Consider the following 72,089-nt stretch of genomic DNA (forward strand, 5'->3'; position numbering starts at 1 on the left):
AAATATTAAATTCATGAATATGAAATCATGATGGTGGAATTAGTGTTAAATTAATTTAATATTTAATATTGAATTAATTGAATTAATTAAATTGCTTAATTAATTATTTATTATTAATTTTATTAGAAAATTAATTAATGAATTAATTTTGTAAAATTAATAAAATTTTCAATTTTGCAACCAAAATTGATTTTGGAAATCAATTTAAATAAAACAAAATTGAAGGCATGAAAATGGAAAAAGTGGGAGATCTCAACTTTCATTTCCAAGTAGCTCACTCGTTTCTCACCATTTCCTTGAGTCAAATCTTCAAGCATGAGCTGCTCTTCATGCAACAATTTATTTTGCATGATAGTCTTACAATAAATAGGGAAGATTGGACTGAGAATCAAGCATGCAAATTGAGCACTTCATGAAATTTTGTTGAAAAGTTTGAGAGGTTGAAGAAGGTGTTCATCCAAGTTGCAGCAGTATGCTTCTTCTCCAAATTTCCTTTATTCAAACTTATTTTGAGTCCCACAACTCAATCTAAGACTAAAAAAAAATTAATAGGGAAGGCCTTAAGATGGTCACAAGTTGATTTGGAGAAGATTTGCAGCTGAATTTGATATTCAAGTGGTTCTACAAAGGTATGTTATAAAACTCTCATATTAGTTTATGAGCATGCTTAATTTATAGCCAAAATTAATGAATTAGAATGCTTATTGATCTGGTTTGCTTCTGTTGCTTGCTAGTATATTCCTACAATTGGTATCAGAGCATCATTTAAGCATTCAATTTGGTTTAATTTTGGTGTGGTGGGTGTTTTTTCATGAGATATATGAAAATGGTGCACTAATATGGTTTTCTGAGATTTTACATTTAAATTCTCTTTGATTCCTTAGTTAAATTTGTAATTGGCTCTTGTTTGATGAGCTTATATGTGTGCACAAGAATTTGTAATTTATTTGGAGTCATTTGAATTTAAGTTGTAATTGAAGAAAGAAGTGAAGAAGGCCGAGTTGTAGAAAATTGGATTGTGAGCTTCTGTCCAGGCAGCGTTGAGCATTGTAACACTGCTCATAGTCGAGCGAGGATCGAGTATCATCGAGGAGCGAGGTTCGAGTTTTTTCAACCAACCAGCCATCAAGTATCGAGTTTCAACTGAACCAGATGAGTTTAATCGGCTTGACGAGCGTTGACCGAGCGAGGAAGCGAGGTTTGGTCCGGTTTGACGAGTGAGCAAGCGAGTTTTGAGCCGGTTCAACCGGTTCTCTTCTTGTCTAGTTCGGTTCAGCTTCAAAAGAGTTTTGTTTGGTTTGGTTCTGGTTTGGAGCGGTTCGAGCCGTCCAAAAACGTTTTAGAGCCATTTCTTGCTATTTTTGTAATAATTAGGTCTTTGTTTGCTTGAAAATGCCAAAACTAAAACTATATCAGTACATGTTTAATTATTTATACATGTGATGTATGTTATAATGAAATAGACCTTGTATGTACATAAAGTAGTCTATGTGTATAAAGTATGCCACGTAGATTTAAAATCCCACCATAGGTAGCATGTTACATACATTGAAAGTATGTTATAAAGTGTTATAATATATAGTATGCATGTTTAGGGTTTCTTTTATTTAATATAAGTATTATATTAAATATTGAATGCCTTTTGACGTATGTTGTCGATGTTTAGAATGTCTAAAATTTTGTAAACTGTTATAAAATTGGGTTAGACATTTAAAATCCATAACAAAGAATAGCTGCATGCTCATGTTGGTTAACCACTCGTTTTAATAGTTAAAATAGGTCGTTAAACTTATAAAACTTGAGTTACAAACTCAACCAATATATAATCTTGTTAAAGGCTGAAGGTATTTAAGTTGACGGTCTACGAAACGCCTCCTACCTAGGGATTATGGTCGAATAATTGAGTGTTGTTAATTAGTTTTATGAGTAATACGTGAGTGATGTGAGGTTTTAAAAGTAGTTTATCACCTAGACATCGTAGATTACATCCAAATATAAACGTTATACTTGGATAATCACCTAGACTTAGGTTTCTTAATTAGTCGAAATAAGCCTAAGAAAACGTATACCCCGTTTAACATTAGGACACTTAAGTGGGAGTTTAATACCATATATGATATGCTATTAGAAAACTTTAGTGAAAATAAATAACATATTTGATATGTTAGAACGCTTCATTGAGAGATTAATAAACATATATGATATGATTATTTTTAACTCTCACGTCCCTAAGAGTTCACGGTCGAAATTCATGTTTCACTTCATGTCACCCAGGGAGTGACCTCCATTCGAAAAATGTTTACATGAGTTGAGATTTTGGTGAATAAGGGAAGTTGTTCACTTTAAAATTAATGTGATGTTTTGATTTTAAATTTTCACGTTCTCAAGATGTTCACACCATAAGGTTCATGCGGCACTTCGTGTCACCCTAGGAGTGACCTCCATTCAGAAAGTATTTGTGTGAATTAATCATGGCGAATGAGGGGAAACTGTTCAATGGAAAATCAAATATATGATATATTGATTTCAATTCTCTCGTCCCTACATAATTCCCACCGTGAGATCTGTGCAGCACTTCGTGTCACCCTTGAAGTGACCTCTATTCGGAAAGTGTTCTTCATGAGATCAAGATCAAAGCGAATGGGGGAAGTAGTTCATAGTAAGTGGGTGAACGATATGTGTCAACATATCCTACAGTCTCTTTTGTTGGTTTGGATCGTGAGATTCCTATGTTGCGCCTGCTTGTCGTCTTTAAGTCGACTTCACTAGTCGTTTAACGATGGCTTTCCCTTCGGAGGGTTTTAAGATAGGATTTGGAATAACTCATATCCAGAAATGGATAGAATTTCCAAAGTCAGTTTCAACTTTGACTTTCTAACTTCGGGACCATTGTTGGGGTCGACTTCTGAGGTCTGAAAATAGAGGGTTACGCTTACAGAATTACTAAAGAGTTAGTAATTTCTGACAAAAAACGGTAGCTAAATGACTATCGAAATATGAGTTATTTTGGAGATAGTGTTTAGTCAAGAATATCTTGCTGTAGTATTGTTGCAAAAATAATCTTGGGTATATTATTACTTTGCTAAGAGTTTTAAAAACTAATTCACTCATAATTTTTTTTTTATATATTTTCAGAATGACGAGTTCATTAGTACAATTGTTGGCATCTGATAAACTGATTGGGGATAATTAGGCCACATGAAAATCAAACTTGAATACTATATTGGTGATAAATGATTTGCGGTTCGTTTTAACAAAAGATTGACCTCCCATTCTTGACTCAAATGTAAACCGAACTGTTCAGGATGCGTACGATAGATGAATTAGGGCGAAGCTTGTGCCTATATCCTTGCCAGCATATCTTATGTCTTAGAAAAGAAACATGAGAGTATAAGTATTGCCAAAGAGATTATGAAATCTCTCCTTGGGATTTTGGACAACCGTCCTTCTCACTAAGGCATGATGCTATTAAATACGTTTATAACTGTTGTACGAAAGAAGAGGCCTTTATTAAAGAATATGTCCTGGACGTGATGGTCCATTTCAATGTGGCAGAAGTAAATGGGGTTGTCATTGACAAAAGGAGTCAAGTCGGTTCTAGAATCTCTTTCAAAGAGTTTTCTGCAGTTCTGCACGAACACACTTATGAATAAAATAGAATACAACTTGACTACTTTTCTAAATGAGCTACAGACTTAGCAGACGATGATGAGAGCTAAAGGTCTGGAATCAGAAGTAGACGTTACTACCGCTGAGAAGAGAGGAATGTCCTCCAAAAAGCTTGATGTTGCTTCCTTTTCATAGAGTAAGAGTATTCTTATTAAGAAGAACAAAGGGAAAGGGAAGAAGAAAACCGTTGATAGAAAAGGCAAGACAAATGCTACAGACAAAGGAAAGTGTTTCCACTGCAATAATGAACGGCACTGGAAGAGAAACTACCCTCAGTACCTTGCTGAGAAAAGAGTAGAGAAAGAAAAATAAGAAAACTAGTTCCTGAAGATTGCTTGCTATCCTTAACATGAACAGTGGGAGATGTTGCTGTTTAAAGATAATCTTATCTACTTTTGTTACTATAATAAGAGTTATTTTGTCTTATTGTAAAAAATAAATTGTATATATTTTTGTTGTAAATGAAATGTTCATTAGCAAAAGTTATGTTTGTTCTATTGCAAAGCAACTTCTGTTAGAACCAACCTAGTTAAAAGTCATTTGCAAATATTTAGATATTGCAAAGGCAAATAGTTATTTAACCTAAAGTGATAAGTTTCAGATCACTTGAAACATTCAAAATGTACAAAACTTGTTAGGTAAAGTAAAATCAAAATACTTCGATTGGATCAAAGTATAGAAAGTTTGAGATTTCTAGGTCTATTTGATAGAACATGAAATCTAGTGAAAACTTTCTAATTACCTTAATTATTTTTTCCAACATCATTCCAATTGTAAGGTATTTCTGAAATCCATATAAGATATGGAGAACTCATAAAAGTTGTTTACGATATGTCAAAGTTGTTTACATAGTTCAGAAATCTGAAAAGATTGATATAACTGTTAATATCAAACCCTTAAGTGTTGGAATGTTGTTTGACATCACCATGTATTATCTGTTTCCATTAAAAGCTTACACATATCAGTGAAGAGATTATTGAAATTGACACGGTAAAATAAAGTTATTTCAGACATGTCAAATGCATCTTACTCAAAGAGTTGAGAATACCTCGATGTAGTGGGAGGAATGTATGACTTCCTAGCCATTATTGAGAAACAAGAGTTATGAAAATAAGATGCATTCACCATATAGTTTAATAAGAAGTCTATTGTACACTAAAAATATTCTCTCGGCTAAAGTGTTTTAGAATCACCTAGAAAGACTAGGAATACTAGGTATATAACCTAGGGCAAGTGGGAGAAAAATCGGGTATGGGATACCAAAAGGTAAACCAGGGGTATGTGGTACCCTAGTTTATTGTATTTCTTTGTAAAATTCAAAAACTCATCATTATATATTCAGATATATAGGTTATCACTGAAGTTTTAATCCAAGTAGAAGTTTCTTGGGTTTTATGTCCTAAAACTCGTAGTTTGTAAACAACAAAACTTATTCTGAAAATTCAATAAGTTGTTATTGAATATATAAATTGCTTATTTCATTTTAGAAATAAATCAAATAAACTAAAAGATTCATGACTATTATATGAGTACTTCAACTTTATGTGGAGACATAAAAGTGGATCAGGTTCGAGTAAATAGTCAAAAAGATCTATAGTATATGAACAAGTTTGGGTGCCTTATTCTCGTAACACTATAGGATGCGACCCACTCTATAGTTGTTATAAGGAGTTGTAAAGTGCTACAGACGATGTGATCCTAATTTGTATATGTTATGACATGAGGAGTGGGGATGTTATGTGTAATGGGTTTGTACAAGATCGGACCACGAAATCAGTCACTCTTACTTTATAACGTTGTTTATTATTTAAGATTGACTATTTTAAAGCGATGACCTAGGTAATTTGACCTGAATCTTGAGCTAATCATGATCTCTTGTTTATTCGAGATTATCCTTATATTTGCATAGGTGAAGGTTGGCTCAATAGCGCCGGCTCAATAAACCTCCATTTTAGGGGTAAGACCAGGTAGATAATTGAGGAGATAGGGTGCAAGATGAAATTAACTCCTTGCCACTTTAAGGGATAGTAGAGAGGTTATTCCCTTAAGTGCTGACTCAAAGTCTTGAAAAAGGGGCCTCACCCTCTAATTGGTCTGAGAGGGATTCGATTTGTTGATCGAATCACAAACCAATTGTTCATTAGAGGATCAGTGGAACTTAAGGAACAAGAGGTAATCTTGGGGGTAAAATAGATATTTGACCCAGCCGTTATTACGAACAACTTGTGAAGGGCTAAGGAAATAATCACGGTTATATCAAGTAGACATAATATATCTACAGTAAGGGGAGTGCAACTCTGGGCTTTAGTGGAGTGACCCAACAGTTAACGAATGCTGGTTAATTCGATGTAAAGTGTCTAGCCAATTAATCTCGGATTGTTGGAGCCCATGATCTGTAGGTCCACAAGGTTCCCTTACTAGCTTGTAAATAGATTAGCCCTAGAGTAGCGTGATAAATTAATTTGAAACGTTCAAATTAGAATTAAGGGAATTAGTAATTATATGTGATATAATGGGAGATTCAATTAATATTTAAATATCATTTAAATATTAAATTCATGAACATGGATTCATGATGGTGGAATTAGTGTTAAATTAATTTAATATTTGATATTTAATTAATTGAAATTATTAAATTGTTTAATTAAATATTTATTATTAATTCTATTAGAACTAATGAATTAATTTTGTAAAACTAATAAAGTTTTCAATTTTGAAACCAAAATTGATTTTGGAAATCAATTTGAATAAAACAAAATTGAATGCATGAAAACGGAAAAATTGGGAGATTTCCACTTTCATTTCCAAGTAGCTCACTCATTTCCAACCATTTCCAACCATTTCCTTAAGTCAAATCATCAAGCATGAGCTGCTTTTCATGCAACAATTTATTTTGCATGATAGTCTTGCAATAAATAAAGATGATTGAACTGAGAAATGAGCATGCAAACTGATGCACTTCATGAGTTTTTGCAAAAAAGCTTGAGAGGTTAAAGAAGGTGTTCTTCCAAGGTGCAGTAGTGTGCTTCTTCTACAAATTCCCTTTCTTCGAGCTTTTATTGAGTCCCACAACTCAATCTAAGGCTCCAAGAGAATAGTAGGGAAGGCCTTAAGGTGGTTCACAAGTTGATTTGGAGAAGATTTGTAGTTGAATTTGAGATTCAAATAGTTCTACAAAGGTATGTTATGAAACCCTCATATTAGTTTATGAGCATGCTTAATTTATAGCCAGAATTAATGAATTAGAATGCTTATTGATCTGTATTGCTTTCGTTGCTTGCTAGTATATTCCTACATTTAATGTATCGACATCTAAGGGTTTGGTGATAATGTCTGCAATCTACTTGTTTGTTCTAATATGCTCAAGAGAGATGACTTTGTTTTCAACTAGTTCGTGGATAAAATGATCTCTAATGCCAATGTGCGATGTTCAACTATGTTGCATCAGATTCTTTGAAATGTTTATTGCGCTCATGTTGTTGCAATACAAGGTCATAATTTCTTGGAACACATTATACTCAACTAGCATTTGTTTCATCTAGAGTAATTGAGCACAACTACTCGCTGCAACATATTCTGCTTCGACAGTCGATAGGGATACACAGTTATGCTTTTTACTGAACTATGAGATAAGATTATTCCTCAAGAAGAAGCATCCACCTAATGTAATTTTTCTATCTCCAGTACACCCTGCCCAGTCAGAATCGCAATGCCCCACTAGAACAAGATTTGTATCAATAGTGTACAAAAGATCATAGTCAATCGTACCATGCACATATTTTAGGATTTTCTTCACCCTGGTCATATGACTGGTTCTTGGGTTGGATTGATATCGGGCACAGACACCCATGGCAAATGCAATGTTAGGACGACTAGCTATTAGATGTAGTAAGCTCCCTATCATACTTCTATAAAGGCTCCCATCAACATGTTCAACTTCAGGGTCTTGAATGACTTTGGCATGAGTGGCAGTTTGGAGTATGTTTGGATTTAGCCTTATCAAGCTCAAATTTTGAGCCTTATTTCTAGCATACTTCTCCTAAGATAGAAAAATCTCCTTTTCCATTTGCTTAATCTATAAACCGAGAAAGTATGTCAGCTCTCCTACCATACTCATTTCAAACTCATCTTTCATTTGATCAACAAAGGCATCTACCATACTTGGAGGCATTCCCACAAAAATGATGTCATCCACGTAGATTTGAGCAATAATGAAATTTTGAACAACCCTTTTTATAAATAGAGTCTTATCTATTCCCCCACGAGTATACCTATTTTTAGTTTAAAAAGACTGCCATTCTATCATACCAGGCTTGTGGTGCATGCTTTAGACCATGAAGTGCTTTATGAAGTCTGTACACATGTCGAGGACATGTTGCATCAACTAACCCTTTAGGTTGTTCAACAAATACTTCTTTGTTTAAATACCTATTCAAGAACGCACTCTTGGCATCCATTTGGAACAATTTGAACTTGAGCAGACATGAAATTCCCAGAAGGAGACGTGTAGCTTCCAACCATGCAACTGGAGTAAAATTCTCATCGAAATCAACTCCTTTGATTTGATTATAGCCCTGGGCAACCAACCTGGCTTTGTTTCTAATCACTATTCCATTTTCATGAAATTTATTTTTGAATACGCACTTTATGCTAATTACATTTACATTCTCTGGGCGTGGAACAAGAGTCTACACTTGGTTTCTAGGAAACTATTCTACTTCTTCCTATATGGAATTGATCCAAAACTCATCTTTCAAAGCTTCATTCATGTTCTTGGGTTCCACTGGAGATGTAAAACATACATTTCCAATCATTTTCAACTAGTCAATTATGTCCTTCTTTCGAGTAGTAATCCCTGAGTTCAAGTTCCTAATTATGCTACTAGAAGGATAAACCTTCTGTATTCTAATGAAAGGAACATGTTTATCATTGTTGACAGATTCATCAACCTCTGTAGCTACAATTGTCTGAATGTCACTAACAATGTCATGTGCATACGAAGAGTCATCATGACAAGATGATTCTAAGTTTTCACCTTTAATTATTGTTTCACTATCTAAAAATATTTGGCCTTCTTCATCATCACTACTTTATAAAGTTAGTGTTAAGTCATTTACCACAACATTTATTGATTCCATCACGGTTTATGTTCACTAAATGAAATCCATGTAGGATTTGCTGCTCAATGAGTACCCAAGGAAGATCCCCTCGTCTGATATAGAGTTCCACTTTCTTCTATTTTCACGATCAGCTAGGATATAGCATGTACTACCCAAAACATGGAAATACTTTACATTGGATTTTCTTCCTTTTCACAGTTCACAGTTCACAGTTCGTGTTGATAGTACCTGGACGAAGTGAAACTCGATTATGAATATGATAGGCTGTATTCAAGGCTTCAGCCTAGAAGTGGAGAGGCATCCTCTTAGTATGAAGTAGGCACAGTCCGAGTGTGTGGTTTTTCCTTGCAACAACTTCATTCCGTCGAGGAGTTATAAGAGCAAAGAATTCATATAAAATTCCTTCAGAAGCACAAAAAATCAGGAAATTGAGAATTTTCAAATTCCTTCCCGTGATCACTTCTAATATGTAGGGGCCTTTACAATTAACCAAAAATGCAAAAGAATTAATGAAATCGAGGTTTCATCCCAGAAAATACAATTAATCTGCACATCCACAAATAATTTAACAAATAAATAGAGAGCAGATATCCACCCACCGTGAATGTATATGCAATTCGTTGCATCAATGAAATTGGAATATCAGTAACCTGGCTCTGATACCAATTGAAGGAACTCTTGAACAAGAGTATCCATGAGCGGGTTCGGATCTTTCCGATTTCATTGTGACCGAATTACCACACATACATTCTAACAAATAGATATGCATTGTAACACTAATTATAGGCATGCTTTAACAATTAAAATACAAAAGACTGAGTAAACGTATCAGTTGAAGACAATCTTCACTCGAACTCAGTCCAGCGAAAGAGAACTCCTCTACACTCCTTATCGCTCAACAATCAGTCACCTAATAGCACCACGATCATCTACACGAATGACAGCGCATGAACCAACAGCAGCCGGGGACGACACCTGTCACACCCCCTCCCTAGCCTTAGCCCCCAAGACATGGAAGAGAGCATGAGAATACACCAGTAGTATTCCAAGACAACATTTTAATTTAACATTTCCCTCCTTATCTATTAAATACTTTAACATGTTTATAATAAACTATTTAACTTTCATACATATAGTTCAATTTCCTATATTCTTTTATCACATGATCCAAGCCGTGCCCTGAGAATTTACCAAGTTCTGGTGTTTTGTTGGTTTGTAGACTTCTTCCTGAACGCTCTGTTTTGCTACCTGGGGGAGGGGGAGGGGGGGGGGGGGATAGAAGAAAAAATTTGGAAGAGTGTGAACTACTAAGCCCAATGAGTGGTACTTTTAAAATAATAATCACTTTGAAAAAATATTGTTGGGAAGTCAATCACATAATCACAATTTCAATATAATTTATACATGATCAGGTGTAAATTCATTCAATCATCATCCTCCAGTTCCATGCTACACCTTGCATGTTCATATCATGTACATACTATCAATCTTAACAGCTTTTTATGGAAACTTTCCTATAACCCACTTTTCCCGCCAATGTGCACATTGACAATTCTTTTCTCGCTAGTCATGCTTAGGTAACTTGACTATATTTTCTGCCGGTCGTCACCGACTATTATTTCCTGCCGACTGAGGCCGACTATATTTTCCCGTCAAGTACCTTTTTTTAAGCATGCTAACTTATGTAGTCCGAGTATAATCTCAGTTTCCATAGAAATTCACAGACAATATCATGATAAGCTGCATAACATCATCAGCATGCATTTTTCACTTACATACGATATATTCACACATCAATGTATAAAACTAAGTAACCACTCACCGCAAGCAAATTTTTCCACTAAAATTACCTTAAGAATACCTTGCTGAGAATTCCTCCATATCAATGGAAATTCCTCAATTAATACTTGTTATATCAATAATATTGTCAAACTAGCAAAAATACCATTATATAATGAAAATACCAGCTTACCCTAATCCAATTTAGCCAAAATCATAAAATTAGCCTCTTTAGAGGTTATTTGGACTATGGTAGGCAGCTGGGCGTTTGGCTGTGTGCAGGGTGGGCGTGTTGTGCCGCACTGGGGGCTGACGCGTTGGGCGTGCGTGCCCGATGGGTTACTGCGCTGGGTGTGAATGCGTCGCACGGTGGGACTACAGGGCTGGGCTAGTTCGCGGGATGCGTCGAGAGAGGCATGCTGTTGGACGGACGCAACATTGCAAAGCATGCGCGCAGGGTGTCGGATGCGTGGCTGGCTGTGCGTCCGGGTTGGCTCAATGCCTCACCAATGCAACCTTTGTTTTTGTTGAACTCCAACTAACTTGGCAGCCTAATAACTCAAATGTAACACTCTAAATCTGCTCTCAACACAAGATTTTGGTGATGGTATGAATAAATCCCTCTCGCCCAACCCCTCTATTTATAGCCATTCCAAACTCACCTCCTTGTGACAACTTAACTCCCATTTGTCTCATTTTGGAGCTGCCAACACTTAGCCTACTCCAGCCTAGCCTTGAGTTGTTCTCACCTCAACTTGCCAGCCAAAATTTATTTTTTTGCATGTAATCTCCTTCACCCACCTCCTGCTTAGGGTGATAAGACCTCCATTGCATGTAATCTCCTTTGTCCACCTCCTGCTAGAACTTTGTGTGATCCTTCTTTTGCCACCTAAATCACTTAAATACTTAAACATATTCCTCTATTTAAATTGTTAAGACTTATGATCGTATAACTATTGGCATCTCTCATTGGAGTTTCTTTCCATCAATTAGCCTTACTCTTTGTCCTTAACGCATCAACTTACCTCCATTGAAATTCCACTTAGCCATCGCATGAGTCAGCCATCACCAGCATAGGGTGGCCGCTCACCCTTGACGTATGGCTTGCTAGGTATGCTTGCTCGGCCTACTTGGCATGGATGCACGGCGCTTGACCATCGACGCATGGGCGTACTGCTTAGGCGCGTGCTTGCTTGGCCGCATAGGCGCACTCGACCACGTGGGCGTGTCTCGTCGCGTTTCTTGTCGCATGGGCATGCCTTGCCACATGGGCATGCATTTGGCATAAGACATCGACGCATGGTTGCTCGACAGACTCGGAAGTGCTCGACGCATAGGATGGGCGTCTGGCTTGCCCGCTCGACGCATAGGTAGGGGCGCTCGGCATATCTACTCGACGCATGGGCTCCGTGCTTGGCCTCGACGCATGGCCTGTACGCCTAGCTCACTCGACGCATGCCTTCAACGCATGCCTTGCTCGTGTCCGCATGCCCTTGCATTTGTTGTATGTAAGTCCTTAGCCATTTTTCAAGTCTTCTTGCTTCCATCCTCCATGCACTCTTGCGTTCAATATGCCTAAGCCTTCCATATGCGTTTGGACTTTTGGTCACCTTTTTGGATAATTTAGTATTAATGTTTTCTCTCTTTGCCCCAATATCCTTACTTAGGATTTTTCTTCTCTATTTAACCTCCCACTTTAGATTAGTGTTAGGGTCTTACATTTACCACCCCCTAAAAATAATTTCGTCCTCGAAATTAAACGAAACTTAATTTACAACAAAACTTTTTATTTAATAAATTGCCTCATACAGTTTTATTACACCACGCATTTTATTCTAGTCTTTTAAAACTTTCTCTTTCCCTTTTCCCACGACCAATATATTGTCTTCCCTATCTTGAGTTCATATAGTTTTCCAAACGTCATTTTTCCTATTTCCTCTTTTCTTCCTCCTACAGTTCATCCTCCTTCAACCGTCGTTGATCTCCCTCTCGGGTTGTTTAGTGGTTGTATATTTCCAATATCCATCAACTGAGGACATTCTCATTTAAAGTGTCCCAGTTTTCCACACTTAAAACACGTGTGTGATCGTTCTAGGGTTTGTTCCCAACATCTTCCCTAGTGATATTTATTATAGACCGGACATCTTGGTTTTTGGTTAACGCTTACCATTGACTTCTTTATTTGGCTCTCTCGTTTAGGGTCTTCTTTAGTGTTGGTAACTCCTCTTCTTTTCCATCTACTTCTGCTTTCTACCCTAGGGGTAAAATTTCTTGGTTCTTCCCTCCACCACCGACTCATTGATGATTCTCTTTTAGGTCTTACTTCTTCCACCGTTAAACTTATTTTTACTCTCATCGCAGCTTCTATTAGTTTTGAAAATTCTCCTCATTCTGCGGTTTCTGTAACAGGAGTTCGAATCTCTTGTCTTAATCCTGTTTCAAACCTTTGATAATGTTCCTTTTCATCCACCAATATGTTTAAAGAATACTTGGATAACTCCGTATACTTTAATTCATATTCCACTACAATCATGTTTCCCTGCCTGAGCTGTAGGAATTCATCTTATTTCATATCCTTAAATGATCGATGATAGAATCTTTCGAAAAATGCTTTTCGAAATTCCTCCCAACATATTTCTTCTTGATCGTCTCTCCTATTCTTTAGTAGCTTCCCCCAATCTTCCGCCTATTTAAAAAGGTTGCAAGCCTTACCTTTCTTCTTTCAGGGCATCTCATTACCTCAAAACATTTTTCTATTTGATTCATCCACACTTCTGCATCTGCAGGATCCTTTGTTCCTTCAAAGTTTGTGGCTCCCAATGCCTTTAATCGTTCTATCCCTCTATCCCATATTTCTTTTCGGGATCAGGTTGTATATTTTCTAAGCTTGCTTGAAGTCTTTGGGTGAATTTATCCATTTGTTCTTCCTCCCTGGATTTTTCTCTTGGATGGCTTGAGGCACTTTCACTTTCGTTTCCAGAGGGTTGCCTAGTTCTACGTTTTCCACTTCTCAGCATTTTGTCTACAACCATTCACATATAAATTGGACATACATTTATCCACATACTACTTTTATTTATAAACATTGTTGCTATTTATATTACTGGTTTTCTTCAGTCTATATAGTTTCTTGTTTACTCATTCTCCTGTAGTCGTAAGTCGAAATTAATGTGCATCCTCTCATTTCTCCACACACATCTCTCCTGAACATGACCTATTTCCTCACAGAAAATACAGAACTTATAGGATTCCGCGTTGTTAGATTCATAGGTGGGTTGTTCCTCGAATTCGATCACGATACGTAGAGGAATATCCTTCTTTGCTGCACGCGCCCACTCTTGGTCCACCGTCAATTCAGGAAATATATTGTTACTTTCTGAACTCGAACCTCTGGCCAGTTCTCGTTGATATTTTTCCTGAATTTCTCTTGTTTTTCTCTGAAAAACATAACAATTTTTGCAGATATGGCCAACCTTGCCACATCCATAGCAGATTCCGGTCCCTTTCAGACACAAACCGCTATGATTTTTACCATATTGCGAACATCCCATGTTAATTCGGGATCCCACTAAGTTTGCATTGTTCAAGGTAATAGGATGTTCAGTATTATTGTTCACACTATTCTCAGATGTTTTAGGGTTTTCCCCTGGGTTAGTACCGCGGTCTCCAGTTCGCGTTCCAGAGTCATTCCACCACCAGTCTTGTCTGCTCAGATTCATTTCCTGCAGTGGACATTATTCAGGTCATTACTTACTAATTTCTTTATTTTCACTTCCTCTTTTTCATGTTTTCCTATGTCCACTTATTATTCCTCACTTCTTTCTCCTAACTTTTTCTGATTTTATTTTAGGTTTTTCTAATATATTTTATTATATTTATTCCTTTTTAGGTTCTGACCTGGCCTAGTTTCTAATATTATCTGGCTTCCATACTTTAGGTAAGCATTTTCCCTAATGCCGCTTTGGTTTTAACCTACCCCTTTTCCTTTATTTTTCCTAGATTCTATTTATACTTATGCTAGACTCAACTTTTTCCCAGGTTTTACGTAAACCTTTGCTCAGATACCAAGTTGTCACACCCCCTCCCTAGCCTTAGCCCCCAAGACTTGGAAGGGTGCATAAGGATACACCAGTAGCATTCCAAGACAACATTTTAATTTAACATTTCCCCCCTTATCTATTAAAGACTTAACATGTTTACAATAATCTATCTAACTTTCATACATATAGTTCAATTTCCTATATTCTTTTATCACATGATCCGAGCCGTGTCCTGAGAATTTACCAAGTCCTATTGTTTGGTGGTTTGTAGACTCCTTTCTAAACACTCCGTTTTGCTACCTGGGAACCGGGGGGGGGGGCGGGGGGCATAGAAGAAAACATTTGGAAGAGTGTGAGCTACTAAGCCTAGTGAGTGGTGCTTTTAAAATAATAATCACTTTGCAAAACATATTTTTGGGAAGTCAATTACATAATCACAATTTCAGTATAATTTATGCATGATCAGGTGTAAATTCATTCAATCATCATCCTCCAGTTCCATGCTATACTTGGCATGTTCATATCATGTACATGCTATCAATCATAACAGCTTTTTATGGAAACTTTCCTATAACCCACTTTTCCCGCCAATGTGCACATCTACAATTCTTTTCCCGCTAGTCATGCTTATGTAACTTGACTATATTTCCCGTCGGTCGTCACTGACTATTATTTTTCGCCGATCGAGGCCAACTATATTTTCCCGCCAAGCACCTTTTATTAAGCATGCTAACTTATGTAGTCCGGGTATAATCTCAGTTTCCATAGAAATTTCATAGACAATATCATGGTAAGCAACATAATATCATCAGCATGCATTTTGCACTTACATATGCATATATACACACATCAATGTATAAAAATAAGTAACCACTCATTGCAAGCAATTTTTTCCACTAAAATCACCTTGAGAATACCTTCATGAGAATTCCTCCATATCAATGGAAATTCCTCAATTAATACTTGTTATACCAATAAATAATGTCAAACTAGCCAAAATACCATTATATAATGAAAATACCAGCTTACCCTAATCCAATTTAGCCAAAATCATAAAATTAGCCTCTTGGGAGGTTATTTGGACTGTGGTAGGCAGCTGGGCGTTCGGCTGTGTTCAGGGTGGGCGTGTTGTGCCGTACAGAGGGCTGACGCGTTGGGCGTGAGTGCCCAGTGGGCTGCTGCGCTGGGTATGATGCGTCACACGGTGGGGCTGCTGCACTAGGCTAGTTCGCGAGATGCGTTGAGTGAGGCACGCTGTTGGACGGATGCAACACTGTAAAGCGTGCGTGTAGGGTGCCGGATGCGTGGCCTGGTTGTGCGTTCGAACTGGCTCAATGCCTCACCATCGCAACCTTTGTTTTTGTTGAACTCCAATTAACTTGGCAGCTTAATAACTCAAACGTAACACTCTAAATATGCTCTCAAGACAAGATTTTGGTGATGGTATGAATAAATCCCTCTCGCCCAACCCCTATATTTATAGACATTCCAGACTCACTGTGACAACTCAACTCGCATTTGTCTCACTTTGGAGCTGCCAACACTTAGCCTACTCCAGCCTAGCCTTGAGTTGTTCTCACCTCAACTTGCCAGCCAAAATTTCTTTTTTTGCATGTAATCTCCTTCACCCACCTTCTACTTAGGGTGATAAGACCTCCATTGCATGTAATCTCCTTTGTCCACCTCCTGCTAGAACTTTGTGTGATCCTTCTTTTGCCACCTAAATCACTTAAATACTTAAACATATTCCTCTATTTAAATTGTTAAGACTTATGATCGTATAACTATTGGCATCTTTTCCTTGGAGTTTCTTTCCATTAATTAGCCTTACTCTTTGTCCTTAAGCATCAACTTACCTCCATTGAAATTCCACTTAGCCATCGCATAAGTCGGCCATCACCAACTCATAGGGTGGCCGCTCACCCTCGACGCATGGCTTGCTAGGTATGCTTGCTCGACCTACTTGGCATGGATGCACGGCGCTGACCATCGACGCATGGGCGTGCTGTCTAGGCGCTTGCTTGCTTAGCCGCATAGGCGCGCTCAGCCGCGTGGATGTGTCTTGTTGCATGGGCGTGCCTCGCCAAATGGGCATGTTTTGCTGCATGGGTGTGCCTCACCACATGGGCATACGCTTGGCATAGGGCATCGATGCATGGCTGCTCAACAGACTCGACAGTGCTCGATGCATAGGATGAGCATCCGGCTTGCCCGCTCGACGTATAGGCAGAGGCGCTTGGCATATCTGCTCGACGCATGGGCTACATGCTTGGCCTCGATGCATGTCCTGTGTGCCTAGCATGTTCACTCGAGCATGCCTTCAACGTATGCCCTGCTCGTGTCCGCATGCCCTTGCGTTTGTTGTATGCAAGTCCTTAGCCATTTTTCAAGTCTTCTTGCTTCCATCCTCCATGCACTCTTGCGTTCAATATGCCTAAGCCTTCCATATGCGTTTGGACTTTTGGTCACCTTTTTGGATAATTTAGTATTAATGTTTCTCTCTTTGCCTCAATATCCTTACTTAGGATTTTTCTTCCCTACTTAACCTCCCACTTTAGATTTAGTGTTAGGGTCTGACAACACCACCAGTTGAAGCCCTCGGTTTCTCAGAGTGAGAATCCAAAGAGTGGAATTTGATGGAATTGGTAGAGGGAGGAGGAAAAGACGATCGTGTAGTACAAACAAGCAATTGGGAGATAGTAGATGATTATCGTATAGTCGGGTGCTTGTCGTTTAGAGAAAGGTACATGATTGTGTATGTTTTACTAAGCGATCATCTAGAAAATGTTAAGCGATCGTTTAGGTCTGCTCAGTGTGCTAAGTGATTGTTTATAAAAGGTAAGCGGTCGTTTATTGCGTGGGTGTGCGATCGTTTAGCCGATGGGTGCTATCGTATATGCTCTCAACGTTAAGCGATCGTATGGAGTTTTCACACCATGAGCGAATTTTCGAACGACTTACAAAATGAAAACAATTTTTATTTTATTCTTCAGTTACAAGAACCGAATTTGATTTTTCCACTTTCACACGATTCCAAAGAAATTCTCGGTCAATTATTTGATAACCGCGTAATTACTTAATTAATGAATATAATCATATCGATATCATAAATCTACTATATTAATTTCTCCTCAACTTGATATAAACCATATTTATATCTAATTTCGTTCAAAATAATGTATCTCATACATTTAGTCAATTATATCATATATAATTAACCAGTTCAATTATATCATATATAATCGAACCCCCTCTTGTCAATTTGAACACTTCAAACTGACCCAAAAATTGATTCTCGATTTTATCCAAGCTACCAAGGGGACCTTATGGACTTGTGGCTCGAAGCTCCAATGGTACATGAATAGCTGACTAAATTCTTTAGCCACGAGATCCACCATCCGTTAACTGCCAGACATTCCACTAAAGACCAACAACTGAACTCTTATTACCACAGATATATTTCTGTGCCCATCGAATATAACCAATCATGAGTACGATGACCCTTCAGATGCTCGTAAGTACAGCTAGGTCAATTTACCATTTGGCCTTTATAGTTACATCTCACTCCTTAAGTACCACTGATTCCTCTAATGAATAATACAACATAGTCCAATTATGTATGAACACCTCTTAGCCAAGGAAAGATGTATGGCGCCACATCGTTCATGCCCTGGAATCATCCCTTAAGGGAGCTATCTATCTACTTGCCCCTACTTCGGGGAATGAGTGAATTCCATCTTGTGTAGCTGAGTTCCTAGCTCCCAAATCAGACGAATCCCAAAGTGGTAGGTTTGAGTCGATGACCTGGCCACTTGCACCTATGCAAATCAAATGACTGCCTTCAATAGTAGAAGTTCCCAATTCACTCAGGATTGAGGTCATGTTACCTATGATCATCCTAGTGAAGTGAAGTCTCTGTCATAAATGGTGTTATATAACGACATATTAACACTTCCTGGTCCGACCTTATACAAACTTTTTGTATAGGACGTCCCCGCTCGCATGTCCCCTACACGAATGATCAGGGTCAGACCATCTGTGACAAGTCACAACACTTGTGACCATTCCACAAAGCGGGCCGCATCCGTGCGTTACCATTCCATATTAACACTTCGTGATCCACTTGTATGTCACCACATACATGCTTAAGTTACATACAGATAACCAGGGATTTTGGGTTGATTGGTTTGTGGTAAAGCAAATAAAACAAACAACTGAGCAAAATAAGAAGTGAAGTCTAATATCATATATTATACATCACAAGCGTTCGTATAAACTGTTTATACATTACAGGACACGAGACTTTAGGGCATCAACCCTAACGGCCATAACCATCACATTCTCTGCATTTGAAATTTCAATCCCTACTACTTTCATTACTATTCAATCCCCATTCACTATCCTTTTTACCACCAAAAGGTTTGGCATTCTTATGCATATTATGATCGATGTTACCACCATTATCTCTGACATAGGGAGGGTTGTATTGTCCAGGACGCTTGTTCAGACAATTTAAAACTTTGCCAAATTGTTTTGTTAACAGGGAAAGTATGTAAGCAAAATTCTGTTCACTGTCTTTCCCTTTGTTTGGAGCCTGATCCTCATTCACATATGATTGCAGGGCTAGTCCTTTACCTTTGTTGTCTGTTCTTTCATCGAATTTCAACCTAAAGGTATGTAGAGACCCAAACAATTCATCTACTTTCATGATGGCTATATCATTTGCTTCTTCAATGGTGTTCACTTTCATGTCGAACCGTTTTAGTAGAGAGCGAAAAATCTTTCAAACGAATTTTTCTTCTGACATTTTCTCTCCAAGAGAAAAAGATTCTTTATCCATGTCCAAATTATGTACGTTGAATTCAACTATCGTTTCATCCTCCATCATTTTTAGAGATTCAAACTTTGAAGTGAGAATCTACAGTCGAGACATTTTCACTTTGGATGTACCTTCATGAGTAACTTCCAAAATTTTCCAAGCTTCTTTGGCTGAAACACATGTATTGATAAGATGAAAAATATTCTTATCAACTCCATTGAAAATTGCATTTAGTGCATGAGAGATTCCTAGGGAAACCTCATCTTCTGCTTCTATCTAGTTCTTCTCTAGTTTGTAAAAGAATTTCCCATCCTCATCAGTGACTTGAGGATGAGTCCATCCATTCACAACAGCTTTCCAGATCTTACTATCAATTGATTTTAGAAACCCAATCATTTTGGCTTTCCAGTATGAATAATTAGTCCCATCAAGCACTGGAGTCTGGTAGTGGATCCACCATCTCTGATTGGTTCCATTGCAAATAAACAATGAAAGTATAACGACAGTACCCGCTCTTATACCAATTGAAAAAGATGTACATGCAGTCAAAATAAAAGGAACGTTGATGGACACAATGATACTAACAATTTGACCAACACAGAGATAAGTAAAGAAAAAAATAACATACAATATGTTAACCCAGTTTGATTTAACTTTACCTATATTTGGAGTGCTCAGGGCCTAATCGAAAAGAAGATAATTGTTGGGCTAACCACTCTTCACTAGGCCCAAATACTCAAGATCAATGCTGGAAAGATGAAGAAAGGCTAAGAAACATTTTGCCAAATCCTCAATGATCGATACTCGATGCTCGACGTCTTCCTACACGATGCTCGATGAAAATTTCCTTCTTCATCTGACGAGTTTCTGTTAAATCCTCAATGGAATTCGATGACAACTGAACTAATGATCAATCTCACTCGATGATTCTTGAACGATATTCGGTGCGACTCAAAGGTGAAAATAATCAACTCGAAGCTACTCGATAGCGGAGATCGATGCACGATTGAACTCGATACTCTATTATTCGATGCGATTTGAATGGTGAATAAATGACGCGCAATTTGCAAGAAAGAAAACAATCGTATGAATAAGAAAGATAAGACAAGAAGTTGAAACACAATGTTTACGTAGTTCAGCAAGATTGCCTACATCCACGAGAAGATCTGGGTTCTTTACTAATGAAGATTGCGTACAATTTTTGTTGTTTACAGAAAACTAGAAAAAAATGATGATAACTCTCTATTTTTGTTTTAAAGATCAGAGGTATTTATAGAGTATACCAGCTGACCATATACAAAGTTAGTTATAAACAAATAAAAAACGTAAGTATTTGAGTCAAAGCTTCTTCATTAATAATATTCAAAAGGTTTACAAGGGAGACCACTCATCTGATAGAACTATATCATGTAATACAGTAAATCTTAGATAGGTATTTTATTTAGACTCCCCTTAAATTTGATGTCGCCTATCTCAAGTTCATCTAACAACTCAGATTCCCCTAAGTCAAAAGCTTTCATCTTGTTCAATCTTGCACATTTAGGCTCTTCCGAAACTCAATGATTCTTTTCAAAAATCACACACCTTCTCTGAAAATTCAGCAGTGTTTCTTCCTTTTTTTTTTTTCTACAACGGCCGAACAAGAAGATACAACATTTGTCGATAAAGACCTACCTTCAATCTATTTTTAATACTTCCTTTTATAACAACTTCTAAAATGAAGGGACAAACAAGATAACTAACATCAATACAGAAAAGATAAGTAGACAAAATATTCCGAAACAAAACCAAACTAACTCGAAGTCAACCAGAAAACATCCCACATTCAAATAAAGGAAAATTTACGGGCTAAATAAACAATAACCGCTACTATTTTGTTTGATAATTCTGCTAACTGGAGGTGTAAGGTGATTAGCATGGGTGTTGATTGATGGGTTATATAGGTGGAGATCAATTTAACGAAATGTCTCTGCTAAAGGAAAAACTATGCAGAATTAGATGACATGGGGATCAGAACTTCGCAATTCGATTGTGATTTTATCAACTTTCAAAATGTTTTCTACATTTGTTAGTGGGTAAAATCAGAACACACAAAATATAAAAAGTAGAAGTGGCATTAGTTAAACAATACTTTTAGTCCCTATATGTAAGTTAAACTTTGGTTTGTAACGATATGTTTTTTATATTTTCAATTTTGTAACAATTTAGTTCTTGAACTTTAATATGTAACAATTTAGTCCTTTTACTTTTAAATTTGTAACAATTTAGACCCTAATGTAAAAAAATCATCAAAATTAGATGTCAATTTCATTATTTTATGATGCAGACTTTATATTTTTTGTAAAAATATAGAGTCTATAATTAGTTTATCGATTTATTTATGCAAGAAATCTCATTAAATTTTAACACTAGTATCTATAATAGGGAATGAATAGCTACAAATTCTAAAGTACAATGATTAAATTGTTATATAGTAAACTTTAGGGACTAAATGTAACAAAACTAAAAGTATAAGAACTAAATCGTTGCAAATCAAGTTCAAGAACTAAATTGTTACTTTTATGAAAATTTAGAAACTAAAAATGATTTTTAGCCAAATGGAATATTTTACTATACCTACAAAATCTCAAAGCTACGTTTGTAATTCTCCTCATTTATTTTGTTACCCTATTACAATTCTCCTAAAATAAAAGTAAAGTGAAAATTGATACTATAAGATAGAAGGTTAAATTGTACAAAATACCCATAAAATTTGTACTTTGTGGCAAAAATATCACTGAATTTTCAAAAGTTTCAAAAATACTCTTAAACTTTAAAAAACAATTCAAAATTATTATTGTCATTAGTTTTGGATGAAAACCATTTGTGTTTTGTTTCAAAAATACCTTTGAACTTTCAAAAGTTTCAAAAGTACCCTTAAACCTAAAAAATTTTAAAATATGTTTATTGTTAGTATATGAATAGTACATACCATTAAAACTCATTTTAAAAATAACTTTAAACTTCTAAAAGTTGCATTAAAAATGCACCCACAGTTAGAATAGCGATCAATTTATTTGAAGTTTTTTTGAGTTTGAAAATAACAAATTTTAAAACAAATTATATAGCTATTCTTTTCATATATAGATACGCTCAGTTTTCTCTCATTTGTCAAATTCTTATATCAATTTTTTATCTCAATGAAATATAAATCAAATTTTAAGTTGAAGCATAAAATCCTACAAAATCTAAAATAAACTGTAAGAGCACATTTATTTATTTTTTAGGTAAAAATATTAATGTAACTATTGAAAATTCAGAGATATTTTTGCAATGAAATATTAATGGTTTCAATTCATATTTTAACGGGATAAGCAGCACACCCAAACCCATCAAATAAGTAGGATAAGGTGACCCGGGAGAAAGGAGGTAGTCTTGATCAAAGGGATGGAAAAAGTAAGACATCAAAATTGAATATGGTATATAATGTTGAAAATTGTCATAAAGTAATCAAATATCCTAAAGAAGATTTAACAAATACAAGTTTAAACTTGAAAAAAAAAAAAAAAGAAAGAAAAGAAAAGACAACACTCAAAAACGCAAGAGGTGACGCATTTAGCTGGGCCAGCTCCCTTAACTATAAATTAAACCCCAATATCCCCCAACTCATGAAAAAGTAAAATCATTATGGCCATCCCAACAATCAAACTTGGGTCCCAAGGCCTTGAAGTATCAGCTCAAGGGCTTGGGTGCATGGGCATGTCCTCATACTATGGCCCTGCTCAGCCACAAGAAGACATGATCGCCCTCATCGGCCACGCTGTCGCGGCCGGGGTTACGTTCTTAGATACCTCCGACATATACGGGCCGTTCACCAACGAGACCCTCCTCGGCAAGGCTCTTAAGGGGGATGGGGTTGGGGACAAAGTTCAGTTGGCTACCAAATTTGGCCTCCATCTTGCCAACGGTAACTTTGAGGTCCACGGTGATCCGGCCTACGTTAGGGCCGCGTGTGAGGCCAGCTTGAACCGTCTCGGGGTTGAATGTATCGATCTCTATTATCAACATCGAATCGACACTAAAGTTCCCATTGAACTCACGGTTAGTTGTTATAACTATTGTTTTATTTTTCTTATATCTTTTAAAATTGACCAGTCTAGTTTTCATTTATTCATTACGTTTTAAAATTGTTACGTTTTGTTCGGAAGTTTTTTAGTTTGATTTTAGTTTAGTCACTAAAATTCAAAATGTTACGACTCTCCATTTAGTTATCATTTTATCTTTTATTTTCAGTTTTTGAAAATCAAACTTGTAAACAAGCATTTTCACCCCTAAGTCTCTTGTTTTGTTATATATTTTTTATCATTGTTTTAAAAAACCAAGTCATTTTTTAAAATTAAAAAAATTAAAAAAAAAATTTTTGTTATTGAAATTTGGTTAAGAATTCAACTTTTTTACCTAATAGAATACAAACCATGGTAAGAAATTGAGAAGAAATTGGCTTAATTTTTCAAAAACTAAAAACTAAAAATCAATACCCCATTTGGTAACCATTTGATTTTTAGTTTTTTTATTTTTGAAAATTAAGTCTATAAAAACTATTTCCACCCCCAAATTTCTTCATTTGTTATCTACTTTTTACCAATGATTTAGAAAAATCAAGCCAAAATTTGAAAATTAAAAAGGTAGCTTTTAATTTTTTTTTTTATTGGAATTTGGCTAAGATGTACTTAGAAAATATGCAAAAATTGTAATAAATAGGGAAGAAATATACTTAATTTTCAAAAAAATTAAAAAAAAAAACAAAAAACGAAGGTCCCATTTGGTAACTATGTTATTTTTTGTTTTTTTTTTTAAATTAAGTCTATAACATCTATATTTCTTATCATGAAGTATAATGGTTGAATTCTTAGCCAAATTTCAAAAACAAAAACAACTTTTTTAAAACAATTTTTCTTTAGTTCTCAAAATTTAGTTTTGTTTTTTAAATCATTGGTGAAAAGTAGATAACAAAGGAAAAAAAATTGTAGGTGGAATTAGTGACTATAGGCTTAATTTTCAAAAACAAAAACAAAAAACAAAATAATTACCTAACATGGCCTAAATAGTTATCAAACGTGCAAATGATTACTAAATGGGACATTATACATGGATTAAGAATGTATTATGATGGTCATGTTGATTTGACGATAGATTGGGGAGTTGAAGAAACTAGTTGAAGAAGGGAAAATAAAATACATAGGTTTATCTGAAGCTTCAGCCTCTACCATTAGAAGAGCTCATGCAGTTCATCCAATCACAGCGGTTCAAATCGAATGGTCTTTGTGGGCTCGAGATGTTGAACAAGATATCGTTCCTACTTGCAGGTTATATATATATATATGTGCATATAACTTTTTTTTAATTATTAATCCCCAATAAAGTTTTTCTTTCTTTATTTTATTTTACTTTTCTTCTTTTTAAGAATGATTATAGAAACACATTATTATACCTATAAATGTGTTGTTTGAATGGGTTCTGAGTTAAATCAATTATTATTCTAGTTTAGTTTGGGTTGTTTAGTTTATTGTAGCTTTTTTAGTTTATTCAAATTTCTAACTCTTTTATTGATAGTTCATGTTTAATGTTGATTAATCTAATGTTGGTATTGTAGTATTGTTAGACATGTAGTAAGGTGAACATAAATATAGTCCATCTAATTAATGACAGAGAAGAAGAGGTTTAAACATGCATCTTACGTTTTTTGAGTTAATTAATGTATAAAGGTATTAATAATTTTTATTAAGCTAAATGGTATATTTAGACCCATTTGGTAATTACTTGATTTTTCTTGTTTTTTAAAATTAAGCATATTTTATCCACATTTCTTGTACAATATGGTTAAATTCTTAACCAAATTCCAGAAACAAAAACTATTTTTCGAAAACTACTTTTTTAATTTTCAAAGTTGGCTTGGTTTTTAAAACTATTAGTGAAAAGTAGATAACAAAGGAAGAAATTTGGGGTTGGAAGTAGTGTCTATAGACTTAATTTAAAAAAAAAATAAAAAATAAAATGATTGCAAACGAAATCTTAGATATTAGTTTTCTTTTTGTTTTTGATCTTTAGATGTTTGAATGGTAAGCATTTGAGCATTTTCAAAGTTTCACACTCTGAATATTTTCTCAATTAAATTTCAAATGTGATGTTTTTACATGCTGATTGAGTTTTGTAACAAATTTTCATTGATGTATTTATTGAAAATTAATTGAAGTTTGTTCCTTTTTAGGGAATTAGGCATTGGAATTGTGGCATACAGTCCTCTGGGAAGGGGTTTTCTATCATCTGGGGCCAACTTCATTGAGAACTTATCAGAAGATGACTACAGAAAGGTGAAGACAGTAATTAAATAATTAGCCCTCCCTGCAATTTATTTTCATACACACATTTATATATGATATATGGATTACTCCTATATTTGTCACTTGATTTTAAGATGCAATTTACTATGGTATCTATTATAGAATCGATAAATAAAATAATAGAAAACGTAAAGCAATAGAGAATCGATATACAAATTTAAGTGGTTCACAAACACTTTGTTAGTCATGTCCAACGGACAGAGGAAGAGAACAAAATTATTAAAGAGAAAATTCAGATGTGTGTCTCTAGGATTGAGAGAATTTATAGAAGCGCACTTCTCTAAAATTCTTGGATCAAAATTTTAAATAATGTAAATACAACAAATACGAATTCAACTTAGATTTTGGAAATCATACCTAGGTGCATCTTAGCAAGATTTTTTGGTCGTTCGAAGCGTTAGATAACAGATTCAAGACATTCTAACAGAATTAGAGTCAATGAAGTCCAAACAGATCTTCGATAAAAAAAAATATAGATCTGATCCAAGAATAGTGAACTCAAAAAGGATAATTATTTAAGTTTCATTTTGGCAACAATTTTGTTTTAAGTTAAATATATTGGTGAAATGATTGATGTTTATAAACTAAATATATTTTCGAAAACTAAAAATAAAAAAACTGAATGGTTATCCAATAGGGTCTTGATCATTTTACATTCGTAAACATCTAACACTTGCGAACCATTTGGCTTTTCAGAAACTCCCTCGATTTCAACCCGAAAACTTGAAACATAACAAGACCATATTCGAGAAGGTTAGCGAATTGGCAGCTAGAAAAGGGTGCACCACATCTCAACTGGCTCTAGCATGGGTTCACCAACAAGGGTCCGATGTGGTTCCAATTCCTGGAACCACTAAGCTTAAAAATCTCCAATCAAACATTGAAGCTTTGTCATTGAAACTTACCCCACAAGAAATGGCGGAACTTGAAGCTTATACCTTAGCTGATGGAGTTAAAGGAGGTAGATATGGTGATGACCTTTCCACTTGGAATCAATCTGAAACACCACCACTTTCTTCATGGGAATTTTGAGCTACTTCTCCACAACAATATCATGCAAAGCTTTACTTCCCATGTCGTCTTTTAATAATCGTTGCATCTCCATTCATAAATCTCTCTATTCTCTTATTAATCACTAGATACAAATTCGATTGTATTATGTTGAATTTAATGCAAAATTGTCCTTGAATAACTTTCATATGATATGTGGTGTGTTTTTCAATAATAAAGAAAAACTATTTTACTCATAAATGTAGCTTACAAATAGGAAATATTGATACCGAAATTTGATACCAATTGTGAAAATTTTCTAATGTTCAAGATGAAGGAAACAATTAATTGCCCTACACGATAGATAAACACTCTGCGATCAAGTGGGTAATTGTTTAGAGAGAGCTAGAGAAAAGAGAATTTGGAATGTTTTCGAAATACCTCTAATCTCTCGAGCCCTTTAATCATATAGAAAATGGTTTTGATAACGGTCACTTAGTGATAAGGCAACCCTAATCCTGAGCCTAAAGATCCAAACTATTATGTAGCAAGAACCTTTGAATCTAAGAAATTAACACCTTCCTATACGATTTAGTTCAATCCCAAGAAAATGTTAGAATTAGATTACCTCTTGACCGAAGATCTAGAAGCAAGATTGGAAAATCTTGTTCTAGATTGAATCACTCCACAATCAACTTAATCAAGGTTAGATTGAATGACTTACATGCATTAACATAAAGAATTGAAAAATTCTAACGGAAAAGTCTCAGATATAAGATCTCAAATTTTATTCATCAAAATCTGAATCTAATTACAAATAGATGGGGAGAATGCTTTATATAACCTTGTGGAGATTCTAAACCTATTTAATGTAAAGTAGAGAGAGTCAAAATAAAACATTAAAAGAGTTCTCCATCTTCCAACTACTATCTTCCATCTACCATCATCCAACCACCATATTTAATGTAATATCATTAATGACAATCTCCATCTTTGACTAGTCATAGAAATAAAATTAAAGCTGAAATTACAATAACATGTTTGTGAACTTAATACAAAAAATTTTCAAATTGCTTGAACTCATAGAAACTTAATGTCTACTTCGCATTCCACTTCAATCGAGCAAACATTGACCTTCAATACTCCAAATGGTCCTTCATATATTAGATCAACATTTTCCACATGAAATAGAGGATGAACCGATCCTATCCAATCTTGTACATGAAGAATAAATTATTATTGAATCTTTGCTACCTTAGGTCTTGTAATTAGTCCAATCGGAATGCACGGAATACCTTGACTCTTATTACTTAACTAATTAATCTTTTAAATAATTAATATGACTATCCTTATGTCCCACTTTGCTTCTTTCTTTACTTTTTAGCTATGAAGCACAAATATTTCATGTGAGGTAAAGAATCCTCGTCAGACACGTATCAGATACTGATACTTCTAGATATTTTCCAGATACGTACTGACACACGATTTGACGTATCTATTTTTATACTTACCCTTTTTTTAAAATAATAATAATAATAAAATCTTCGGATCGTTGTATCCGTATGTCGTATCTGTATTCGTATTTGTGCTTTGTAGCTTTTTAATTTTAATATAAGCCAACTTTTATAAGGCTGTTTTAAAATAATAATAATAATAATAATAATAATAATAATAATAATAATAAGTATTTTTTTTTTTAAATTGTAATAATTACCTTTATGTGAAAAAAAAATTCTTTTAAATTGGCCATTTTATCATTTATTTGTACTCCCTTAAAAAATATTGCATTAGACATGAAAAAGTCAAATATAAAGAGATGTTTAACTTTGCAATTTGTTTCTAAAAAATACTATATTATTTTAGTTCTAAAAGTTAGAATATTATCGTTAAATTCATGTTTCATAAATATTTCCTCACTACACAAAACTATGCACATAATTTTCCTCTCAATTTCAGTTTAAAATAAAAATTGTCTACCAATAGTTTTGAAATATTCACAAAAAGGTTGATGCAATATTGCAAAAGCATTATATTTATACATCCAACCGAGAATTTTGTGAGACAAATAAAGATAGGTGCAGTCGAGGATACAACATTAAAAATACATTTTAAATTTTTTTTTTTTTTTTTTTGCTTTTTTATAATTTAACCTACTTATAAATAAGGGTAATACTTGGGTGGATTCGAGACCTCACTCATATTTATTCATCCCTTTTCATCACTCACATCTAAAAAAATATTAAAATATTTTGAAAAAGTAAAAAATAAAATAAAATTTGTCATATGACAAATTATGATTGGACAATTTAATAGAATGCACAAATATATACCTAATTATTTTTCTATAGTTAATAGTTAAAGGGAATTAATTCATTGACAAAATGCAATATTTCTCACATACAAAGAGAAGGCAGAGGGCCAAACCTAAATAGAAAAATACATGTCACATGTAGCAATGAGAGAAGATGAGAAATAATAGAAATCTTAACAAAGTATACAATATTATTATCCTTATAATCAAAGGAAAAATAACTGTAGATATATTCTTTCATCCTCTGCAAGCAAAACTGGGTGATGCTGAACAGAGAGCTTGTTCTTGAGACAACAAAATCGGGTGGTAGGAAGAGGTTTGGTCATGATATTAGCTAATTGGTCCTCCGAAGGGACAAAACGAACAAGAAGTTGACGACACACCACACGATCACGTATAAAATGATGATCAATTTCTATATTCTTCAAACGATGATGGAACAGTGGGTTTGCTGCCAAGTAGGTTGCACTTATATTATCACAGATGGAACAAAGGTAGAAAAGTTTCCTACTCAAACAGTAGTGATTGAAACCAAATAATTTCTGTAATGGCGTTAGACATACCTCTGTACTCGAACTATGCATTCGATTGAGAAACAACTTTCTGCTTAGTAGAAGACCATGAAATTAAATTAGAACCAAGAGAAAGGCAATAATCATTAGTACTCCTTCTGTCATCAGGACAATTCGCTCAATCAGCACTGTGTAACATATTAATAACAAATCTCGAGACCTAGTGAAAACTAAACCAAGAGAGCTAGAAGTCTGTAAGTAACGTAAAATACGCTTAACAGTAGTCCAATGTTTAACCGTGGGAGCATGCAAGAACTGACAAACTTTATTAATAGAAAAAACATAAATCAAGCGTTGTTAAGGTACAATATTGAAGAGTACCAACTATACATCTATACAAAGATGGATCATGAAACAATGGACTATCATTCAAGGATAATGAAGAACCAGCAACCATAGGTGTATTTAGGGGCTTTACCAAGCCATCTCCGCTTGCCAAGAAGATCTCGAAAATAAATTGCTTTGAGATTAAAAAAAAAAAAATAGAATCAACACTTATTGTTACCTCAATACCTAAAAAATATGAGACATTCCCAAGATCCTTAAGAGCAAAAAGGGAATTAAGAGAAGATATAAACTGACCGATGAGCTTCAAATTATTTCCAACCACGAGTATATCATCAATATAAACCAAAATTATGACTAAAACATCTTGCTGTCGAAAGATGAAAAGAGAAGAACCTGATTTTGATGCAAAAAAGTTCCAGCTCAACAAATAAGTATTTAGTTTTATGAACCACATCAGATTTTGATGCAGAAAAGTTCTAGCTCAACAAACAAGTGCTTAGTTTTATGAACCACTCATAAGAGCTTTGCTTCAAACCATACAAGGCCTTTTGTAACTTACACACATGTGTAGGCTTATCTTAGTCAATAAAGCTTGGAGGTTGAAGCATATAAACATCCTCATGAAGGTCACCATTTAAGAAAGCATTGTGTACATCTAGTTGATGAATATACCAATTAAATTGAACAGTAAGACTTAATACAAGAAAAATTGTACCCAGTTTTACAACGGAAAAAAAAGTTTCAAAATAGTCAATACCATAAGCTTGATCATAACCACAAGCTACAAGCCTAGCTTTATACCTTTCTATATCACCATTAGGTTTTAACTTTAACTTCTATACTCATTTATAGCTAATAACCTTGAAATCCGGAGAATTAGGAACAAGCACTCAAGTATCATTATTCATCAAGGCATTATACTCATGCTGCATCACTTCTCTCCGTTCAACATATTTAAATCTCTCCGTTCAACATATTTAATAGCAGACATAAAGGAAGATGGTTCATTAAGAAGGTTAGAAGGAAGAGAGGAATGGACATGCCAAGCTTTTGGTTTAAAAATACCAGCTGTTGATCTTGTCACTGAAGGAACTCTTATACAAGAGTACCTCTGAGCGAAAGCGGATCGTTCGAAACTCATTGTGACAGAATTACCGCATTTACATTCTAACAGAATAGATATGCATTTCACAACAAATTACCGGCATGTTTTGAACAATTAAACAATAAGAGAACAAGAAACGTACCAGTTGAAGAACTTTTCTTCACCAAAATATCGCTCTCACCAAGGACTGCTCCTTTCGCTCTCGCAAGGAAAGTCCAAGCAAATCGTCCACCAAATCACTGTCTTCTGCCCACGAACGGACTCCACACGAACACAGCACGGGGATGACACCACCACTTAAATTGTAGTATAGTGGTAAGTATTCTCGCCTATCACGCGGGTGACCCGGGTTCGATCCTCGGTAACGGTGCCAAAAACTTGATGACGGGAAATTAGATGTCAATTACTCGACAACTAAAATTCCATGGACACAATATGGTATGCGCTAGATGTATGCGGTAGTGTGCATGCGGCGGTTGAATAAAAGAATGTTTGAGGGGTTGTTAAGCTAACACTACTCCTACTCTCCTACTTCTAGCTAACAAACAACGCAATGAGAATATGAATGAGAGGTAGAGATACGACAACTTTTGACATGAAGTAAATAGATGGAAAAATAGATAAAATGTGGAGATGTCTTCATTGCAACCTTTAAGAGTGACCACAAGGGCAACCTTAGTCAATGCAAGCCATGCGATCATGCTACACACACTTGAGCCTAATTCTAGGGCATATGCGATGTATCTGTGATATTGCTGGGAAGCCTATGCCTGCCTAAACCTCCATAACCTATTCACGTACTCTCGCCGCATGAGCGTGATAGCCACATACCACCGTATCCTACTTTCTGGACACATGCAATATCTTATCCGTAGGGTGCATACGCTGTGTAATAGCAAACGAAGGTTATCTCTAAGTTCCCTATTCTTGCTTATGCATTCCAATCCGCTCTCTCGAGTCTTAGATTTAGATTTTAGACTACTCTCTCAAGTATGCCTAAATGATGAATGATACGATCATAAGACAAGGTAACCGCATGAACTTTGCTGACATAAGATTATTCCTATCTCTAGTCAACAATACTTTACATTGCTTAATGCGACCAACCACTTACCCTCCCGGACAATTAGTTGTTGCTGACTTTACTCATAGACAAGCATTGCATCCGCCTATAGACAGGCGTAGCTACAGCTTCACACTAAGCAAATACGGTTTACTCACACACTCACGCAATGCACACCTCTCGGTGGTTTGCTACATGCTTCATATCCCTAATCCACATGACTAAGTATGTGATACCCTAACAATCTCACTAAGTGATGCAATGAAGTTAAAAATGCTAAGTAAAAAAGATAGAGATGGAATCGAAGGAAACACAGAAATGCATTGAACACATAATGTATTAATTTCTTAATCACAAAATGTAATACAATACAATATAAGGAAAGGAGAGAAAATGAAATGACCAGCTGGAAGTAATAACTTGCTTCCAGCAGATGTGCGTCAAGGCTGCTGGTGGTGCCATGGATGGGCGATGGAACTGACTCTCTCGAGATCTAGCTCCGATCGAAGGCTCCGGTCGTCACTCGGAATGGATGAAGGAGATGAAGAACTCTCAAACTTTCTTCTCACGCATTTGTCTGGATCACAGGGAAAATCCCTGGATCCGCCCTAAGGCGAACCTCAGGTGAAATCTCTGGATAAGTTGGAATTCTACTCATCGGCTTCTTTATATAGAGCTTGAATCGCCAACAACATTAGTGGACTACTCTGATTCTGACATTCACAGCACGTTAGTCCTTTCTGAATCTCTGCTACTAACGGCGTGGTAGGTGAAATGTCAACATCAGCTTTTGATTTTCCTGAGATGTACATTGATGCATTCATTCCACCAACCTTGCGTTGATCCCTCTATTATGCATTATCGTGTAGTCGCAATCATGTAGTGACCGCATTTGCTTAATACCGCAACTTCTACACGATGACCACAATCATATGCAAATACACTAACCATAGTCTTTTCTCCTCCACTAGATATAAATCATATTTATATCATTTTCCTCCAAATAATGTATCTCATACATAAAGTCAATCATATCATATATAATTAACCAGTTCAATCATATCATATATAATCGAACTTCCTCTTGTCAATTTGAACACTTCAAACTGACCCAAAAAATAATTCTCAACTTGAATCCATTGAGCTACCAATGGGACCTTATGGACCTATGGCTCGAAGCTCCAACGGTATGTGAATAGCTGACTAAACTCTTTAGCCACGAGATCCACCATTCGTTAACTGTCAGGCATTCCACTAAAGACCGACAACTGAACTCTTCTCACCACATACATATTTCTGTGTCCATCGGATATAACCAATCAATAGTATGATAACCCTTCACATATGCTCATAAGTACAGCTGACTAATTTATCGTTTTGTCCCTGTAGTTACATCTATCTCCTTAAGTACCACTGATTCCTCTAATGAACAATATAACATAGTCCTACTATGTGTGGACACCTCCCATGAGAAGATGTATGGTGCCACATCGTTCAAGCCCCGGAATCAGCCTTAAGGGAGCAATCTATCTACTTACCCCTACTTCAGGAAAGGAGTGAATTCCTTCTTGTGTAGCTGAGTTCCCAACTCCCAAATCAGACGAATCCCCAAAGTGGTAGGTTTGAGTCGGTGATCTGGCCACTCGCACCCATGCAAATCAAAAAACCACCTTCAAAAGCAGAAGCTCCCAACTCACTAAGGATTGAGGTCATGTTACCTATAGTCATCCTAGGGAAATGAAGCCTCTGTCATGAATGACGTTATATAACAAGACTATAACACTTCGTGATTCGGTCTTATACAAACTCTTAGTATAGGACGCTCCCGTTTGCATGTCCCCACATGAATGATTAGGATCAGACCATCTGTAGCAAGTCACAACACTTGTAACTATTCTACAAAAGTGGGCCACATCCGTAGCGTTACGAGGATAAGGTTTCCCTTCTATATCCATATACTACAGATCATTTTTGTTATCACTTAAGACATGATCCACTTGTATGTCTCCACATGCATGCTTAAGTTACAAATGATAACCAGGGACTTTAGTTTATTGGTTTGTGGTAAAGCAAATAAAACATCCAATGTTCATAAACAATAAGTGAATAAAATATCATATATTATACATCACAAGCTTTGTTCAAAACTGTGTTTACAAACTACAGGACACGAGAGTTTAGGGCATCATCTTCAACAGTCACCATGGAATGAACATTAGAGGAGGATATAGAAGGGACAGACTATGAGGATATAGGTGGTGGAAGGGTAGAGACACTCTGGGAAGGTAGAAGGTGGTCTAGAGAAAAGGAAGGGACAATAGAAGATGAAGGATTGGAAGAAGAGGAAGTGGAATGTGATGAAGAAATTGAAGGCAGATGTGGAAGAGGAGCTAGAGTGGAGTCAAATATAGGGGAAGAAGGTGTGGGAGACTAAGACACGAGAGAGGAAAATGAGTCAGATGAAAGGAAAGTAGGAGTTTCATGGTGAAGAATGGTGACGAAGGCAAAGGACTTGGTGTAAAACCAGGGGGCAACAAGGGAGAGGAAGCTGCAACAAAAGAAGACCCAAGAGATGTAAAGAAGGGTAAGGAAGAAAGGGAAGGTAGAGATGAGCTCATATCAAATGTTGTGGAAGAGGGAAAATAATGATTGACAGAAGGAGATATTAATGGACCGAAGGGAAAAGATGTTTTGGTACAAGGAAAAGTTTGTCCATTAAAGACACATGTCGTGAAATGTATAAACGTATAGATAAAGGATCTAAACAAAGATAACCTTTATGATTAAAACTATAACCAGCACAAATACATTCTAACTAAATAGTAGTCAGTGAGAATTATATGGGTAAAGAAAAGGAAAACATGAACAACCAAAAGCACGGAGTAACGAATAGTCAGGAGATTTGAGATAAAGCATTTGATACGAGGATTTATTACCAATAACAAAAGAGAGCAAGTGATTGATGAGATAAATGGAAGTTTAAAAAGCAAAACTCCAAAAAAGAGAAAGGTAATTTTGAGTGAGCAAGTAATGCTTGCCCCATTTCAACAACATGTGATTTTTAGGTTCCACTTTCCCATTTTGTTGAGGAGTATAAGGACAAGAAATACGATGAATAATGTCATGAGATGCAAGAAAGGAGGATATGGTGCAAAATTCACCACCCTAATATGTTTAAAGGATTTTAATGGTGCAATTGAATTGATTTTCTACAAGTCTCTTATAATTTAAAAAACAGAAAAGAGTCTCATCTTTTGATTGAAGCAAGTAAAGTCATCAATGAACAAAAGGAAATAACGAGCTCTATTTATTGAAATTTTTAGGGAAGGACCCCACAAATCCGAATGTATAAGTTCAAAAGGTGCACGAGTTTTTGTTTGAGACAAAGAAAATAGAAGACAATGACACTTAACAACTTGACAATCATTACAAAACTTATGAACATTAGACGAAGAGACATTACAAGAAACCAAGACTTGCTTGAAAACTGGAGAAGCAGGATGTCCCAACCTAAGATGACAAGTAGATGGAGTTGAAAAGGATGAAAGAAAGGTAGTAGTGGAAGATTTGGATATGAGTAAAGGAGTATGTGGATTGAAAGAAAGTAGATACAAGCCATCATCAAGTTTTCCCTAAAGAAGTATCTTCTTGGACTTGAGATCCCTAACAAGAAAATAAGAGGCATAAAATTCAACATAAGCTTGGTTATATTTACAAAGATAGGAAATGCTAATAAGTTGTTTCGAAATATCGAGGGTATGAAGAACATGTTGAAGTAAAATAAATTTAAGTGAATAAGGAAAAGAAACAGTACCAATATTAGAAATCGAAATATACTTACCATTTCCCACCATAACTTGCTCACCACCATGATAAGGAAGATGGTTGCATAAGGAAGAAGAATCCGGAGTTAAGTGATGGGTAGCACCGGAGTCCATAAACCACCCCTCATCAGGATGTTGATACTCAGAGAAGGAAGCGGAATCGGGTGAGGAAGAGGAAGAGAAAGGTTGGACAGTGATCATATGTGCTTGAGGTTGGAATGAAGGAGGTTGAAAATTAAGGTTGGGGTGTCGATAACTTGTAAAGGCAGAATGACTAGGTTTTTGACAAATTTGACACTATGTCTTTGGTTTGGAGGGCCATTTCAATTGTGATTGAGTTTTGCCAAAGACATTTGAAGATGGAGCTGACTGAATTGGGTTTGAAATAGGGGTGGAAGAGGGTCGGGAAGAAGAGTTAAATGGCTTAGGAGAAGAATGCCTATTGTTGCGTTGAAAGGAAAGATTAACAAAATTAGCTTGAGTAACATTTAATTGTTCAACAACATTCTATTTTTCCAATCTATTCTCATAAGCAATAAGCAAACTTCTAACATCCTCAAGAGAAGGTCTATCTGATTTGTTTTAAATAGTGGTAATAAAGGCGTTGTACTCACTTCCTAGACCATCTATGATATGAGCTAGGATGATCCCGCTACGACATAGGTTCTCCAATAGCAGAGAACTTATCAGCCACTGTTTTAATTTGAGCTAAATATTGACTCACAAATAGACGATCCTTTTTAATATGTTGCAACTGAGATTTTAAGGCTATTATCTATGTACATTTTAAAGACTCCCAAATAGCATTAGCAGTTTCCAAATTCATAATTTCACCCTTTTTTCTTCAAACAATGATAAATAAATCCAATACATAATAAAACGATTATACCTTTCCCATACTAGAAAATCAGGATTTAGCTGCACCTATTGCGGGTCCAAGAACTTAGGTAGAGTAGTCACCATGCCATAGAAAATTCCTTTAAGGCCATTAGCGAAAACTGCGTTGAACAGTTGATTCTTCCAAAGAAGGAAGTTATTATCATTAATTTTGACAGTTAAAGGCTAAGACAAGGTAGGGTAAGGATTGGGTTGAAAGTAAGGTGAAGCCGCTGAGGATAGATGTGGGATGTTTGGAAAATTAGGTGGAGGTGTAAAAGTCTGATACCCTGGAGGATAAAATTTATGATTAGGAGAGTACCCTATATTATTAGGGTAGAGGGTAGTCGGAACAAACACTGAAGGCCTAAACATAGGTAGGATAAACTGGTGGATAAGTTTATGAAGAAAGAGGTCGAACCAGAGGAGGTCAAACATCTGGTAATCGTAGCTTATGAATCGAAATAGTAACCGTGATAGACTCCACTGGAAGAGAACGAGTGGAAATTTCCACCATCGTAGCCATAAGTGTAGACAGAGAGCTCAACGGAGTAACACTTTGTTCAAAAGAAGACGATGGACCATCGTCTGAAGCCATGAAAGAAGAAACTTAAGAGTCGTTGGCTTTGATACCATAAAGGGAATTAATTCATTGACAGAATGCAATATTTTTCACATACAAAGAGAAGGCCAAGGGCCAAACCTAAATAGAAAAATACATGCCACGTGTAGCAATGAGAGAGGATGAGAAATTACAGAAATCCTAACCAACTATACAATATTATTATCCTTATAATAAAAGGAAAAATAACCACATATATATTCTTTCAATAGTTTATACCATGGCAAGCGAATTAAAGGTTTTATCTGCATCGAGTGATAACACAACGTCATCGAACTCTGAACTGAATCCCTCGCGGCCATCGAATTCATGAAGCCCTAACAACGTTTCGATCGGAACTTCTTCACGCGCCGCCAAGTCCTCCACAAAATCTCTATCCACTGCGATTAATTTCTCATCAGAACGTTTTCCGGCAGGATTCCTCGTTCCCTTATTGAATCTCGAAGGAACAGCACCGATCCTCGGAACACTAGCTTTCGTATCACGCCTATGCATCAACTCCATCATCTCCGACACCACCGATCTCGAGTTGAACGCGAGCCTCCTCTTCGGCGCTTGATTCAGAGTTATCTTCTGTTCGTGAAATCGCAATCCGGTCGAGTTCAGAGTCAGAGCAGAAGATTTCAAATCCTTCTTCCGCGGTGAAATCGCAAACCAGTCCCAATCTTCCATCGATTTCCATTCAGTTTCATGTTCGAGCGGCCAGAACAACGGTCCGTCGCGATCAGCTTCTTCGATTGCTACAAATCCTGTTAATTTCACTTCGAAATCGTAACCGCTCCGGAATGACGGACTCGGAAAATTAGACTGAAACCAATCGAAATCGAACTCTCCATCTGGAGTCAGCTTCGAATCTTCGCTCTCAAGATTCAGCAAGGACAGAAAGAAAGCAGGGAATGAGTTCAGAAGACTCCAGCGGCTCTCAGAATCTAAAGATAACCGCATGGATTCATCTCCATCAGAATCGATCTCCTTTGCAACTTGTTGATCGGAACTATTGTAGCCGTGGCTCTGATCGGCGGTAATGGAAGAGATTTTCATTTCATCGGTAAGGTAAGTTTAGCCTGTAGGGAAGCTCATTCTGGTGAGATTTGGATGGTAATATTCTTCTTCCTGTATGTTGAAGACTGAAGAGAGTTCTTGTGATCATGGAAGGTCTCTGGATTTCTGTTTGGGGAAGATTACTTTTGCATTGCATTAGATTAATCGGTTGAATGTTTGAATGATCAATGAAAAAGTAAATGATGTGAAATAATGCAATAAATAATTGAAGATGATTAGTAACGACTGATAATGTTGAAAGTTTCAATAAGAATTTAAAATAACATAGTAAATGAGGATTTTCCAAGTCAAATGTTCTTAATACGCTATCCATTTTCTATTTATTTATATTCCAATTACTATCTAACAACACTTATCTTTCTGCGTCCAAATTGTTGAATCGTAAAATTTTTATTTCTTTTTTAAAAATTACATTTTTTATCTCTAATTTTTGGTCTAGTCTCTATTTAATCCTTATATTTTACAAAGTTAGGTCTTTAGTCATTTGGTTTCAATTTAGTTCCCTAGTTTCAAAATGCTACAACTTTATTGTTGACATTTTAGTTTTGCTTCAATTTAATCCCTATGTTTCAAATAACTTTTAACCTCGATTTTTCACTAAATAGTCATTTTCTGTGTTTAGAGTTAATTTATATTAATAAATTAAAAATTATTAAAAGAATTATAATTAATTAAGATTCACTATTTTTATCACTTTTAAAATGAAATTTAAAATTTCACTTCATACTTATTTTTAATTAATTAATAGATATTATCGTCAATGATTGAAAATGATTATTTAATTAAAAAGATTAAGGTTAAAAATGTAAATTTTGAAATCTATAGACTAAATTGAAACAAAACTCAAATTTTAAGGGTAAAATTGTAACATTTTGAAACTTAAGGACTAAATTGAACAAAGTCAAAACTTAAGGAATAAATATGTAATATTTTAAAACTTAGGGAGCAAATAGAAATTAGAGCAAAACCTATGAATAAAAAATGTATTATTCTATTTCTTTTTTAAGTATTTTAATTCTTTATTAGTGTGAGTGATGAAAGAAGATTGGTACATTCCAAGTATTACCCATAAAAATATAAGATAAAACTAAAATAATAATAGTTAAATTGACATAACTCGGTGGCAGTTGACATATATTTTCTTTTTAAAATAAAGTTATGCACCATTTGATTTTTAGTTTTTAGGTTTTAAAAATTAAATCTATAAATATCAATTTCATCTTTAAATTTCATGTTTTGTATATATTATCGGTCCGTGTTTTCAAAAACCAAACCAAGGTTTGAAAACCAAACGAAAAATAGTTTTTAAAAATTTGGTTTTGTTTTTTGACTTTGGCTAAAAATTCAACTACGTAAGAAAAATGAAAATCATTGTAAGAAATTGAAAAAAAAAATGTCTAATTTAAAAAACTAAGACAAAATCAAATGATTACCAAACAGACTAAATTGTTCCATTTGTTTTGCACCTCAACTTAAAAGATATCTAATAAATTTTTTAGCTTTTCATTTTATGTTCAATATATCCTTAAATTTTGAAAATATCTAATAAGTGTTTAAAAATTTCAATTAATTAATTTGGGTCTAATTATAAGTCATGACATATATATATTTTTAAAGAAAGTTTAAAAACTATTTAGTCTATGGAATAAATTTAAATTTTATGTGTACAGGATCCAAAAAAAAAATTCGGATATAATGTCAAAGCGCGGTAAAAAGTGAGCAAGATTAACTACGTATTAGCAATCAAAAAATCGATTCGAATCTTCATAGTTCTATTCTACATATTTTTATCGTACTGAAAAAAAGCCCACACTTACTCCATAAAAATACCTCCGGATACTAAGTCAAAGAAATATTTTTCAAAAAAAAAAAAAAAATCGAATAAATAAAGGTTATACCAGGTCAAGTGTACAAGGTATGACCAATAATATAATTTAGAAACACCTTATTAAATGGCAGATTTTCATGACACCTATCGTTGTAATACACTATAATTAATATAGCAAAATGAACTCCAAAAAAAATATAGGATTTTTTAATATGGGTTTGAAATTCACACATATATTTTTAGTTGGGTTGGAGTTGGGAGGACAGCATAAAAGAATTTCATAGTACATGAAGATGGAGATGATTTTAATAAACGAGAAAAGGAGGATCTCCATAAGAAAAAAGATAGACATTGGTTGTAACCATGGTGGTGGTAATTGGTTGCTCTCCCATAATGTGGTTTGAGATGGCTGAGAAAGTGAAGATATCTATTCTCTTTTTCTCAAGTTAAAAACATGTGGTTTGATTCTGTACGTGTCATTATGACTATTATATGTAATTGGGTTTTTGAGAAAGATTAAGAGAGAAAGACAAAGCTTGAGAGTAAAGTTAGGAAAGTTGTCTCGCCTCCAACAAACCCAACCCAAGATGAGAAGGAACTTAGCTTAGACGAAGCAGTCTAGATAATAGGTGAGGTGATTGAGCCACTCAACCTAAAAGGTCTGCCTTGCAATTGGGCCATCCAACCCAAAAAGCCAGTCTCGACCAACCAACCTGCCTTTCTTTTGGGGTCTACCCTTTGCAAGTCAATAACTTGAGGCAATTGAGTCATTTGGCCAAAAGACCCACCTTAGTCTCAAAGGTCAAAGTTGAGGATAGTCTTCCTTAGTCGGTTCCTCCTACTCAGGCACGATCCAGCCTTCTCGACACCTATTCATAAAAAGATTGAGGAAACCATATTATTCCATATATATAGAACATATATATAGCTCCCTATTAGGATCATCTTTTTCCCTAAAAGCTTGTTTTGACTCTTATAATGAAAACTAAATTATCGGAGTATTTATGGCAAGTACTATATTAATGTGTTAATTTGATTGATTTTGCAGATGACCTCTCCCCATAAATAAAAGTTCATTATCGATGGCACGTGTAAGTGAGTTTCTTTGATCAATATTCCACTATCCAAAATGACTATCACTACAAGAAAAAGAGAGTCTTCCAACGCTAGAAACAACTGTCGAGAGTTTAGGAGTCGGAAGAGAGGTTGTCTCCCAATGTCATAAAACAGGCGTTAGGAGTTTGTACAAGCTCCCAACATCGTATATGACCCTAAATTTCGATGGTATATATAGCCCGTTGAGAGATCGGGTTTAAAATTCTCAAATTGTTTTTGATTTGGAAATCAACAAATCTCTAGGTTTTTTTGCATGCTTCTCTCTTCGTCTCATCTCTTCGATTGTCCATCGCTTCAGATCTTCATCGCCGTCTTTCCTTATCTCCAGTCGACTTCGTCTGTCTTCATCGTCGGTTGTACGATTGAGATTTCATCTCTACCTTTAGCTTCGACTTCGTCTGTCCCTCTCTTTTTTTATCAATCAACTTTCGACATCGTCTCTTTGCTACTGCTCTTCTTCGAGGTAAGTTCACCTCTTCGTCTCCTCTTCGCCTCTTTGACTCCTACCCGTCTCTTTGCCTTTTCTATGAGTTGCCTAGTTTCCATTTCCCTGGGACAATAACGAATCCGATTCTAACTACTTAATCACTTGAATGATTAAATGAATTTCTACTTCATTTTCACCTCTTCTTGCTCGCACGTTCTTTCAATCTTATTTTGTTTCAATTATTGCCACATTACGTGTATTGAAACCTGTGAAAAATCGACCTTCAAATAAGTTCAAAGAAGATTTATATGATTGGGTGATATCATGATCCTTGAGATAAACTCGTTAATTTCTGTTTAGTTTGTTTCTTCTTTGTCAATTGGGAATGTTTTTTTATGTTTTCTTATTCGAGTGTTATTGGTTTCAATTCTTTCCTGATTTTGGGTTATTTAAGAATTTTTTATGTTTGATATAACGTTGCTTTGAATTGTTTTGTTTTCTATTTCATATGATAGTTTGTCTTTGGCTCTCTTTTCAATTTCCAACTCTTAACATGCTTGCTATCATACCTTTTGAGAGTTAAGATAAGTTTAAGGGTTGAGTTTTTTCATGGGCTTTTCCAAATTATTGGCCCTTGATCTTCATTTCTTTACAAGATGCAAGAGCCTTACAATTGGTTATGCTTGGAATCGATTGTATTGTAATGTCCTACCTTATGTGAGATTAGATGATTATCTTTCGCAAAGTGCCAAAATACTAGAAATTAGGAATTTAAAGCTGTTGAGAGCTTTCTTGTGTTATTTACCTGCAATTAAAACAACTTTACATTTTTTAGCTATTATTGTATAAAATTGATTTTCAGTAGTTTATATTTAGGCCTTATTGCATCTTAACCTGAAAGGTTTGGGAAATAAAGGTTCCAAAATGTTGAGATTAGTTTTTATATGTTGGCTTGAGAAATTTTCTTGGCTTGAGAAATTTTCTTACATTTGTTCTTAATATAATAATGTGCTCTAATGTCTCAACTTTATTGAATTGTAGGTAAATTTGATACTTTGAAGGTGTCTTTTGGAGCCACAAGCTCACAACACGTTAATCAAACTTTCTCCTATATGTTCCTCAAGACATATTTTTTGTGGATCACTATATCATATATGTAAACATTATTCTCTAGCACACTACTATCTCTTTTATGAAACAAAGAATACTATCGACAACTTTGCTTGATTTTAATTTATGAGAAAACTTTTGATTTGCTTAATTATCGTGTTCTAAATTTTAGGTTATCAAGATAAAAATTAAAGAAAAAAAATAAAATGCAATAATAGAAATGCCAACAAAAAAAGTATCATCTAACGACATCGCCGGGAGTTAGATTATTTTCCAACAAGCTCGTCTGTTGTCGGGAGTTTGAATTGGAAACTTAGTTTCGAATTCAAACTCCTGACAGTACTATAAACCGTCGGGAGAATGGTTAACTCCTGACAATATCTCAACGTCGTCAAGAGTACATATCTCCCAATGGCGTATATTAAGCATCAGGAGTTCTCATAAAGTCCTGACGCGAAGGTGCCATGCTTGGGAATGAATCTCCTGACGGGTATTCTCCGACTACTCTCTCTACCACTTTAAGCGTTTAGGAAAAGATCTCCTGACATGTTTTTAGCTATTTTCCGTCGATTTTAGGCGTCGAGAAAATACTATTTTCTTGTAGTGTATCTTAGTAAGATGGTGAATTTGGGTTGACCATTTTTTTTTTTTTTTTGTGTGGTTAGTTCCTTTATATCTTTGTCTTGATGTTGGTAGTGTTGGGGTTGATACCCTAAATCTCGTAGGTTTCATAGTTTGTAAAATTATGTATACCAATCATTTATTTAATAAAATAAGATGTTTTTTTATTTGACATTTAGTGTGCATTAACTCAATCCAATAAACTAAGATCCAAGGTTATTTTATATAACTTAAACATGTATTTGGTTGACATATAAGTGGATCATGTTTAACAAATAACCTAAATGATTTGTAGTATATGGATAAGATTGGGTACCTTATCCTGATGACACTACGGATCACCCTACTTTGTAATTGTTGCAATAGCTGTAAAGTGTTACAAATGATCTGATCCTGATCGTTCATGTGAAGACATGTGAGTGGGGTATCCTATACAAAGAGTTTCTATAAGACTAGACTGTAAAATGATTAATCTCTCTTTTGTTGGGTTTTATGTCCTAAAACTCGTGGTAAAAATAAACATATTCTATTTTGCAATAAAGTTTTTATTGCGGTTTATTTTGGTAAAGATGTTATTGAATATGTGAATTTCATTTAAAACCCTAAATCCGATAAACTAAGAACCCTTAGCTATAGCATGAATACTTAAACTATATGTGGAGACATAAAAGTGGATCAAGTTCGAGTAATAGCCAAAACGGTCTATAGTATAAGGATAAGGTTGGATAGCTTATCCTGGGGACACTATGGATGCAACCCACTTTGTATTTGATACAAATGATGTGACCTTGAATTGTTTATGTCGAGACATGCGAGTGGGGGCGTCCTATGCAATGAGTTTGCATAAGACTGGACTGCGAAATAGTCACTTTTACTTTATAACTTCTTTACTGTTAAGACTAACTATTTCAATACAATGATCTAGGTAACTCGATATTAATCCTGAGCTAACTATGAATTCTTGTTTATTCGAGATTATCCTTTAATCTGCATAACTAAGAGTGGTTCGAGTTCGCCGACTCAATAAGCCCCCCATTTTGGGGATAAGATCGGGTAAATAGCTGGAGACATAGTTCTACAAGATGGAGTTCACTCTTACCCGATTCTAGGGATAGTAAATAGGTTGTTCTCTTGAGTGTTGACTTTGGGCCCCACCCTCTCATTAGTTCGAGATGGACTGGGTTTGGTGATTGGACCGCAAATCAATTGTTCATTAGATGATCAGTGGGACTTAATGAATAAGATGTAATTATAGGGTTAAAATAGTAATTTTGAACCAACTATAATTACAAACAACCTGTGAAGGATCGACTTGCTAATCATGGTTATATCGAGCAAGAAATGTATCTACAATGAGGAGAGTGCAGCTGTTGGGCTATAGTGGAGTGTCCTGGTAGTTAAAGAATGTTGGTTAACTAGGTTAAAGAGTTTATTCGGTTAATCTCAAATCTCTAGAGCTCACGATTTGTAGGTCCATTAGGTCCCCATACTAGCTCATATCAGACTAAACCTTAGAAAAATGTGATGTGAGAATTTGAATTATTCAAATTGGGCTTGGGGAGTAAGCGTTAATTATATGCGATGTAATTGATATGATCAAATATAGTTTAATTGTGAATTAAGCTATATTACAAAGAAATATGAAAATATTTAAATATGATTTAAATATTGTATACATGAATAAGGATTCATGATCGGGATTGGTGTTATTAATTAATTTAATATTTTATATTAAATTAATATTATTAATTATTTAAATAATTTTATAATTTAATATTTTATATTAAATTAATATTAATTAAATTATTTAATTAATTATTTGAAATTAATTATTAGATTAATTTTATTTAAAATTATTTGAAATTAGTTATTTGAAATTAATTTTATAAAAAATCATTTACACTGAATATTAGAAATTCAATATTAATTGAGTTTTGAATGAGTGGATTTATCCCACATTTGGCCTCCTTCTAACACCTCAAATCTCACTTACAATTAATGCTCAATTTGGTGTCAATTTGGAATGATTCCTACTTTGCATGATTTCTTCTTTAAATAGAAGAATGATTTTCTGAAGTTGAGTTTGAAAAATTAGATTTTGAAGCTGAATTTTATCACTCAAAATAAAAGATCCAAAACTCTCTCAAACTCCTTTTTTTTTCTTCTTAAAATTCATCACAAATTTGAATCCCACAATCTATTCTAAAGTCAGAGAATAGCGGGGAAGACTCTACTGGTGGTCCACCCCACTACTCGTCGTATTTGGTTTGGTATTGCTACCGCGCATGACTTCGAAAACCTACTCAGGATATCTAGTCTCATAGGCGGCCAGAAGCGACGAGCAGTCGCGGTCGAAGCTTGGCTGACGCCGATACGATTCGCATCATTATGTTCGATAAAAGGAATGAAGGAAGCTCCAATAGAAAATATTGGAAGGGAAAAAACGAAGTGTTTATGATAAAAAAAAAAATATTTAATGGATCGTTTCAATTTTGAGCTACATCAAGGTTTGCTCTTAAAACTCTGTTTTTCTAGTTTTGAACTAGCATCTAATTCTTAAAATTAATGTAATTAGAGTGCTTATGATCTCAATTGCTTCTGCTTGTATGTTCCTAACTCCAACAATTGGTATCAGAGCATGTTTTAAGCACTCAATTTGCATTATTTTTAGCTTGGTAGGTGAAATTTCATGAGATGAAAATGTTGGTTTCTAACGTTGGATATATTAAAGTTTTGACATAGAATTAAACTTCATTATGTTGTAATTATTGCAATTGCCGCTTCTTTATGAGCTTTAATGTGTGAGGAAGGGTCTGTAATTTTGCTAAATTCATTAAAGTTAAAATTAGACTATAATTTGAAGAAATTTGGAGCAAAACACAGCTGAAACTGAAATAGGGAGCTGGGATCTGAGGCGGAGTGTTGCAACGCTCCTCAACAGCATTGTGATGTTGCTCATCTTTTTTTTTTTTCTTTTCAGAAACGCACGCGCGAAGGAAGAATGGTCCAGTTGGATAGGTTTGGTTTGATTTAGGTCATTTTAGCCAGTTCTATCCTATTTGAAGCCTTGTGAATGTATGTTTTAATTATATTAAAGTTGTTTGTGCATAAAGTATGTCATATAGATTTAAAATCTCACCATAGGATAAGCATGTTTCATGCATTGAAAGTATGTTATAACTCTTATAATATATACTATGCATGCGTAGGATTTCATGATAATTAATATAAGTTGCTATATCAATTTATAAATTGTCTGATGTATGCTATGGATATTGTCTAAATTATAAGTGTTATAAAATGAATTAGACTTTTAAAATCTATAACAAAGATAACTACATGCTCATATTGAGTTAACAACCATAACCTATTTTAATAGTTAAAATAGGTCGATAATTAGTAAAACTAAGGTTGCAACAAAACATACCCGACAAGATCATCTCTAAGGTTGGAGGTACTTAAGTTAACGATTTACAGAACACTTGCTACCTGGGGATCGAGCTAGTTCTTGAGTTATGTTAAACCCAATTTTATGAGCATGTATGAGCGATGTGAGGTTTTAAAGAGTCTATCACTTAGACATCATAGGTTAAATTTGATATAAAAGTTATACTAGGGTAAACACCGAGACTTAGGTTGTATTTAATTAGTCGGAGTATACCTACGTAAAAGTATACTCAAAACCATCTAGAATACTTCATTGGGAGAAATGGTATATATGATATATTATTTTTAGCTCTCACGTCCCTAAGAGTTCACACCGTGAGATCCATGCTCGGCTTCGTGTCACCCTAGGTGTGGCCTCCATTCGGAAAGTGTTTGCATAGTTCAATATCAAGGTGAATAGAGGAAGTTATTCATAGTAAGTGGGAGAAGGATGTGTGTCAACACATCCTATAGTCTCCTCCATTAGGTTGCACCATGAGACTTCCATGTTCTGCCTGTGTGTCGTCCTAGAGCGACCACCCATTTGGAGGGTCATGACATGGGTCGAAACAACATAAACTTCATAAATGAATAGGGTCTCTTTGGTCCGTTCTTAGCATTATCTTTCCATTCGGTAGCATATTGGGACCTATCTCTGGGATATGAAAATGGAGGGTTACACTTACAAGAATTACTGAGTGTTAGTAAGTTTTTTTACCAAACAAGCGATAACTAAATACTATAAGAATAAAAGTTATTCTAGTATTAGTATTTACTCAAGAATGTCTTGGTTCCATGAAGGAGTAATTGACTACCTCTCGGAAGTGGCTATTCTAACTCACTGAAAAATTGTTGCAAAATTAATAAATTATATGGGTACATTATTACTTTTGCTAAAACATGATTGGATTTTATAGTAGTTCACTAATAGATCTTTCAGCATGTCTAGCTCATTAGTTTAACTACTCGCTTCTGAAAAATTAAATGGGGATAACTACGCAACTTGGAAATCAAATTTAAATATAATCGTAATCGTTGATCTTAGGTTCATTTTAACAGAGGAATATCCTCCAAATCTCGACTCGACAACAAACCAAAATGTTTAGGAATCCTATGACATATAGATTAGGACCAATGATAAAGCCCGAGTCTATATCTTAGCGAGCATATCTGATGTTCTAGCTAAGAAACACAAAAGCATGGTCACCGCTAAAAGAATCATGGATTCATTGCAGGCAATTTTTAGACAACCATTCTCATCTGTCAGGCATGATGCTTTCAAATATGTTTACAACTCCCCTATGAAGGAAGGAACATCTGTTAGAGAACATGTTCTAGATATGATGATTTACTTCAATATAACGGAGGTAAACAGTGTTTTCATTGATGAGAAAATCAGGTTATTTTCATCTTGGAATCTCTTCTAAAGAGTTTCCTATAGTTCCGCACAAATGCGATGATGAACAAGATTGAGTATAATCTGACTACTCTTTTGAACGAGCTCCAGATAAACCAGTCTCTTATGAAGACTAAGGGACAAGAAAATGAAGAAAATGTTGTTACCTCAAAGAAGTTCCAAAAGGGATCATCCCTTGGAACTAAGTTTGGACCTCTATTTGAAAAAAATAAGAGTATTCAAATGAAAAAGAAAGGAAAAAGGAAAGGTGAGGCTCCTGCAACCTGTAATGCTAAGGGAAAATCTACAGAGAAAGAAAATTATTTCCACTACAACGAATATGGGCATTGGAAAAGAAACTGCCCTAAATACCTTGCCGAAAAGAAAGTTGAGAAAACAAAACAAGGTAAATATTATTTACTCATTGTTCAAACATGTTTAGTGGAGAATGATAACTCCACCTAGATACTAAATTCGAAGGCCACTAACTATGTTTGTATTTTTTTTTTTCCCCAGGAAACTAGTTCCTGGCTGCAGCTTGAAGAAGGCAAGGCAACTCTCAAAATTGGAACAAGAGAGGTTGTCTTAGCTAAAGTAGTGGGAGACTTGAAGTTGTTTTTTAGGTATATAGATTCATTTTACTAGAAAATGTATTTTTGGTTCTTAATATGAGATGAAATCTAAGATCTATCTTTTATTTGTTAGAACAAATGTACAAAGTATCTTTGAAGTTAATGAAGTGTTTGTTAGCTTAAAGGGTGTACAAATTTGTTCCACAGAACTTGAAGACAACTTATATGTGTTAAGACCAACCGAAGTAAAAGCTATTTTAAATACTGAGATGTTTAAAACGGCTAAAACTTGAAATAAAAGGCAAAAAGTTTCTCCTAGTACCTACCTCTGGAACTTGAAACTTGACCAAATTAATCTCAATAGGATTAGGAGATTAGTCAAGAGTGGACTACTAAATCAGTTAGAAGACAACTCTTTACCTCCATGTGAGTCTTATCTTGAGGGTAAGATGACCAAAAGATCTTTTAAAAGAAAAGATCTTAGAGCCAAAGAACCCTTCGAACTTGTGCATTCAGATCTCTGTGGTCCAATAAATGTCAAAGCACGAGGAAGATATGAATATATCATTAGTTTTATTGATGATTATGCAAGGTATGGCTATGTTTACCTAATGCATTATAAATCCAAAGCCCTTGAAAATTTCAAGAAATATAAGGCAGAGGTTGAAAATCTGTTAGGTAAAAAAAATTAAAACTCTTCGATCAGATTGAGGTGAAGAGTATATGGACTTGAAATTTCAGAACTATTTGATAGAACATGGAATACAGACTTAGCTCTCAGCACTCGACATACCTTAGCAGAATGGTGTATCAGAAAAAAAATATAGAATCCTATTGCACATGGTTCCTTTAATGATGAGTTATGCTCGATTACCTTATTCATTTTGGGAATATGCAGTAGAGACTACTATATACATTTTGAACATGGTTCCTTCAAAAAGTGTTTTTGAAACACCATATGAGTTGTGGAGAGGGCATAAAGGTAGTTTATGTCACTTCAGAATTTGGGATGCCCTACACATGTATTGGTGTAAAATTCGAAGATTTTGGAATTCCGTTCAAAATTGTGCCTATTCGTAGGATACCTAAAAGGAAAAAAAGGTGATATGTTTTATGATCCTCAAGATAACAGGGTGTTTGTATATTCAACAAACACTACATTCTTAAAGGAAGACCACAAGAGAAATCATCAACCTCGCAGTAAACTAGTATTGAGTGAAATTTCAAAAAAAGCTACAGATAAACTAATAAGAGTTATTGATTAGACCTGTCCTTCAACTAGAGTTATTCATGAAGCTGGTAAATTTGATCAGCCACATCATTCTTAAGAGTTGCAAGTGCCTCAACATAGTGAGAGGGTTGGTCATCAGCCCAACCGTTACATTGGTTTAATAGAAACTCAGGTCATCATACCCGATGATGGCATTGAGGATCCATTGACCTATGAACAGACAATGAATGATGTATACCGAGACTAGTGGATCAAAGCCATGAATCCCAAAATGGAGTCTATGTACTTCAATTTGGTCTGAGAACTTGTATATCAGTCGGATTTGGGTAAAACCTATTGGTTATAAATGGATCTACAAGAGGAAATGAGACCAAACCAATAAGGTACGGACCTTTTGAAGAAACTCTTATCAAGGAGAACCAATGAATGGAAGCATGATTGATCCAAATTCATTGTGAGAGAATTACAAACATTCACAAACATACAAACCAATTATGCATCTTCTAAAAAATTATGACATGTTATAGAAAATAAATACAAAAGGAACGAGAGACATACCTTTGAAGAACTCTTCTTCTAAAGACCTCTCGCTTTCGTGAAGACTTGGACCAGTAACCTCTGGCTGTCTCTACGATTGTCTAGTTAATCATCTGGTCAATCACGAACAATCTTCTCCACGAACAAGTAACCTCTGAGACACCACCACTTAGTAACCTTGGTACTCTTAGAGTGAGAATCCAGGAGGTGTGGGCTCTGTTGGATTTGGTAGAGGAAAGGAGGAAAGCGACGATCAAACCAAACGACCAAGCAAATAGGAGAAGGATACTGTCTATCGTATAGACTTTGTGCTTGATCGTTTAGTAAAACATAGCAGGTACACGATCGTTTAGGAAAAACAAGCTTGATCGTTTACACGATCATTTAGGAAAACACTTGAAGGCTATCGTGTAATCTCTCGTGAGCTAAACAATTAGAAGTATACTTAATGAGCGATACCTTTACAAAATGAAAACATTTTTCATTTTATTCTTTAGTTAAGAAAACTGAACATAACCTCCCACTTCATGCACGACTAAAGAAGAAATCGTGTACAATTATCGTATAATTGTTTTCATTATAAATAAATATAATAACTAACTTATTACATTATATTTATAACCTATAGTTTTAATATGTAACATTTAAACCATAGATCTTTTATCCTTACTTGATATAAATCATATTTATATCAAAATCCTCCAAATAATGTATCTCATACATCATGTCAACTATATCACATATAATTAAACCAGTTTAATCATATCATATATAATCAAACTTCCTTTTGTCAATTTGAACACTTCACACTGACCCAAAAACTAATTCTCAACTTGAAACCATTAAGCTACCAAGGGGACCTTCTGGACCTGTAGCTTAAAGCTCCAACAGTACGTGAATAGCTAATTAAACTCTTTAGATACGAGATCCACCATCCGTTAACTACCGGACACTCCACTAAAGACTGACAATTGTACTCTTCTCATTATAGATATATTTCTGTGTCCATCGAATATAACAAGTCAATAGTACGATAACCCTTCACATATGCTCGAAAGTACAACTGGACCAATTTGTTAGGTTTTATGTCCTCAAACTCGCAGTTTGTAAAAAAATAAACATATTCTATAGTTAATAAACTTATTATTGATTTTATAAATTTCATACATAAAAGTCTAAATCCAATAAACTAAGATCCATAGCTATTATATAAATACTTGAACTTTATGTAGAGACATAAAAATGGATCAAGTTTGAGTAAATAGCAAAAATGATCTATAGTACATGATTAAGGTTGGGTACCTTATTCTGGTAATACTATTGGATGCGGTCTACTCTGTAGCTGTTATAAGTTGTTGTAAAGTTATACGAAGTGATCCAGATTCGTTCATGTATTTAACATGAGGAGTGGGGGCGCCTTATGCAATAAGTTTGCATAAGATCGGACCAAGAAATAACTCACTCTTACTTTATAATGCTATTTACTGTATAAGACTGACTATTTGACTTAGATGACCTAGGTACCTCGATCTTGAGCTAACTATGAACTCCTGTTTATTCGGGATTATTCTTAAATTTGCATAGGTGAGGATTGACTCAATGGCACAGGCTCAATAAGCCTCTCATTTCAGGGGTAAGACCGAATAGATAGCTAGGACATAGGGTGCAAGATGGAATTCACGCCTACCCGATTTAGGGATAGGAGAAAGGTTGTTTTCTCAAGTACTGAATCCAGGTCTTGAACGTGGGGCTCCACCCTCTCACTAAGCTGAGAGAGTTTTGGTTTAGTGACTGGATCACAAACCAGTTGTTCATTAGAGGATCAATAGGAACTTAAGGAACAAGATGTAATCTCGAGGGTAAAACAGACATTTGACCCAGCCGTTATTATGAACAACTTATGAATGGTCGACTTACTAATTATGGTTAAATCATGTGGACATAATATATCTACTATGAGGGGAGTGCAACTATGGGCTTTAATGGAGTGATCCATTAGTTAACGAATAGGGGTTAATTCGGTGTAATGAGTTTAACCAATTAATCTCAGATCGTTGGAGCCATGATCTGTAGGTCCGCGAGGTCCCCCTACTACTCGTAAATGGCTGAGTTTTAGAGTAGTGTGATAAGTTAATTTGAAATGTTCAAATTAGATTTAAAGGAATCAGATCTTTTTGGTTTGACATCTAAGTTGTAGGAGTACTGATCGATGAACATTTGAGATAATTGCTCAAACGAGGCTAACTTAGAATGATCTAGTGACGTAAACCATTTCAGTGCAGGGCCCGTAAGACTCTTCTGGAACAATCGGATGACAGCCCCTTCGTCTTTCTCTAAAGGGCAGACATCGGCACAATAGGCTTGTTGATGAGAGATGGGACAACCTTTTCCGTTGTCTTTTTCGAATTCCAATAATTATATGAGATATAATTACACGTTTAATTTTAAGAATTAAACAAAATAGGAGAATTAATATTTAAATATGATTTAAATATATGAAGGTGGATTTGTGTAAAATTAATTTAATATTTGATATTAAATTAATTAAAATTAATTAAATTATTTAAATAATTATTTATTAATTTTATTAGAAAAATTAATTTATGAAATTAATTTTGTAAAATTAATAATATTTTCGATTTTTTGAAATCATTTGGAAAAATTGAAAAACACAAAATGGTATTATAGTTTTTTCCAATAACACCTTCAACTAGCTCACACAAAACCCACTTAAATTTGGCTTCAATAACTCCAAGCATGAGTTGCGTCTCATGCAACCATCTTCTTTGGATGAAAAGCCTACAATATATAGAGAAGTTAGGAGTAGAATTGAGGCAGACATCTATAGAGTTTTTGCTGAAAAATTCGAGTTGAAGAAGTTGCTCTTCAAATGGGTTGTTGTAATGAATTTTTCTCCAAGTTCCCTTCATTCAAGCTTATTTTGAGTCCCACAACTTAACCTAAAGCTCCAAGAGAATAGTGGAGAAGATCTTGACGTGGTTCATAGCAAGATTCGGAGAAGTTTACAGCTGAGAATCAAGATTTCAAGAAGTTCTACAAAGGTATGGCTTGAAACCCTCTTGTTTTGTATGAACATGTTTTAGTTACTGCCAAAATTAATGAATTAGAGTGCTTATTGATCCTTGTTGCTTCTGTTGCTTGCTGATATACTCTAACAGTGGCACCAAAGAAGCCCCATTCCCAAAACCATCTTATACAAGGCTTTTTTTCATAGTTATTAACCCTTGGGTTCGTTTTCGTGCTTTTGCCCACCAGAAGTTTCACGTACAAAAATTGGGCCCCGGGAGCCGTTTGGATCATTAAACGAGCTTGGTTCCCAAAACCATCTGGCACATGACTCCTTTTCATAGTTTTCAACCCCTGGGTCCATTTTCGCGCTTTTGCCTTCTAGAAGGTTTGAACAAAAAAATTGGGCCTCGGGCCGTTTGGTGCACCAAACGAGCTCCATTCCCAAAACCGTCTGGCATACGAATTTTTTTCATAGTTCTTCTCCTCTGGGTCTGTTTTTGCGTTTTTTCCTGCTAGAAGGTTTGCGCACAAAAATTTGGCACTGGGGCAGCCCACGGGTCCTCGGGAGCCATTTGGGGCACCAAACAGGCTCCGTTCCCAAAACCGTCAGGCACACGACTTTTTTCATAGTTCTTAACCCCTAGGTCCATTTTTGCACTTTTGCCCGTAATAAGGTTTGCGAACAAAAATTGGGCCCAAAGGCAGCCCCGCGGGGCCCCGTGGGTCGTTTGAGGCACAAAACGAGCTCCATTTCCAAAATCATCTAGCAAACGACATTTTTCATAGTTCTTAACCCCCGGGTCCGTTTTCGCACTTTTTCCCGTCGGAAGGTTCACGCACAAAAATTGAGTCCTAGGGTAGCCCACGGGGCCCCAGGGGCCATTTGGGGCACCAAACGAGCTCGTTCTCAAAGCCATCTGGCACACGACTTTTTTTTCATAGTTTTTAACCCCTCGGTCCGTTTTCGTGCTTTTGCCCATCAGAAGGTTTACGCATAAAAATTGAGTCCTGGGGGCCGTTTGGGATACCAAACGAGCTTCGTTCCTAAAACCGTTTGGCATACGACTTTTTTTCATAGTTCTTAACCCCTGGGTCTGTTTTTGCGCATTTTTCCGTCGAAAGGTTCGTGCACAAAAACTAGGCCTTGGGCGCCATTCGGGGGCAGTGAACGAGCTATGTTCCCAAAATCGTATGGCACACGTCTTTTTTTCATTGTTCTTAACCTCTGAGTCCATTTTTGCGCTTTTTCCCACCGGAAGGTTCATGCACAAAAATTGGGCCCCGAGGCATGGCACCAAACGAGCTTCGTTCCCAAAACCGTCTGGTACACACCTTTTTTTCATCGTTCTTAACCCCTATGTTAGTTTTCGATCTTTTTACCGTTGGCAGGGTCACGTACAAAAATTGAGCCCCGAGGGTCGTTTGGGCACCAAACGAGCTCCGTTCCCAAAATCGTCCGACACATGACTTTTTTTTCGTAGTTCTTAACCCCTAGGTCTGTTTTCGCGTTTTTGCCCACCAAAAGCTTTGCACACAAAAATTGGGCTCTAGGGAAGCCTGCGGGTCCCTGGAAGCCGTTTGGGGTGACAAACGAGCTCTGTTCCCAAAACCATCTGCCACATGACTTTTTTTCATAGTTCTTAATTCCTAGGTCCGTTTTCACGTTTTAGCCCGCTGGAAGATTCACGCACAAAAATTGGGGCCCGGGGCAGCCTCGCAAGGCCCTGAGGACCGTTTGGGGCACCAAGCGAGCTTCGTTCCAAATCCATGTGGCACACGACTTTTTTTTCATAGTTCTTAACCCTTGGGTCCTTTTTCGCACTTTCACCTGCCAGAAGGTTCGCGCACAAAAATTTGACCCTAGGCAGCCCCGCGGTCCTCTGAGGGCTGTTTGAGGCACTAAGCGAGCTTCATTCTCAAAATTGTCTAGCACACGATTTTTTTTTCATATTTCTTAACCCCTGGGTCCGTTTTCGTGCTTTTTTCCCAACGAAAGGTTCGTACACAAAAATTGGGCCCCGAGGTAGCCATGCGGCCAAAGGGGCCATTTGGGGCACCAAGCGAGCTTCGTTCCCAAAACTGTCTGGCACATGAATTTTTTTTCATAGTTCTTAACCCGTGGGTCCATTTTCGCACACAAAAATTTGGCCTCGGGCAGTCCCGTGGGAACCTGAAGGCCGTTTAGGGAACGAAATGAGATTCGTTCCTAAAACTGTCTAGCACATGACATGTTATCATAGTTTTTAACCCCTGGGTCCGTTTTTGTGCTTTTTCCTAGCAGAACGTTCGCGCACAAAAATTGGGCCTCTAGGCACCCATACGGGGCCATTTGGGGTACCAAACGACCTTCATTCCCAAAACCGTTTGGCACACAAATTTTTAAAAGTTCTTAACCCTTGGGCTTGTTTTCAGGCTTTTTGCCGCCTAAAAGTTGCTGCACAAAAATTGGGCCTCGACGGCTATTTAGGGCGCCAAACGAGCTACGTTCTCAAAACCGTCTAGCACACGACTTTTTTCATAGTTCTTAACCCCTGGGTCCGTTGTCGCACTTTTTCCCGCCGGAAGGTTCGTGCACAAAAATTTTGGCCCAGTGGCCGTTTGGGGCACCAAATAAGCTACGTTCCAAAAACCATCTGGCACATGACTTTTTTTTAATAGTTCTTAACTCCTAACTCTATTTTCATGTTTATGCCCACTAGAAGGTTCGCGTACAAAATTTAGGCCGCAGAGCAGCCCCGCGGGGCCGTTTGGGCCACCAAACGAGCTCTGTTCCCAAAACTGTCTAGCACATGACTTTTTTTTCATAGTTCTTAACCCTTGGGTCCGTTTTCACGCTTTTTCACACATAAAGGTTTGTGCACAAAAATTGGGCCTCAGGGCAGCCCACGGGACCCCGGTGGCTATTTGAGGCACCAAACGAGCTACATTCCCCAAACCATTTTGCACACGACTTTTTTCCATAGTTCCTAACACTTGGGTCTGTTTGGGGTGCTTTTTCCCGCCGAAAGGTTCACGATAAAAAATTGGGCCCCGAGATAGCTCGTAGGGTCTCGGGGGTAGTTTTGGACACCAAACGAGCTCCGTTCCCAAAACCGTCTGGCACACGACTTTTTTTCATAGTTCTTAACCCCTCGGTTTGTTTTCGCGCTTTTGCCTACAAGAAGGTTCGCGGACAAAAATTGGGCCCCGGGGGCCGTTTGGGTCACATAAACGAGCTACATTCTCAAAACCGTCTGGCACACAACTTTTTTTCATAGTTCTTAAACCCTGGATTTTTTTGCAGCGCTTTTTCTTGCCGGAATGTTCGCGCTAAAAAAATAGGCCCCAAGACAGCCCGCGGGATGCCGGGAGTAGTTTGGGGCACCAAACGAGCTTCATTTCCAAAACCGTCTGGCACACGACTTTTTTTCATAGTTCTTAATCCCTGGGTCCGTTTGGGGCACCAAACGTGCTCCGTTCCCAAAACCGTTTGGCACACAGCTTTTTTATCATAGTTCTTAACCTCTAGGTCCGTTTTTGGGCTTTTGCCCACCGAAAGGTTCACACACAAAAATTGAGCCCTAGAGCAGCTGTGCAGGGCTTCGGAGGCCGTTTGGGGTACCAAACGAGCTCCATTCCCAAATTGTCTGGCACACGACATTTTTCCATAGTTCTTAACCGCTAGGTCCGTTTTTGCACTTTTTCCCACCGGAAGGTTCGCGCATAAAAATTGGGCCTCGAAGCAGCCCGCAGGGCCTCGAGGGCTGGTTAGGGCACCAAACAAGCTCCGTTCCCAAAAATGTCTGGCACATGGCTTTTTTTCACAATTCTTAACCCCTGGGTTCTTTTTCGCGCTTTTGCCAGCCAGAAGGCTTTCGCAATAAAATTGGGCCCCGAGGGCTATTTGGGTCACCAAACGAGCTTTGTTCCCAAAACCGTCAGGCAAACGACTTTTTTTTTCATAGTTCTTAACCCCTAGGTTCGTTTTTGCGCTTTTTCCCACCAAAACGTTCATGCATAAAAATTAGGCCCTGGGGGCCATTTGGGACACCAAACGAGCTCTTTTCCCAAAACCATCTGGCACACAACTTGTTGTCATAGTTCTTAACCCTGGGTTCATTTTTTCCTTTTGCCTGTAGAAAGGTTCGCGCACAAAAATTGGGCTCCGAGGGCCGTTTGAAGCACCAAACGAGCTCTGTTTCTCAAATCCGTCTGGAACACGATTTTTTTCATAGTTCTTAACCCTTGGGTCCGTTTTACCGCTTTTCCCCTCGGAAGGTTTGCCCATAAAAATTTGGACTCGGGTGTCGTTTGATGCACCAATCGAGCTTTGTTCCCAAAACCTTCTGTCACACGGCTTTCTTTCATGGGTCTTAACCCTTGGGTCTGTTTCGCGCTATTGCCCGTTGGAAGTTTTGCATACAAAAATTGGGCACTGAGACAGGCCCGTGGGGTCTCGGAGGCCGTTTAGGGCACCAAACAAGCTCAATTCCCTATACTGTCTAGCACACGACTTTTTTTCATAGTTCTTAACCCCTGGGTCCCTTTTTTTGCTTTTCCCTACCGGAAGGTTCGCACACAAAAATTAGGCGTCGGGACAGCCTGCGGGGCCCCGAGGGCCGTTTAGGGCACCAAACAAGCTCCGTTCCCAAAATCGTCTGGCACATGGCTTTTTTTCACAGTTTTTAATCCCTCAGTCCGTTTTTGTGCTTTTGCGTGCCGGAAGATTTGCGCAATAAAATTGGGCCCCGAGGGCTGTTTAGGTCACCAAACATGCTCCGTTCCTAGAACCGTCTGGCACACGACTTTTTTTCATAGTTCTTAACCCCTGGGTCTATTTTTGCGCTTTTATCCACTGAAAGGTTTGCACACAAAAATTAGGCCTCGGGGTAGCCCTACGGGCCCCCGAGGTCATTTGGGGTACCAAACGAGCTCCATTCCAAAAATCGTCTGCCACACGGCTTTTCTCATAGTTCTTAACCCTTGGGTCTGCTTTCGTACTTTTACCCATCGAAAGGTTCGTGCACAAAAATTGGGCCCCGGGACAAACCCATGGGGCCTCGAGGGCCGTATGGGGCACCAAATGAGCTCTGCTCCCAACACCGTCTGGCACACGCTTTTCTTTCATAGTTCTTAACCCCTGAGTTCGTTTTCGCGCTTTTTGCCTCGGAAGGGTCGCGCACAAAAATTGGGCCTCGGGGGCCGTTTGGCGCACCAAACGAGCTCCGTTCCTAAAACCGTCTGGCACATAGTTTTTTTTCATAATTCTTAACCCCTAGGTCCGTTTTCGTACTTTTTCCCGTCGGAAGGTTCACCCACAAAAATTGGGCCTCGGCCAGCCCGCGGTGCTTCGGGGGCCGTTTGGGCACCAAACAAGCTTCGTTCCCAAAACCGTTTGGTACACGTCTTTTTTTTTTTAATATAGTTCTTAACCCCTGGGTCCATTTTCGCTACTTACCGGAAGGTTCGCGCACAAAAATTGGGCCCTAGGGGCCGTTTGAGACACTAAACGAGCTTCATTTCCAAAACTTTCTTGCACACGGCTATTTTTCATAGTTCTTAACCACCTCTAGGTTCGTTTTCATGCTTTTTCCCATCGAAAGGTTCGCAAACAAAAATTGGGCCCTAGAGTAGCCCCGAGGCCGTTTGGGGAACCAAACGAGCTCCGTTCCCAAAATCGCCTAGCACACAACTTTTTTCATAGTTCTTAACCCCTGGGTCCGTTTTTGCACTGTTGCCTACCAGAAGGTTTGCACACAAAAATTGGGCCCCGGGGGCCATTTAAGGCACCAAACGAGCTCCGTTCCTAAAACCGTTTGGCACACGGCTTTTTTCATAGTTTTTAACCTCTGGGTCCATTTTCGCGCTTTTTCTTGCCGGAAGGTTTGCACACAAAAATTGGGCCTGCGGGGCCCCGGAGGCCATTTAGGGCATCAAAAAATCTCCATTCCCAAAACCATCTAGCAAATGACTTTTTTTTAATTGTTCCTAACCCTTGGGTTCGTTTTCGCGCTTTTGCCAACCGAAAGATTCTTGCACAAAAATTGGGCCCCGGGGGTCGTTTGGGGCAACAAAGGAGCTCCATTTCCAAAACCGTCAAATACACGACACGAAATTAAAGTTTGAAAGACCATAACTTTGAGCAAAGTTGTCCAAATTGGATGGTTTTTATTTTATTCCATGTAACTTTTCGAGAAGGGAAAGCAAGATGAATCCAAGAAGGTTCCATTGACAAATCCAATACTACATGGGCACATAGATGGGCACATATATGAAGGGAAAGAAGGACAAGGGGAATAAATGGCTAACTCCTTGGGTATGGGATGAAGACTATACTTAGCAAGCGAAAATAGGAACCAAAGAAGAAGTAGGAGGAAGAAGAGTTGGCGCATAGAGCATGGTAGGTGCATGGAGAACTAAGGTTGGTGCATGGAAGGACTCAAGCTTTCCATTGGGACTTGTTGCGACATAAACTAAACAATGATGCAGGCAAGATACAAATCCATGTGATACTACTTCTAGATATGCGTTAATTAATAATGTTCTTGTAGTATGTTGTGCGTTGTCACAAGTTTCCTTGCGTTGAAACCAAGTATAATTTCAGCTCAAGTTTCTCAGTGTGATCCGAGGTCGAACACAGGGACTGTTTGAGGTTATTGCGTTATGCTTGTGATACATGCGACTAGGGGTTTTCAATTAATAAAAGTTGTTGTGTACAAGAATATAAACATGCGGTAAAGTAAAGTAAAGTAAAGCGGTAAAGATGCGATAATAAAATAAATTGCGTTAAAGTAAATCTAATCTAAGATGATACAAAATACAGGTTTCATGATACAAGATACTGAGGTCAAGGCTGAATATGAAGATATACAAAAATTGTGTTATGCGGTGGCAAGTCTTATGTGTGAAGCAGAAAGAGAAAAGATAATTAGTACAAACATCGCAAGTTCCTTAATTGCATTAAAGGCATAAATACGGTTCCGCATTTCCGTTGATGTACACCTCTCGGTGATCAGCCGCGCTCCCACATCTCTGTGGTAAAACAGGGACAAATGTGATGAATGCAAGGTTGATTTCATCTCTGGAAGTACTTCTTGCTTTAGTTAACGCATTCTTCTAACCTTCTCTCGACAGATCAGAATGGCATATTCACTTCTGCTCTCACAGGTGAAGATGCCGTCTAACATGCTTTAGCTAAACGTTCTTATTTCTTTAACACAGAGTAAGTTACTTGTTTAATTCATATTAATTACCAAGGGATTAAGAAAACTTTATGAAGAAAGCGATAAACGGAGTAATTTATTTCTTTAACTGTCGCATTGCACCGTCATTGCGTTAATCGTCTCTTCATTGTTGATTGACAGGCGCAATGTGACAGAGATGCATTATTCAGTTTCTCGTTGAGCCTTGATCGTAAGCGGTGACTTAGTTTCCTACAAAACAGAGTAAAAATATCCTCTTTTACCATCTTGACGATATTAGTGGGTGTAATTGTGACAATTTATAATTATTGTATTTCTGAGCTAATTTTCATACAATCAACGCATATTTTCTCTCTTTTGGCCGCAATATCTGAATAAGGCAGTATAAATAACTTGTATTTCTACAAGTTATCAGAACTCTAGAAGGAGCAAAATAGAAGCATAAGCTAAACCCTTGGGAGGAAGTTACACCAAGGAGAGCCTAAAACCCTAGATACGCATAGTGAGCAGGATGGATGCATGATGAGAAGAAATTGGGTGCATGCTTGTGGTTGAGTTTCAAAGGGAATCTATGAGCTGAACTTAGGGTTGAGTTGAGGAATCAAACCACCAAAACTAAGGAGCATGTGTTGGAAATTGAAGGAACTCTTATTCAAGAGAACTAGTGAGGGGAAGCAAGATCTTTCCAAGCCCATTGTGAAAGAATTAAACACATTCACAAAAATACAAGAACAGTTATGCATCTTAAAAAAAATTACAACATGCTTTCTTAATCAAATACAATAGGAATGAGAGACATACCTTTGAAGAACTTTTCTTCTGAAAATCTCTCGCTCTCATGAAAAATTGGACAATAATCTCTCGCTCTCATGAGCAATTGTCTGGCAATATCTCGCTCTCGTGAACAATTGAACAACAACCTCTCGCTGTCATCACAATTGTCTGGCCAATCTCTTGCTGTCGTACAGATCACGAACAGTCTGCTCCTCAAACAAGAACCCTTCGACACTACCACTCAGAAACCTTGGTATTCTCGGAGTGAGAATCTAGGGGGTGTGGGCTCTGTGTGAATTTGGTAGATGGAAGGAGGAATAAAACGATCGAACTACACGATCAAATAAGTGGGAGAAAGGATTTGTCTATCACATAGACTGAGAGTAATTGCTCGTTTAGTAAATCTTGCTCTCGTGAGAATCGCCTAGCCAATCGTCTAGCAAATCTCGCTAGACCATTTAGTCTCTTGCTCAGTCGTTTACACTATCGTTTAGTAAATCTCTCTCTATCGTTTAGTCTCTCGTGAGGCCTATCATATAGTCTCTCGTGAGCAAACCATTAGTAATTCACTAAATGAAGCGATCGTCTAGTAAAATGAAAACACTTTCCATTTTATCCTTCAGTTATTCAAAACTTAACATAACCACCCACTTGCACGGTTAATGGAGAAAATAACTAACCAAAAACAATTATCTCATAATTGTTTTTATTATAAATAAATATAATAACTAACTTATCATATTATATTTATAACCTATAGTTTTAATATCACATCATATGTAATATTTAAACCATAATTCATTTCTTATTTATATCAATTCCTAAAATCAATGTATCTAATACATTAAAGCAATTATATCACATATAATTGAACGAATTTGATCATATATAATCAAATTTCCTCTTGTTAATTTGAACACTTCAAACTAACCTAAAAACTGATTCTCAACTTGAATCCATTGAGCTACCAAGGGGACCTTGTAAACCTGTAGCTTGAAGCTCCAGCGGTAAGTGAATAACTGATTAAACTCTTTAATCATGAAATCCACAATCTGTTAACTATCAGGCACTCCACTAAAGACCGACAGTTGCACTCTTCTCACTACAAATATATTTCTGTGTCCATTGGATATAACCAATCAATATTATGATAACCCTTCACAGATCGCTCGTAAGTACAGTTAGGCCAATTTACCATTTTGCCCCGTAGTTACATCTAACTCCTTAAGTACCACTGATTCCTCTAATGAACACTACATCATAGTCCTACTATGAGTAACATCTATTGGGCCATGAGAAAGTGTGTGGCGTCACATCGTTCAAACCCCGAAATCAGCCCTTAAGGGAGCAATCTATCTACTTACCTCTGCTTTGGGGAAGGAGTGAATTCCATCTTGTGTAGCTGAGTTCCCAGCTCCCTAATCAAACGAATCCTCAAAGTGGTAGGTTTGAGTCGGCATTCTGGCCACTCGCACCCATGGAAATCAAAGGACCACCCTCATAGGCAGGAGTTTCCAATTCACTCAGGATTAAAGTCATGTTACCTATGGTTATCCTAGTGAAATGAAAGTCTCCATTATGAACGACGTATATAGTGAGACTAAACATTTCGTGGTCCGATCTTATACAAACTCCTTTGCATAGGACACCCCGCTCACATATCTCTACAGGAATGATCAGGATCAGACCATTTGTAGCACTTTACAACACTTTTAACACTTACAAAGCGGGTCATATCAGTAGTGTTACCAGGATAAGTTTTCCCTCCTTTATCCATATACTACAGATCATTTAGGCTATCACTTAAGGCATGATCCACTTGTATGTCTCCAATATATGTTTAAGTTACAATGATAACTAGAGATCTTAGTTTATTGATTTGTGGTTAATGCAACTAAAATATCTCATATTTGATAGACAACAGTGAAGAAAATATCTCATATTATTACAACACAAGTGTTTGTTCATACAGGTGTTTACAAACTATAGGACCCTACGAGATTTAAGGCATCAACCTCAACAGGAATTTCACCATGGAAACATGGGGGGAAATGTTGGATGCATAGGGTGGGCTGTTGAAGCAACAATGTGCCCAACCTAGATTCCATGCGTTAATGGGAGAAAACTTAGAGAACAAGGTCGGGTTGACAACACAATGGAGTACGTGGCTCAACCCAATGAAGCACCAAACAAGCTTAGGATGAGGTGGACGTATATTAGGGCATTTAAGAGGCCAGAGTGACACCCAAAGAAGGCCTATATGTTGGATATGACATGGTAAGGACACCTCAAGCTCTCATGCAAGTAAGTGGTGTCATGGACACTTGTGCTAGACATTACATGGTGCTGACACTTAGGATTTTCATGCATTACATGTACCATGCATTGGAGGCTTGTAGTTGATCATAAAGGTGCTTTTGAATGCTTATAAATACCCCAAGGAGGTTTCATTTCAGCTTACAACACATTCTTCCTTCAATGGAAACTCAAATAGGAGTGATTAAGGGAGAATTAGGGTTTTTTGGGGAAGGCCATATGTTGACCACAAGAGGGATGCGTTGATCAGAAGTAGGTCATGTGCCCACCACTACCTCATGCATTGATTAGGTGTTGTCAAGGGTCCAGAAGGTGTTGACATGCATCCAACTACTTAAGAAAGTCTTGTTTTGCGTCCAACCGTCGTCCAAAGGTGTCCAGGGGTCTAGTTTCATATCAGTACAAGTTGGTAAGCTAAGTTTAGGGCCAATAAGGTATTATAAGGTTATTCTAGCTCTAAACATAAGATTCTGAGCTGACTAATGAACTAATATAGGCTCGGGAGTCAAAAAGAAGTTAAAGGGAACCAGGTAACTCGCGAGGACAGGAAGGTTTCTACAAATAAATGGCGAGTGGTATTCTTTAAAGGAATTTAAGCATATCTTCTAGGTTTTATATTTATGATATTGAATGAGTCGCCTAAATGAGAAGGAGAAGGCTCGGGATGGTCAGGAATTTAGAAGTCCTAATCTCTAAGCCTGTCCCAAAGGATGGTCAGGTGGCCATGAAGCCTAGTTCCTGAGCCTGTGGGAGAACCTCGTATGGGATGGTCAGAGGGCCGGTAAGCCTAGATTCTGAGCCCATAAGAGGAGGATCTATGTGCACATAGGAGACAAAACAGTTATGACAAAATTATGAGAATTGGATGAACTATCCATCGTGCGTGTAGGTAAGGCAGAAAACATACTCATTTAAGACGGAGGTCTAAATATTAACCTCGGGGTTGTGATATGCTTTTACTTCTATGAGTTGAAAGAGACTCTTTAAGCTGTTACTACTCATTGGATTTTAAGCTCACACTTTTCTCTTATTTTTTCCTTAGAGGTAGTAGAAAAGTCCAGGTTGCTGCGAAAAGTCGAGGTCTGCCATGAGATAGAATGTTATTACATCAGTTGTAACTGGGTTAAGCAAATGGTTGTGAAAACCTTTAAAATTTTTATGAACTGATTTTAAAATGAACTATACTTTCAGTCGTTTCCTTAATTTTCGCTTTAAGTTAAGTTTAAACGAGTAGAGAAGAGATGGGCAGTAGTTATCGCAAAAGGGTGATATCTGTCGTCCTCATGCCTTCTTTTGGGTTCAATAGGTGAATTCAGGAGAGGTGTGACATGTGCATATATATGATTTAAATACATATGTGCATATATATGATTTAAATAAATAATAATAATTTAAATAAAAAACGGGAAATAACTCTCTTGTAGTTTGTAGGGGAGTGGAGAGTGAGGTGAAGGGATAACTCCCCTTAGATAATATATATATATATATATATATATTTGTATATATATTGTATATTGGTACAGAACAAAATTACATAATAGTGAATCTATTTTTGACTCTCAAAAAGTTTATTTCCCCTTCTCTCTCAATTGTCTCTCAATCTCTCTTACAAATTTTTCAATTCCCTGCAAAGTGAAAGGATTTTACAATCCCATTGATTGGTGCCCCAATGGTTTAGAACCATGAAAAAATCCCATGCCTCGTAGGATTTTTGGAACAAAGCTCATCTGGTGTCCCAAACGGCTCCTAGGCTTGACGGGGTGACCTTAGGGCCAAATTTTCGTGCACGAACTTTCTGCCAGGCGAAAAGCCCGAAATGCATCCAATGGTTCAGAACCATGAAAAAACCTCATGCCCCAGAGGATTTTGGGAACAGAGCTCATTTGCTGCCCCAAACAGTCCCGTGCCCGCCGGGTAGCCTTCGGACCCAATTTTCGTGCACGAACTTTCCACCGGGCAAAATGGCCGAAATGCACCCAGTGGTTTAGAACCATGAGAAACCCTCGTGCTCGGAGGATTTTGGGAACGAAGCTCATTTGCTGCCCTATACGGCTCCTGAGCCTACCCGGAAAATCCCCAGGTCCTAATTTTCATGTGCGAACTTTCCTTGGGCAAAACACCCTAAATGCACCCTGTGGTTCAGAATCATGAAAAAACTCTGTGCTTTAGAAGATTTTGGCTGCATAGAACTAAGTAGACAGTGGAGTAGGGATTGGTCTTTGACCATCCAGTCTTCGAATGTGGGGTTGGGAATCATCATAGTGGGATCTGTTTCTAGAGGAATGCTTTCTTCTGGTTTGGATTTCGATCCAAGAACGAAACCATCTAATCATTGTCCTCGTAAGAGTGCGAGAATTATGGATTTCCACAAGAGATAATTTCCATCATCTAACTTCATATTTGGCGAGGAACTCAGAGGGTTGTTGAAGTTCAAGGTGTTTAGTGTTGCGATTTGAAGGTTGATCTGTGACGCAGAGTGGCCGACGTTGTTCTCAGGAGGAGAAAAATAGAGTCGTCACTCATCTCGATTTAGAGAGTGTGACTGGGAACCCAAAATATGTTAAATTGGTCTGCAAAGAAAAGATAAAGAGTTCAAAGTTCTTTTGTGTATGGGGAAGGTATTAGTATCCCACAACACTTGTTCAAAGAAAGAAATTTTATTTTCCTCGTGTTATTAAAGAAAGACCATTTCTAAGGAAAATATATATATTTTAGTTTCGATTTTGAAATCTCCCATATTTTATCAATCACTATTATTGTCAATAATGAACAATAATTATGAGTGGCCAAAATCCATTAGAAAATTTATTTGAATTTAATTTAGCATCCTAAAGTAAATTTATTGCCTCAAGAATATTAAAACAACTCTCTCTCATAACTCTCCAGTTTCATTTTCATTTCCATTCCGGGGCATGCTCGCCCGTCAAACGAGGGAGCAACCGCAGGCCGTCTCATCTTGTGAGGGGCAAGCCCATCTAGACCACTCAAATTTTGTATGAATTTGTATTGTTCATCCATATAAATGAAAGAAAATACGAAAATTAGGACCATAATGAATACTAACTAGTAGTACAAGTAGCAAGTTCGGGGTCGAACCACAGAGAGCCAAATATGGATTCCTCAAATGTTGGAACTTGTAGGAAGTAACCAGAAAGAGGGAGGAGTGGGTTGTGAAAATTTTTAGAATAAATTGTGAAAGCGAAAATTGTGCAATGTAAGCAATTGAGAAAATTTATTATCGAACAAATACTTAGTTTGGGTAATTATAATTTAATTCTTTCCTCATTAATTCTATCATAGACTACTCGAAAGATATGTGAGATTAATCTAATTAAAAACCTAGTCTACTCAATTAGAATCCTAAATGGTAGTCCACAAAATCAAGTTGATTAAGAGAAAAGCAAGAATCCTTAACCAATCAATTAGTCAACAGGCATTAAGGTTCGAGGTAAAACTAAACCAATCAATCAGTTTCCATCGTCTAACTAATTAATTGATCGAAATTTATCTAAGTTAGAAAGTAAATGCTATCTAATTGGAATCCCAAATTAACACAACAAACCTATTTAACTTATGCTTCTAGATGACGACTACTTAACGATTACAAATTAGGGCCAATCAAAGCAATCAATTTAACATACATAGCTAATTTGTCAAATTATCCTATACACGAAAATTGAAGAATATGTTCAAGATAAATTTCATGAAATTCATAATGAAACTCACAAAATTACAAAATCAGTCTCAAGAATTAAATTTGAATGAAATTAATTAACAAACTTAGGCTAAGTTCTTACCATCTAGTCACAGAACATGTCGAAAATCAACATGATTGGCAAAGTGGAAGAACTTATTACAAAAACTAAAAGAAAAAAATAACAAAAACGAATTTATAGAAAAGGCTAAAATGGTCAAAATCGGAAGAATAAGGGACGAGATGGGATGATTTCAACTGAACTCCAAGGGTTCCTTTTATAGGCCAGTCGTAGTGTCACAACGCTAGAGCATTGCAACACTCGGTTGCGCCACGAGTACTGGGGATTCACATCAAACTACATAGCGTCACGACGCTCCAAAGAAGTGTTGCAACGCTACCGTTTTTGCTTTATAGCTCGAGGTTCCAGCGTTGGAGTGCGTCGTGACAGTGGCGTCTTTGATTTTCCAGAGCGTTGCAATGCTTGGGGCAGCATTGCGACGCTACCCTGCATTCGAGCATTCTGTCCTACAGCGTCAACCTACCGTCAGACTTAAGTTTAATTGTAGCGTTGCGATGCTCGATAGTGCAACAACCTTCCTTTTTTTGTCATTTGATCAATTTAGCTTCTAATTTTGTCACTTTAGCGTCTTATGTCCTGAATGCTTAATCCAATCACCTGCATACTCGAGTCCTACAAAATAAGCAATTAAAGCAAATTAAGTAGCTAAACAACCCTGAGTTAAGCAGAAGAAAATAGTACATTTCAAGTGCTATCAAGGGTGTGAATGTTACAGTAATTGTTCAAAGTACAGTTATGTTTACCTAAATTATAAGTTTAAAACACTTGAAAGGTTCAAGGAGTTTAAAACTTGTTAGAAAAAAAATAAACATTTCGATCAAATTGAGGTAGAGTGTATAGAGAATATGAGATTTTCAAGACTATTTTGATAGAACATGGAATTCAGTGACAAATCTCTACACCTAGTTGTCTTAATTGTTAAGGAGATTGGAGCAGAATTTGAAGATCTAAAGAGTTTTTCAAAGGTCTTTATGAAACCCTATTCATTTTGTATGAACATGCTGATTTTGTTGCTAAAATTGATAAATTAGAGTGCTTAATGATTCTGTTTTCTTCCACTGCATGCTTGTTAAAACCAACACAATATGCAACAATAATGAAAAAGATGCATCTTCTTGACATATGAAGTAAGTGTGACATTTGATTTTAAATAAGTTTCTATATAATAAAGCAACAAATTGGAATCGTAACAAACTATCTTTTATTTTGTCTAAATTTCATCTTCAATTTTAGAAACCTTTGTAAAATTTTGGAAACGAAATTTGGATAGGTCCTCAAACAAGCCTATCTCCTAAAAAAAAACGATAAACGGAAATTATGAAAAGAAAATGAGCATACGTTATCAAACCACCCTTTAAATTATGAATTTGTATAAGAAGAATACTTGCAACCACATCAATCAACGTTAGTCATCAGACTGATCGCCACAACAAATCTTAAAAACTATTATAATTTTTTTTCCGGAAGAAAAAGAGGCAAAGTATAGATTTTCTCTCCTCTTTTGTATATGTTATAGTTTATTTTAGGAATAGAATAATTTTCAAGAAATTTCATAAATACTACAATCACTAAAGAAAATATTTTGAGTAAAAAAATAAAAGAAAAGAAAACATTTGGGCATATTTGGCAAGCAATTTAGCTTAGTGGGGAGAAAGAAGATGTGATACAAATACTGACGAAGAAAACCCTAAAGCGCCGATTGAGTTGAAAATTTAGAATTGCATCACAATCAGGAAGATAGAGTGGATGAAAATGGCGATTCCAGCACTCTGTTCATCATCTTCCTCGGCTGCCTTGATTTGGGATCGAAATCGCCTCTGCCGCTCATCTTTAGGCGCCGAATGTCACACCCCCTCCCAGATTACCCTCTTAACCTAAAAGGGCATGTAATAGCAGCAGTTACTGACCCTCTCGTCAACACTTACTGCCTAACTTACATTTAAAACATGCTTTAGAACCCTGATATGCATTTATGACTTTATAACGATAATATTTACAACCTCAGAGCTTATCATACTAAGCGTACTGAATAGATTAACCGAAACTTAATATTCTTACATCAACAGAGTTCCATAGCTACTATTCACATTCACAACTATGTACAATATAAAATCCAGTGAGCCCATGACACTAAGTTTAGTCCTTATACGCACAAAATATGTGTACTAGTATTTACAGATAAACACCTAGTCTTCTTTTAGTCTTGAGTCTTTGAGTGGCAGAGCAACAACAGAATTAGCTTCTGGGGAGTTGACCACTACCCTGGGGAAGGAAACACATTTAAAAATAGAGTGAGCTACTAGCCCAATGAGTGACTAAATAAAAACATAAATCTCATGCTTAAACTGAAAGCTAGACAACTGAATACTAAAACTAAAAACTTGCAAACAAACGTGTACATAAAACTTTTAAAACAATCGTATCTGAAAACATAATTGAATTGATTCCCTGTTGAGACAACCCTTTTACTCTATCTCTCAACGTCAGATATCCTTGTTTAAGAGAGAACCCTTTTTCTCAATCTCCCAAAGCCTGGGCTAGGGTGAGAACCCTTTTGCTCAACACCTTTCAACCAATGCTGGGAAAGAACCCTCGTTGTTCAATCCTACCGAATTGATTAACTGTCATACGTGCACGTAGAGAAAACTAGATCTTGACATCAAGGATCATAGATGAAGCAGAATACCACTACTTATTACTGAACTGAGTGAATTATTCTGATAGCTTTTCTAAGTATTTCAGTAACAGAATCATAACATAATTGAAACCAGGTAGTATAGCTCATATACCTTCTCCTTGTACTTCAGTATTGAGCTGAAAATACCTTATAGGAAAGCATTTTCATAAAACAAGCTTACTCAAAACTTGATCTCATAAAACATAGTTTTCATAAGAATGTCATTTGCTAACACATGCTCAACAACATTAAAAGCACATATGCTTTAAAACATAATACAAATACTTGTAACTTAAACATGTCATGAAATCTTCTTTTGAGAACTATCATGATTCAACCATTGTACCAAAGCATACTTCATAAACTTTGTAACTAGCATGCGTTTATAAACTTTAGGAAAATGCGTTGCTTGGAACTTCTTGTAAAATAACTAGCATAAAAGTAACTATCAATAAAACATAGATTACTAAAACATTTATAAATCATTTATAGTCACTCACTACTTGTCCAAGCTCTTAATCGTTTGTAGGCTTCTCCTAGCTCCTCTTAGCCTGAAACAACATAATTCCTTGTTAGATTCCTTATAATTCCCATCAAGATGCTTCAAATAGTTTGTGTACTAGCAAGACCTTCATCAATGAGATCATCACTAGCAATGTTACTACTAGCGAGATCATCACTGGGAGATCAATACTAGCGAGACCATCACCACCAAGACCATCTTCATGAGTGAGACTACCCTCCTAAGCGAGACTAAGCACAAAACTAGCGAGACTTTCATCCTTAGCGACACTTATCATCATCAGTGAGAACTAACATAAAATTTAGCGAGACTAGATAGAACATCAACGAAAATTGAGTGACCAGCGAAACTTACGTGATACTCGTCTCGCTCTCGCTCCCTAGGTGAGCTGCTGGCTTAATCCTCCCAAGCAGCCACCTGCTTATGCAACATATTCCTTATTCGACTTCAAAAATGTATAACTCGAAATCCAGAACTCATTTCAAGAAACTTTCTTCTACAAACTTGTTTAGAATCGAGTTAGAAACATTATTTTAAAATTTCAGCTTAAAATTCTTTGCAGTTTGATATGGATCTTCAAATCTTCATCATTGGCCTTATTCAAGCAACTGCCTGCTTGTTCAACAATTTCCAGTTTAAACTTAAAAAATATATAACTTGAATTACATACCTCATATTAAGAAATTTCCTTCTACAATTTTGTTTTAAATTGAGTTAAAAATCTTACCTCAAATTTTCAGCTAAAAACTCTTCGGGATTCGTCCTGAAGCTTCAATGTTTCACTGATGGCCCAGATTCATCAGAGAAACAGACTCTTCGTTCTTATCTTGCTCCTCCGACCTTATTCCGACGATTTTTTCCTCCAGCAATCCGACCACAGAAAGTAGACATACAGAGCTTTTGAATGGAATTACATGAATAGCCCGAATAGGTTGTCTAAACTGACCAAATGAATTCGGCCTTCTTGCTTATACTACCGCCCAAAATCCTGCATGAACCCTCCTTGTGCCACTTTGCCCACTATTGGT

General features: G+C 36.5%; 2 protein-coding genes across 2 annotated transcripts; one reads left to right on the forward strand and one right to left on the reverse strand.

Moving 5' to 3' along the window:
* The first annotated feature begins 22,894 nt into the window (after positions 1–22,894).
* Positions 22,895–27,058, forward strand: LOC120070176 (putative aldo-keto reductase 2). The gene is made up of 4 exons (XM_039022031.2): positions 22,895–23,507; positions 24,600–24,772; positions 25,675–25,777; positions 26,504–27,058. The coding sequence occupies exons 1-4, from the start codon at positions 23,094–23,096 to the stop codon at positions 26,837–26,839; spliced, it is 1,026 nt and encodes a 341-aa protein (XP_038877959.1). The 5' UTR covers positions 22,895–23,093; the 3' UTR covers positions 26,840–27,058.
* A 10,403-nt stretch (positions 27,059–37,461) lies between these two features.
* Positions 37,462–38,817, reverse strand: LOC150038715 (uncharacterized). Its single transcript, XM_090310751.1, has one exon. The coding sequence runs from the start codon at positions 38,497–38,499 to the stop codon at positions 37,672–37,674; it is 828 nt and encodes a 275-aa protein (XP_090166877.1). The 5' UTR covers positions 38,500–38,817; the 3' UTR covers positions 37,462–37,671.
* Positions 38,818–72,089: the final 33,272 nt, after the last annotated feature.

The sequence above is a fragment of the Benincasa hispida genome, chromosome 1 (genome assembly GCF_027475165.1).
Source record: "Benincasa hispida cultivar pf3 chromosome 1, pf3_genome.v1.1, whole genome shotgun sequence".
NCBI classification, from domain to species: Eukaryota; Viridiplantae; Streptophyta; class Magnoliopsida; order Cucurbitales; family Cucurbitaceae; genus Benincasa; species Benincasa hispida.

Bases quoted from the DNA above. Each gene is read 5' to 3' on its own strand.
- LOC120070176 (XM_039022031.2), top strand. From the start codon at position 23,094: ATGGCCATCCCAACAATCAAACTTGGGTCCCAAGGCCTTGAAGTATCA. The intron at 23,508-24,599 runs GTTAGTTGTTAT...ATTTGACGATAG, and splicing joins AAGTTCCCATTGAACTCACG to ATTGGGGAGTTGAAGAAACT. The intron at 25,778-26,503 runs GTGAAGACAGTA...TTGGCTTTTCAG, and splicing joins CAGAAGATGACTACAGAAAG to AAACTCCCTCGATTTCAACC.
- LOC150038715 (XM_090310751.1), bottom strand. From the start codon at position 38,499: ATGAAAATCTCTTCCATTACCGCCGATCAGAGCCACGGCTACAATAGT.